Below are 71683 nucleotides of genomic sequence, written 5' to 3'. Positions count from 1 at the left end.
ATTGTTTTCATGTCGTCACACATCTATCTGTTTGCTGGTAACTTTGCTCCAAATCTATCATGCAGCTTCAACCAGTTTAAAGACTGGTAGGTTTGATGAAACAATTTATGTTTCACAGTAAGCCATACTTTAAGTATTTTTCGTTAAGCATTACAGAAGAAATTATAGAACAAAAATGGGGCAAACATTTCAAAACCTAAGCTTCAGTAAGCAAAATGGGTCTATTAGGATATTTCAATCACTGTCCTAAAATAAAAGCACATGCTATGTTAGTATCATGATGTCCCTTAGGGAACAGATCTAAATTAATCTAACCTTGATTTGAAACTGAAACATCTAAGGACTTACATTGGTTTAAATGCTAAGAAATGAAATGCACCGTCTGAAGCTTTAATGTTCTGTATTTATCAGACTATTTACAGGGCAGGTACATTAAAGTAATCATTGTCAAGTGGAGATTTGTTTCTCTTTAAAAAAAGAAATAATTCAAATAAGTTTTGCAGTATTTTGCCATCTTGTATTTCATTTTTCAAAATTAAAGATCACCTGACCATTTAAAAAAGAAAGTTAGATGAAACCACTTAAAGCCTCTGGCATGTTGAGGTGAGTAAATAATCATCACTGTATAGCGCAGGATCCAAATCTTTAGCCACATGGGTCAAAAACATGAAGTGGAAAGTGGCCATGGGCTGCAGAAATATTTTTTTTTACCACCTTAACAAAAAGCAAAGCACACAATAAGTCAATAAAACTAATAAACTCAAAAATTTCCTATGAAGTGGATATGAGAATCATTGTTTATCTAAACCATCAAAAGGCTTTTGGTGATTTGCTTTATTAGGTCTGGGGAGAGGGGAACAGATTTTGTTTTCCAGTCCTAGGAAACAAAAATTGTCAAATTTCAACAACAACGGCCTTTGGGTCATTTTGAAAACATTTATATTTAGAAATGGTTTAATAAATTATGCTGACAATTTAATAAATTAGTTAATTAATTAGGAAATTGGATATCCCCAGGTCTGGCACAAATATTTAGTATTCTTGACTTAGGGATGTTGGCTGCAAAAAACAACCTTTCAGAGGTGGCAAATGGGTCCCAGACCACACTTTGGGCACATCTGGCGAACACCCCAAGAAATGATCTAAAAATAAGTCTGTATTTTCCCTTAATTAGAGCAGATAAATAAGATGGTCTTCCAACGGAATGAGTATTTTTACCTTCAAAATAAGATATTTAAATAGTATGCACTTGAAATAAAATTTAAAATAAAATTTTCTTTATTTTAAAAAGAAATCATTTCATTGGCAAATAGCCTTACCTTCTTAAATGAAAGAAAAATAAACCAAGTTAACGGAAAATTGAGTTTCTTAGAAGTCAGGAGATAAAGCAATGTTATTACAATGTTACTTCTGCAACATTTCAGAAGAACTTATTTTTTATGTTTTAGTTAAAGCCTGTTTGGTATTTGTATTTTTTGGTATTTAAGGTATGCTCAACTTAAGCTTCTCTAAGGTTGAGCATACCTCCTGGGTAGACTAAGCTAACACAACTTATAAGTTTATATAAATATCCAGTTTTCACAAGAAAATATTTTGTTACCTCGTGTTAACAAACCAACAACAATAATAATACCAGCTTCTAGAAATGTTATCTGAACAGTCAAGTTAACCCCGATACTGGATTAGATTTTAAATCTTGGTGCTCATTTTAAACAATACAACACGCTTGACAGATGGCAAAATGCACATTTAGCTGCATCAAAAATAGACAAACTACTAATCAACATCTGACTCCAGAAGTGCAATAAAACAGACATCTGCACAAGCATAATCAAAGTGATAGAAAGGTTCTAATTTTAGAAACTGTAGAACGTGACGTCTTCTGCATCCAGCATCAGTTTCTTGTTTAAAGGGAGCTGGTCTCATCCATGTGACTTACTCTGCTCTCGTCTGTACACATAAAACCCAATGTAAACATAAACTCTTAGAGGAGAGTTTAACTGCATAGTTCTTTATGTGAAAGGAGCGTCTGAGTAAACGTGTTCTGAAATAAACTGTGAGCATTAAATTCCCTCACACACACCCGATTCCCCCTGTGACAGTTATGAGCCTAAAGATTCAACAGTGTGAAACTGATATGATGACACATGAATCATCAGGGAGAAAAATACTAGCCTGAGGCGAGAGGACAAGAGAAGAGTGGGGAGAGGAGAGATGTTGGAACTATTTCAACGACCTCTACTTCGTATTTCTCTTCATATGTGCTGAACCTTTTTAGACCTCACATAAAGATTCACAGGAGCATGAAGGACTTCCCCATGCCTCCTCTTCCACTTCCTTTCTTTTTTTTCTCATCTCGCTTTCCCTCTGTTGTTCCTCATTGAGTTCACAGTAAATCAGATCATAGGTCTGCGTAATAAAGGACAGACCTTGAAACAAAGAGGAGGGAGTAAAGGTTGGAGAGGAGGGAACAGATCTGGGATGTTGAAAAGTGAGGACAGACATGGATGAATGATGGACATGTTGGATATGGGACTTCTTTTATTTAAAGATCTAAAGTTCACATGCAAACAGCAGAGGGACAAACCAGAGGCAACTGCAGCATCTTTATTATCCAAGGCAGGTTGCAGGCTACTTGTGTGGCGTTGAGAGATCATCAGTAAAAGTTTTTTACCAAATATGTAATGAAAGTGTAATAAAATTGCAAAGAAAACATAAACGTGTGAGATGTTGCATGGTGGACAACCACAATAAATAATAAAAGACAAAAGACTAATGTAAACATTTGAACCTGGAAGCATGCTCAAAAAAGTAAATACCAATGCAGGCCATGTGGACTGTGGTTGTTCTGCATTTGGGTAATGATTTAAATCATAAATCCCAGAAGCATTTAGACTATAAGAGGATTGCCAAACATTATAGGAGATAAATTCTCTCTAAAACTGCAGATCAAAGTACGATAAAAGGTCAAAGCAAGCACAACAATAACATATTTCTCACAATTTCCACAATTACTTAAAGCCACCTACCAGCAATAACTATCATAAGTGAAATATATTTCTGGATGTAATAATTAATATTTCAAGGGTCTCCTAAGCAAATACTGCAAGCTTATAATATTCCTGTTTTTTGGGGGTGGAATATCCTGATCTCTGTTATTAGTGGCAGTGATGCTAAAACAGCAATGGATATATTTTGATAGAAGAAAATAAGGAAAAGAGTGTAGAAAATGTGGAAGCTGTCTTTGAATAAGCTGGCTTGGCCCACTTCAGTGTGACTGTCTGCAGATCCACCTGCAGATGGATAATGAGTCAAATTAAATACTATTTCCCATTTGATCTGTAAATGTTATGTTCCCCCAATCGAAGCCAACCCTGGTAGCGCTGTAACTACCTGATTTGGCAGCACAGAGGACAAACAACGACTGCTTTACTTCCTCTCTCCTTGTTACAATGTGCACTATGTCTCCAAACTTAAAAGAGAAATATGTTGGATTTTCCATCTCTTATCTTAAAAAATAGCATTTTATTGTTTTGTTTTTTTAATCGATATCTTTTGTTTGGAATCTAGGTTGTTTGTTTCTATAAAAGGCATCTCTCCTGTTTCGCTGTCCTTTCCCATTTTTAGTAGTTTTTGACATTATCTTCACATGTTTCCGTTTCCCCATTTCACCTGTTAGCAATCAGCTCCCTCTACCTCAGAGTGAATGCATTCTGGTTTTCATGGTTAGTTATGCAACGTTGCCTAACAGCAGTTTGTTTGGTTTGTCTGTAGTGTCTCAGCTATTTAAGTCTTGCCTCAAATATTTGATTCATCTGTGCCTTCACTTGGGTTCTTTAAACCACTCCTCAACACAACATAGCTCCAACTGTATTTAGCAACTCCAATATCAGAGTGTAAAATTATCCAACCGTAAACAAGTGTTTTTTGTCCTCTTTCCCATTCTCTTAATTTTCTCCCAAGTATTGATCCCCCCTCTATCCGCTAAGCCTCATGCCTGTCAATCTATTCTTGTTATCTCTAATTAAGACACTTTAGGTGCCTCTTATGCACCTGAGACCCACCAACCCACGCAATGACTCTGCAGCTAGAGCTCTGCACGATTACATTTTATTGATGACTTGTTCCTTCACAGTGAAGCACTAGTCATGTGAACACATTCATCAAACCGCTGAACCAAGATGTTTGTCAAAGCCCCAGAGGCCGCCTGAAGGATCACGCGAGTGTATCCGGACGTTACAGAGTAAAAGCCCCTCCCAAAAGCATTGTACAGACACTCAAATGCTCACACAGCCATCACCAAGATAAATAATGTATCCAACATTGCTTATAATTGTCTCCAAAATTAGAATGAAGAAATGTCTGCATGCAGGAAAAGAAGAAATGACAACACTAGATCGATGTATAGATGTATGAAATGTATATAAAAACACACATACCTCACATGAAAATCATTTTTAATTAAATGTATCATACATAACTGTACATAATGTTTAGATGCATGTAAAATAATTGACTCTGTTAAAAGGAAATTCTTCAGGGTTTTTTAGTAATTCTTCTATACTACTGACTGAAAACTTTGATAACAGTACTTAATAATAAAATGTACCAGTATCTAATACCTGTGACAAGCCAACTAGCAAATATTGTTAAACATCTTCTTGGCTGAGCTATTGTTGAAATGTTAAGGTAGTTCAGCAGTTATGATAGCAGTGAATACGCCAGCTGATCAGTTTGGTGAATTGTATGAATTTTATATATGACAGAGTAGGAACCAAAGCCCCAATTCACACAGAAACACCCATACACAGACACGGACGCAATCTTCATTAATGCTACGGCACCATCCATTATTCAGACAGAGCAGGTGGGGATGGGAGGGGTGAAACTGAGAGGAGAGTGGGTGTGGGGCAACCAAGGGCAACGTAGTGCATGTACGTACGTGTGTGTGGGTGTGTGTAGGAGATGATTAAAAAAGGGGGCAACCCCCAACCCAAAGCAGCACGCTCCAGTCCCATGAATGGCAAATTGCAGGACTTGCTAAGGATGGAGGACAAAGACCATAAAGGAGCACAAAACCCGCTTCCCTCCTCTCTCTCTCAATAGACCTTTATAATTCTATTCATTCTAACGAATAAATAAGCACAGCAAAAATACACTCAACACACTGTATGGAAAGAAAACATTATAGCTATATAAATATCTCATTTTGGACAGTTATAATAAGTTATATTAAGTAAATGAGGTGGGGAGATTTTAAAGAGAATGTAGAAAGTATATCTCATGAGGTAATGAATAAAAATAAACTGAGAATGGAACACTAATAAACTCCATCAATAGGTGTAAGATTATGGAACATAAATATGGTAAAAATCAGAGCTATAAAACATCCGAAGAGTTGGTAAAAACCTAATTCTGCTGTAAAGTTAACAAATCTGTGAGAAGCAACTTTTATTGTACATTAATCAAAAGCTTTCACACTTATTTTTTGACTATGCTCAATGCAAGCTGGATATCTGCAGTAAGGAAGAGGCTATGCTGGGGTGTTGAAGGGGACACAGAGCTACATACCTGGATGCCACCTATCCAGGTATGTAGCTCTATTACAGAGCTATAAAGCTTCTGCACTGTATTCTTGCGATGGCTTATTCATTGATTGATTACATAGTTTAGTAACCCTTTGAGACTGATTGATGTCAGTGACCTTGAAATAATTTTGTTCCTGATTTATTTTTTTGTATCTCAGAATGATTTGATGCTTTTTGAATTCTTTTGAATACCGTTGTCAGTATTATGTACTATATATTATATAATACATTATAATAATGTTGTCAGATGGACTCCATTAGGGTTATTTCTTGATTCTACAACTTTAGCAGTAGTAATTAAAAACCTTAACTTAAAAAAAATCATTGCAGTTAATTTGTGATTTAACAAAGCAAGCAAGTATTTGTTTTTCATAAAAACTTTAAAGAGGAATGATAGATTTTTCTGATATTACTGCCACCAAAACTTAAAATTGCTCGAGAATTGTGTTGCTCAAGCTCTCACTAAACAAGTTATTATTATTTTTTATTTTTACTTTTTTATTTTTACTTTTTCCATCTTTCCTGCAGTCACTGTGGATGTCTGATTTTAGCTGAATGCTGATCGCTTCTGAGTATTCACACAATTCATCGCGAATATTACACTTTGATTGTTTGTTTGACGTCACATCTTTTTATGTTTTTCTTTTTATGTTTTGTTGCTGTTGAAAGGCGAGGGCAAAGTTTATGGTTCAGATGTATACCTCAATGAATTGAAGAGATAAAGCCATAAAGGTAGAAGGTTAACTATTTATTTAATTGTAAATAACTTTAAAGGAATTATATTACACTAGTTATGTTAAGATCTTTTATTCTAGGTTTCGATCCAATCCCAATATTGGTTTGTAATACAATGCTTTTAACTACAGTAAACATACAGAGCTGTTTTTCATACAGAGAAGTACATACAACTATACAATGGTAATTCCCCACCTTAAGTTGCTATAGGATTGATCATTAAAAAATAAGTGTCAAAAGATTCTTAAATGTTCACATTATCAACATAAAGATCCACCATATTGTTAGGCATTTGTGTGTTACGTTAGGGTGCAAAAGGTACAAAATGTTACTTTTGCCAGATATAATCTGGGTTTTATCCAAACAATCTGAAATCCTTTTCTGAGAAATCACTGATGTATGTCAAACATACAGATGGGACCTGCGTGTCGGACTGAGTCTCACATCTTGGGAGTCTGAAACTATAACAACCTACATGTGTCAAAGAGCCACAAGGCATATGAATTTCTAACAGGACACCTACGCTCTCATTATTCACTGTATGAGGCTGAACACCATCTCTGAATAACGAGGAAATATGACTGTAAGTTCTGTAGTCCTGCAGACAGACAGGGGAAAGCTTACCTGTCTTGTTTGCTCACAGTAACAGAAGAACAAAGCAAACATCCCCCAGTTACAGAGACACTCATTGATAATAGAGATTACCAAAAATCACTGTTGATCCACTCCGCTACAGCCCCATACTCTCTTGCGCCCAAACTTCCTCATCAGCTGTCTGGATTGAAAGCTATCTGTAAACAACATCAGCATGGCTGTGAAGTAAGGCGCACTTTCACAGCGGCGTGTAGGGAAAGAAAGACGGAAAGCATAAAAAAAGAGGGATTCAGTAGGAGAAACAATAATGAAATGATCTTAAGATCAAGAGCTTTAGAGGGACTGGGGAAGAGGAAGAAATAAATACTTGCAGAGAATTGTAAGTTAAAATCAGCAAATCCACTACTTACACGGAAATGGGAAAATTAATTTAATTGATTCATCCATCTAAGCTTTGTAGTACACACTGCACATATAGCAGAAATAAACATATATACTTAATCCATGTGAACATCATTGCACTGCTGTGTCAGTGCTGTTACACTTTCTTTTCTTTAATGTTTTATTCTATAATACAAAAAAATCAGGAACCTCTTTACCGAGTTAAAACATGAATTATCAGATGACATGATTACATCTGTGTTGTCCAGGCTTTTGGACACAAAGCGGCTACAGTTGTCGGAATACACATTTAAGGCCGTGACATGCTATGGTTTAGAGTTTGTGTGAATAAAAATGCCCAGTAGATGACAGTAATTCTTACATAATATCTCATTATGAAATGGGATCACAAATTTGTGTTCCATGTACATTACGTCTAATCCATAGAGTTAAAGTTATACATGCAGGGTGAAGTACTTTAATCTCACCCCACTTGTATTTCATTAAATATATCTTTAGAAGAACAAAATGCCTTTAATCTACCTAAAAATCTGAAAATATATTTTAATTAATAGCTTTCCAATAACTTTTGCATCAAACTTGGAAAAGGATAGGTCGTTTCATCGGGAAAATGATCATGCATCATGGGTGTTAAGGAAAGGAGAAAGCAGGCTTGCATTAAACTTTAAGAATTACTCTTTAATATACTGAAAATCTGTACAGTAATCCTTGAAAGGTTGGGTCTGCCTATGGGAACCAAACATTTTAAATAAGCTCTTCCAAGTGAGGTCAAACATACCAGATGTTCTGTAATTTATCCCAAACTGTCAGTAACCAAGAAAAATCACTAAATAATAGGGAGGTGGATATATGATTAAGCAGGTGTGTATAGTGTTGTTCTTCAATGGATTGGTGTAAACATAAAAACAAAAAATATCAAACATCTGTCACCAGATATTATTTTCAAAATGTTTAATCATAAAAGTTAAAATAGTTCATTAAAAAGCTAAATCTATAGCACAATTTGTTCCAGTGATCATTTCAGGTTTTTGACCAGAATTGTGTGTGCCTGTGTGACACAGTCACAGCCCTGACTGGTTGATGGATCACTCAGGGAGTGGGAGGATTTATAAAAACAGCTCCCTTTCAGACCTGGGAATTCTTGTAAAATTTTGTTCATCGAGAGAGCAATTTCCGCTGTGATTAACAAGCAGGAAGCATCGCTGTATGCATTCACAGGCTTTCAGCTAGAATTTTGATTGGTGACTCAGGACACCAATGCCTATAGAGGACTGTGTGTGGAAAAGAGATGAAAAAGCAGAAGCCTTTCAGGAGTAAGAGGATGAGGGACAGAGGAAATGAGGAGCGAGCTTTTCCATCAGCGCTGCTCTGATCAATATCGGTGTCTGACAGAGACGCTGTAAAACCTTTATCGTAAATCACTTCCTATTATGATGTAAACTGTAAATCATGCATGCACTCCAACACATAATACATTCAGACACATATAAACCATGGCTATTCAGACTAAAACAGCCAGCTTTGGCACACAGTAACAACTTTTATTAATGTGCCTTTTAAATGACACTGAAAACGGATGACACATTTCGCTCCACACAGAAGGACGAAGCTGATCCTGCTCTTCTGCACCACAGTCCCCTATTATTATAGTTCATAGAAGACTGTTTATTGCTGTTTAACCTTTCCCTCCTTTTTCTATAACATGGGCATCTTATGTCCTACACCTAGACCAACACAAAATAGCAAATAACTACATGTAGCAGTGAAAAGTTAGAATGCATAATAAATCTTAAATAAATCCATAAAACTGAGATGTGCATCTGTATTCAGCCTCTATAGATCAACACTTTGTAGAATTGTTTTGAATCCTAAAGCAGCAAGTCTTTTCAAGTTGGTTTCTGTCTTGATTTCCATATCAACGGATTTGTTTAAGAATAAAATTTCTTCCCAAAAAATCCCGGGCTGAGTCATTTCAGACACTGTCTGTTCATCAGTTATCGTTTTGTTCTGAACCCCTCCATTGTAGCACCAGCTCCGAGTTTAGATCCATTTTTTTTCTCTTCCCTCAGCATGATACTACCCCCACTATGAGGCTTGTGTGTTGAGGGCGATGTTTAGTGTTAGATTTCTGCCTTGTGTTGTTTTTGCTCGTAGTCATATCCACTACATGGTTTGTGGTGAACTGGGGAAGACCACTTCTTATAGTTTTCTTCTCACCAATCTCCTGCAAAAGGCTTTAATCAGCTAATAGCTTCCCTGCAAACAGTCACTCCCACTTAAGTCATGGATCTCTGCAGCTCCTGCTGCAGAGATTCATGGATGGTGGACTGAAAATAACCCTGAGAGATGTTTAAAGCTCTGGAAAAATTCAATAACCCTCTGGAGGGTTTAAAAATAAGGGATCAAATGTCCCTTTTTTATGTGCAAAAAAAAAAAAAAAAAAAGGAAAGTATTTGTCTTTGCTTTTTTCTTGCTTTCTACCAATCATGTAATAACTAAGGGGGTTAAAATACTGTTATAATCCCACAATTTATTTTATACACGTTTGATAGTCAGAAATTTAATGAGAAAAATTTTTAATCCAGAAATGTCATTTTGAACATTGGGAAGACTGTAAAATTTGTTGCATTATCATATTTCACCAGCTACTTCAAATATTTAGGCCAAGGTATAATTTGTCTCTGGGATGGAGGGACAAAGAGGTCCAGCAGAGACAGTGCTTTCTGAGGAAACTTAAGCCAACATCCTTACAGCAAACAGAGTTGTGGTGAAGAGTCTGTTGAAACACTTTATCTCATTATTGGGAAGTGAGAAGAGCCTAAAAGAGATCTGTCCTGATCCTCTGTCAAGAATCTGCTTCACTATCCTCACAACCAGAAAGGAGCAGATCTGCTGCCATCAGAGTGGGTACCAAAGTGTCAAAGGTAGAATCACCTAAAAGCTCCACAGCTTTCTTTCTCAAGCTATTAAAATGCTGGACTGCTTATTAAGATTTATATTATTCTATAAGTGTTTTATTTTATCTGCTTTACTTCCTATTCAATGATACAGTACTTAAACCTCATCTGCATCCAGAAATCATTATTTATTACTATCCTCAGATATAATGAAACAAAAACAACAACAAAAATCCTCACAAAATGCTTTAGTAATTGTCCTGACTCTACATAATGACGGATAAGGCAGCTTAGATACATTCAATTGAGCTTTAGAAGATAACCAGCATGCCGATACTCACTGATTCAGTTCCACATCCAGGATAAATGTTTTTCCAAAAGCATCAACTTGAAAGGTGGCCTGGGATACATGTTCCATCTGAAAATGCAGAAAGGAAATTTTATGTGCTACCTGCAAACATTCACAGTGCAGCTCATTAGAATTCACATGGATCAGCCATCCGCCTACATTGATGGATGGCTGCTTGTTAGTTTAGCAGCATGGATCAGCAGGAAGGAACCTGCTTTCATGAAGTCATCAAGGTGAATTTTATTTGTCTGGAGCTGATCCCACCTCTTTTTTTTTTTTTTTTTGCAGACAAGCCAATTTTTCACAAATTCTGTCAACTCTATTGCTCCTGTTTCCCAACAGGGATATAAAAACAACCAACTAACCTGATAGATTTTATTTCCCAGAAACATCTGTGCCCATGAAGCTGGTTACTTTGCAGTGCATTGATGCACCAGAGAAATTAATTGCTTCCTTTCTGATCGATTTGGATGGAGCTTGGTTTATTTCAGTGTTGGGAAGCATATGGTGCTGGCTTTATTGCACACCCACTGGGTTCATGAAAATGACTAAATATATTTCTTGTGGGTTCAGAAGACACCTTTGAACACCCTCCCCCTTCAGCTTCAGCCCTAAGGCTTCCTTTATTATCGAACGGTGAGGTATCAAGAGGAGGAGGGGGTGGAGACTTTTTTTCTCTCCAGGAAATGCCCCTGTGCTCACCCAGAAATGACCCAGACCCCCCTGATGTCCACAGGGACCAGAGACTCTATTGTTTACTGAAACGTGCCAGTACCTAGTCAGAGCACATAAAGCAGTATGTGGGTTTTTACTCAAGTGCCTCCCAATATCAATGCAAACATGGTGATCTCATTTATCAAGGCAGAGGGAATTTGAACAGCGAGGAGGTACCAGGAACCAGGGTCAGTTGAAGCATCTTGACAGAGCGCAGACGATCATTAAGAAACCAACTCTGACTCTGCTTACATCGATTTCTGACTTCAGCTGACCTGACTTTTCCCTCCAGATTGTCTGAGTACAACTGTAAGAGCCATCAATGCCTGAAGCAGAGAAGCAGCCTAAAAAAGACCCTAAAAGCACGCCGAAAAAACACGAGCACTCCACTCCACCTCCCCCGCCTACTTCTCATTTAGCCTGGTTTGTGCGTGAGACTGAAAATAGGCAATAAGACCCTAAAAATAACTTACCACGAGTCACACCTTTTAAGAACTGCTTGACAGATTTTTTTTTTGTCCCATTTATCTAAAAACAGCCAATAAACTGATCAAACTTTGTAGAAATGACATCACAGCTTTCAACTCTCTGTAGATAAGACGGCACAGCCCACACCTCACTTCAAAGCCGCCTCCTCAGTTTGAATGCATTTTACAGTTCTGTGTAAACGCTGTACAATTGCATATAAGCTCATCTGGGGCTGCAATGAGGAGCTGTAACACTTAATTGAACAACGTTTGTACAAAAAGAATGTGATTTAGTTACATCTTCACTGAGTTTTTCTTTTTTTATTAAGAAACAAAAGATTACCTTGTTGAAAAAAAAACTATGCCAATAAAGCGACAAGCTGTTCTCTTATCTGCCAAAAAACAACTTATATAAAACAAACTGAAATAAATGAAAAAATGCAAGTCAGAATTTAAAATTTTCAAAAAGTTCTAGGGGATACAGAAAGAAACTGATTAATACACTCACAATAATTTTAAGTTGTTGTGCATTTTTCATTTAGTCAATTACTAAATAACTGCAGAAAAAGGTGAAAAAACATGTTTTTAGCGCCCTCTGCTGGATATCCAGTGCTTTTTCTCCTTTTTGATATAAAAACATTGAATTATTTATTTGTTTTTAATTTCTTGTACACTGCTGTTGGTATGTAAGTCACATGGGGAACTAATATTTGGATTACATTCTATTTCCTCTTCAATCACGATATCTGCATATTCTTTTGACAGAGACATGATGAGATACGAAGAGACAGGAGACAGCTGCTGGGACAGTTGGACATGAATTATCAAAATAGTAATTGTCTTTTATCATTAGTACTTTAACAAAAGCAGTGTGTCTCCTGTTTATGGACAATCTAGGCAAAAATATCTGATCTGTAAATAAATACTAAGGTTACCTAATACTAAATTAAAACACATTAGCATGTTTTCTGTTGTTTTTTTCTTATTCACACAAAGAATCAACATCTCCAAATTTTCCAAATTCAAAAGAGGTTTCTCACTCACTTAGAACTTCAAACCCAACATGGCTGTTGAATTGTTAAAACAATGATATCTGCCAAAATACGGCATTTATTTGCATTTCTGTCAGCTCATTAACCTGTTCACACACAGAGCATGGTACAACCTCCATTAATGAACATGCTATGCAAGTGTTTGAATGGAAAATATGTGAAGAGGTAAATTGATATAGATTAAACAGAAAAAAACAGCTTGGTTTTAGGCAGATCAATCAGTGTAAAACACTGAATCTATTCCTTGAGTTTGGTGTCATTCCCGAATCCACATCACATCTTTAAAGGTGAATAATATCGCTCAAATAGTTGCTCAAAATCAGACCTTTTTTGTGATGCATATAAAACTGAGGCTAAGGCAAATCATACCTTTACAGTTTGTAATTAAAAAAATTAAACCAGTGGCACATGAAGAGCTATCAACTATTTATGAACATGTTTTTGTGTTTCTATTTTAAGAGATAGAATGAACAAAATGTTTATATTGCTAATACAAGTGTAGGTCACAATTATTAAATAATTCCTTGAACCCCAGTCAGCTTCGGCAGATGGCCGGTCACACTGAGCCTGGTTCTGCTGGAGGTTTCTTCCAGTTAAAAGGGAGTTTTTCCTCTCCACTGTCACTACAAGCATGCTTAATGTGAGGAATTGCATTTGAGTCGATGCAATCAACTGGTTTTCCTTAGATAGAAAACTCTGAATCAATTTGACTGTATGATCTGGTAAATTTTAAAGTGCCTCGAGATGAAATGTGTTGTGAATCGACGCTATATAAATAAACTTATTGAAATTGCATTAATGTGTTTTTGACTTGCAACCAGGACGGACCAATATTTAATGAGGTATAATTTCCAGATCCACCTTTTATTTCAATAGATTTGCACTATTCAGTTCAGCTTAATAACAGTTCGGGTTATTAAAGGATAAAACAGGACTTAGTATAGTATCTTAGTATAATATCAGGTTATGCATATTTCTTAAAGCATACATGAAAATTGAGAACAGGTTAAAACGGATTTGACCATCTTTTAAGTTATGAAGGCAATGGTGACCCAGATAGTGCATCTAATCAGTGAGGATTGCTAAAGTGACTAAATCTTTCAGTAGTCTGTTTTGCTTTTTGTTATTAAGTGTTATTCCGCCCCCAGACAACAAGCAGAGGAGGAGATGAGTGTGCAAGATATAAACAAACTGTCCTGCAGGCATCTTTCCAGACAGAGACTCCTCTATCCATCCTTGACGACAAGAAAAACAACACGCGGTGTGTACCTGCGTGGAACCCGGGCTGGCCTTCACTCTGGTGCTGAGCTCATCGTGGGTAATCTGCCTGTGGCTGTGCCTGCTGTACACGAGGCGGAGAGGCACCGTGTCCTCCTTCCCCACGAACCTGCCCGCATCCCGACGAGCCTTCAGGCTCGACAAGGCGTCTCCTGCACAGAGAGTAAACACCGACTTCATCACCAGCCTGTGCAAGAAACCAGCAGCGATGCATGAAATCTCCATGGGGTTTCACTGCCTATTGTGGTATTATACTTCAGGTTGTAAATAATCAGATTCCTCAAAAAAAAAAAAAAAGTGTATAAATAAGATTTAAAATATTAAGATAAAAATTGCATCACAAACAGTCTGAGTTACCATTTGAGGGATGAAGGCTGCTCTGGTGACCGACTTGGATCAATCCACAGACGCACAAAAGGGAAATCCACCATGGCATCCTCAGCATCATCACCTTCCTTTCTTTGGTAGAAAATTAAAAGCAATGCAGTATATCCCAAAATATGAACCTCTCGCAGCTCTGCCTTCGCTAGGGGAAGCGGAGGGTCTGGTTGGAGCAGTCCGCCTGATGGTGGGCCATCGGTGGGTCGCTGACGCGTCTGAACGCAGAGAGCGGCTGAGCGCGGATCCGTGGGAGGGAGGCAGAGAGGGAGGGGGACACCTCCTAAAAACACCAACCTCCAAACGTCTCTCTGCAGAGACGCCTGATGCATAAATATGAGCAAAGGGAGGATGGAGACAAACTACGGGCTTCCGGAGCTGATAGAGGAGATCTGAGGTGAGGAAGCGGAAGTTTGCTTCCGATTCGGAGAAAGAATAAAGGGCGATTTCCCTACCTTCAGCATCTTCAATCTACTCCAACTAAAACATTTTTTTTAGAATAATCTAGTCCAGGTTTGATGCGTCTAGGTGTCGTAGTTTTAGAGCTAGACCACTTCTAGTGGGACGTGGACACTAAAAAAGGTGTTAAACCTGTCTTTATTGAATTTCACAAATTAGAGAAAGATTTCACAAAGTTTGTTTAAAAGCAGGGGCGGAGCTAGATGGGGGGCCTGGGGGGGGGGTCATGGCCACCCTAAGCCAATCCTTAGCCACCCCTACCACCCTTTCCCTCTAATGCAGACAGTGGCTAACCTGACAACAGCCAGATGCATGTCTCGCTCCGCCTAGCTCCACTCACATACATCTGGGAACCCGCTCATTGAAGTGATTTCCCCAACCGAATTTATGGTCTGTCCAATTAGGATGCAGGGTGGGTGTGTCCTGGAGTGGAGAAGCGACCGTGAGATTCCAACAACAATGGCGGCTCGCATCGAGGAAGCAAGCGTTAGCATTGATGCTGCTATATCTTCTGTGTTGTCCAATCTATCTGATATTGTTTCATTAAAAGAACATCAGAGAACGGCTTTGAAGGCTTTTGTTGGTGGAAACGATGTTTTCGCCCTTCTCCCGACTGGATTTGGCAAGAGCTTGATCTACCAAATGGCTCCTCCTCTCACAGCGTCACGGGTTAGCTTCGGTGTGAGTGGTTGAAATAGCACGTCAATAAAGATGACAGACAAGTGGCTTATCCAATCATATGCAAGGAGTTTTGATAAGGCCCAGCCTTCAGTAAAGGCAATTCCTATTGCGGGTTCCCAGATGTATGTGAGCGGAGCTAGGCGGAGCGAGACATGCATCTGGCTGTTGTCAGGTTAGACAGTGGCAACAGTAGTACTCTCAAGTGGAATATTCAAAATTTTCATATATTAATATTTACTTGACAACAAAGACACAGTGGTTAATTATGCACATAAATATACTGAAATTAATTATAAGTATATAATTGATGGTCTTTTCAGAACTAAATTTTGTGTTACATGGGGTAAAGAGAGAATTATGTGTCTCTGCAAGTCATCTAGGAGTCTTCAGTGAAATCATAGATAAATAACTTTTTTTTTTTAAAGTATTAAATAATCAATTTATGTAGATATTTTTACTTGTAAATATCATTTTTTTTAAGAATGGTTATTGATTAGAATAAGTAATGACAATGGAAAAGATGTTTGCCCCAGAACTTAAACCTGAAAGAATTGTATCCACTATATATGTGTCTATTTGTAAGCAAAGGCAGTAGGAAAATATTGTCTTCATTTAGAAAACATGGATGTTTTGCTCATTAATTTTCCTGTTGGAACAGTGTAGCTTAACCCTGAGGTTATGGCACCTATCCACTTTCGGCCACCCCTCAACATACATTGGTTATTGCCTGTTTAGAATAATCTATTCCAGGTTTGATGTGTCGTAGTTTTAGAGCTAGACCACTTTTAGAGTGATGTGGACACCAAAAAGTGTTAAAATCTGTCTTTATTGAAGTTTCACAAATCAGAGAATGGTTTTACAAAACCCAAACCTGGTTGTCATTATTCTAAAACTACTTTAGAATAAACTAGTCCAGTTTTGACATGTGTAGGTGTATTTTTTTTTTTTTTATTAGAGTAGATTAAAGATGCTGAAGGTAGGGGAAAATGAAGTGGAATTGCCCTTTATTAATTTCCCGAATGGGAAGCTCAAATCGGAAGCCAACTTCAGCTTGGTTCTGAGGTGAATTAATGCTGGAGAGCCATTCCTGCACAATCCTGCCCGCTATTATCATGACTCACTCCATCATCTGCCAGGGCTTGCTAAGGCCCCACCCCCATTCAGAGAAAATTGGGAAAATTAGATGAGCTTTATTATAACCGTGAGGTTTTAACAGAAGAATTGATTTCACGCAATAAAGAAAATGCGAACCAGGGCGTGGCCTGCTTCTGTGATGAAAAAAAAATATATAAAAAAATATATACATTTAATCACCAAAAGCCCTTTGTTTTCATATTTTAAAGAATTTTGGCGTTTTTCAAATGTCCCATTAAATCTTCCAGAGCTGATGAGATCATTTGCATTCCAGCATTTAAGGGAACAAATCTGAACAATTCACCGCAGATGGTAGCCTTCTGTTTCACTGATTGTTTACCAAACGCATAAAAATAAACTCCCAGTCACAGCTTTTTTCAGTAAGACAATATTTAAGATATAAAAAATTAATCTTGTTTTTTTTCCCCCATTCATTTAATGTCTATATGGGGTTCTATTAGTGCCAAAAAATGTGCAGCCCATGTGTCTACATCTTAGACTTAGATTTTATTTTGTCATTTTGTATACATAACACAAGTGTAAACAAAAATGTTTTTCGTTAAGTAAGGTTCTCTAAACTATTTAATTTTTTAAAGTGCAGGTAAGCAGCAGTGATAGAAACATTTTGATGAAAAAAGTGATGAAAACATATGACTGTATAGTTACAGTAGTTCCAACATTTCAGTTTGTTTTGTTTTCGTTTGTTTTTTTTTTTAATAACCAATTTTACATAACATTTAGCAGTCTAATGGCAGTGGGGAAGAAACTGTTCTGGAATCTGCTGGACCTGCATTGGATGCTTCATAGCCTCTTTCTAGAAGGCAGCAGAGAGAACAGACCATCTATATCAGAGGTCTTCAACAGGGGGTCCACAGAGGTACTGCATAGGGGTCGCGAAAGTTTTGGTTGATTAGACTTTTTTTTAGATATTTCCCCCTGCAATTTTTTTCTACTAATTCAAATATCTTTAAATACACATGAAATCAATACACTGTAGTAAACAGATAAATGGAGGCAGAAGATGTCTTTCAGTCATTAATGCTCACAATCAGTGACATACAGGAGCTCTTTCAAGCTGGGCACTGTTTCATTCACAACACCTGTCCCATCAACCAGGAACCAAAATCAGAAATACTTTAATAATCCCAGGGCGAAATTACTTTTGTTACATTACTCCATCTGTAATAGAGTGACTACAGGACCAGTTTGATATAACACAATTTCACACAATATATAAAATTAGGGGGTCCCCGCTCCATCTCACCATCAGTTTTGGGGTCCTTGGCCTGGAAAACATTGAACAGTTATTGAGGTTATGCCGCAATCCTTTGAATGTTACTGCACTCATTTGTGTGTTTTCCTGGTCTTTCCAATCAGTTGTGCTTTTATGGGTTTTGAAGTCATTTGGTGATTGCCCTTTGGCCCTATCTGTATTGCATATGGCCTAGTATTTTATCTTTCTCATTATATTTGGTACTTTGCATTCTGTACTGGCATAGAGGTTAAAATATTAACCTGAGGAATGGGATACTTACTAGAAATGGATTTTTAGGTAAACTTATATTAACATAAGCATATGTTTCATTAAAAAAACAATAATAGGGATAATAGGGAAGATAATAGCGAAACCCTTCTTGGGTTAATTTGCTTAAGCTACTGCCAAGTCTTATGCAACTCTAACCCCTTGAACCCTACGGACCCACCGGCGGGTCCAGCTGCTACATGACCTCGTAGTTTTACCAAACCCCCAGTATTGATGTAAAAAACATATTTGGCACAGTTTGGTGACATTTATGGATAAATGTGCCAAAATGGCCTCTCCGCCTAAGAAATTTCTCACTAATACCATTCTAAAATAAATATGATTCATCTGATTGAGTCCAAATTTGGTATATTTTTATACAACATTTAGATTTGAAAGTCTGTACTACTTTTTTGTGCTATAAATAATATTTTGGTAGTGTTTTGCAATGTTTATTTCAAAGAAAATTTTGGCAAGGTTCAAAAAATGCAAAATATTTTGTATTTTGTCCCTAATATTTCAGGCAGGGTCAAAGCTACAATGGTGCTGACACCAGAAAACCATTCTATGACATCTTACCTTTACAGACGTACCAAAAGTTTCTTCTTAAATCTAATAGCTTTTAGGCTATAAGTTATTTACTTTTGTGTGTTTTTGTCAGGCAGAAATTTATTTATACCCCCTTAGGGTGTAAGAGGTTAAAAATCATGAAATTGCATATTTAGAACCTTGCCCATAAGACGAAGGCTTAAAAAGCTGATGTGGCAACACGTCCTGATTCAATCTAGAACATTTCAAGAACAGATGAGAAAATCCTAACTCTTATCTAATCTGCAAATCAAGCCTCATTGACGTGAGCTTTAAGTAAAACATCTGCAACAGATCCGAGCAGTCTCCATTACCATTGTAAATCTAATGGTTGCTCATATTTTGCCGACCCTTTTTCATAATCAGTGTCCCCACATTCTCAACTTGATTGGCAAAAATGGCATAAATGGTGGGCAAAGGGCGAGCTCCAGGTGCAAAAGGCAACACTATACCTTTTAGCCACTAGGGGCGCTAGATCTGGAACTAGGTGTAAAGTCATAACTATACCTCATGATATCAGATGAGTTAGACCGTATATCGACCAAGTTAGTAAATTAACTAACTCTTGTTAGCTTTTGATTTCTAAAGTTTGTGTTTACAAAATCAGTTTGTTTTACTAACAATTTAGAGCTAGTCTTAAACTAATGTTAAATGACACCGTAAAAAGACGTCATGGTAAAAAATAAGCTTTGAAAACGTTCTTTAATTTCCACATCAGGTTCACAGAAAATGTATATCAAAATCAGAAATAAATACCGTATTTTCACGACTATAAGGCACACTTAAACGTCTTTTTTTTCCCCTCAAAATGTGCGGTGCGCCCTATGGTGCTGTGCGCCCTATGTGTGTTGTAACTGCGACTTTTGAGACCACCTCATTGAGGAGATGATGAAAGAGTGGCTGAATGTAAGGAGACCAGGTGTTTTTTTTCCACTCATCACCATTAATCTGTGACTCCATGCGTGCCCATCTCACAGCTGATGTGAAAAACATGGGGAAACAAATTAACCCTGTGCTCGCTGTTCAACCGCTGGACATCGGTGTGAACCGGACCCAGCAGGTGCAGCACAAGCAGCGAGTTTACATGCAAAGTCAATGGTTGACGCGCGTATAGGTGCAGCAAAAGGTCCTGCAGCGCGTTTTGAGCCGCAGGTGCAGCACGTCGGGATCGTTTAAGCATCTGACGCACCGCCAACGCGCTGCTGCTCGAGATGGAAAAATTGAAGTTTTGCTGCTGGACGCGCCGCATCAACCAATCAGAGGAGCTGATCTGGGAGCTGACAGCGAGACAGACACAGCGCTCTGATGACATATGATATTAAATGAAAAAGGCTGGATAGATGAGGAGATGATGAAAGCGTGGCTGAGGGAGGTGTAGCCTATGTGAGGAGACCAGGTGTTTTTTTCCACGCATCACCATCGCTGCGTGCCCATCTCACAGCCGATGTGAAAAAAAAAGGTGAATCAATGAACGCTGTGCTCGCCGTTATCCTGGGAGATCTGACAAAGGAACTTCAACCGCCCAACATCGGTGTGAAGCGCCCGTTCAAAGTAAGGCTGCGAGCGGCGTGGGAGCGATGGATGGCCGACAGAGACCACAGTTTCAGGATACGTGGAAGGCAGCGCCGGGCGAGTTACGCCACCGTTTGCGGATGGATTGTTGATGCTTGGACTAACGTGTCTGCTGGCTCTGTTCTTCAAGCTTTTGCAAAAGCCGGCATTATTTCTGAGGAGCCGCGCTGCACGGAAAGTGACTGACAGCGAAGAAGGGGAAATTGGCATGTCTGATTTAGCGCAGCTGTTTAATTCAGAAACAGAGGATGATGACTTTGATGGGTTTGATTAATACTTTGTAATAAATACATGAATAAAGCACAATCATACTCAGTTTTGCTCCCGCTCTATTTTTCTACCTGAAAACTTAATTCAACAGCAGCCTCTGGGCGCGTCTCCTCCTCTTCACCGCGATGGCTGGCAGGTGTTTTTTCATCTAAATAATCTTAATCTTGCAGCTATATTTGCTGTGATCAGTGGGAATAAAGTAGTTTTAATATGTTTTTAAGTGAGAAAGTCCACCTGAAAACTTCATAATTGCAGTCAGTTCATCCAGATTATCTATTTCTGTCGGAGGCGCTCAGACCCCCACATACCAGCGGTGCACCGACAGTAGAAATCCCTTCATCAGCAGCCTCTAGGCTGGGCAGCCTCCGGGTTCACCGCGGCGGCTGGCAGGTGTTTTTCATCTAAATAATTTAAACTGCAGGCACCAGGATACCGGCAATAAAAGCGAACATATTCCGTCGGCAGGTTTCAGGATTTTAAGTTAATTTAGGAGTGACCACAGCGCTGTGTCATCTGCGATGTGTCTGTCTCGCGGCCAGCTGCCAGGTTTGATTAATACTTTGTAATAAATACATGAATAAAGCACAGTCATACTCAGTTTTGCCCCCGCTGTATTTTTAAATACGCAGTAGAGGTATTTAAAGGTAGTAGAGGACATGTACCGGTATATAAAAAACGCGCCCTATAGTCCGGTGCGCCTTATGTGTGTGTTAAATACAGGAATGGCACACATAACTGAGACTGCGCCTTTTAGTACGGTGCGCCTTATGGTCATGAAAATACGGTAATACTACGGTAATTAAAATATCAAAACTAAAGTTTTCATAAAACACATCTTAAAGTCAAAGCAATAAACAATCTGGCAGTTTTCAACCTCAGAAACACAAAAATTGAAATAAAAAGAAAGTGAAATGGGATAGAATTTTAAATTTTTTACTATACAAAAAAATTGATTTTTAGGCTTTTAACCCATTAAAGACATACATGCAAAGTTTTTTTTTTAAATAATGGTGAAACATTTGTGCTTAGGTTTCCTTTTTTGGGGGGGTTAACTGATCTCTTGAAAAAAAGGTTTTGTCAAAAGTTCAGTAAAGGTTTTTACTTTTTTTATTTTTAGTCTTTAAAGTCTCTTAATATCACATTTTAGTGACGGTTCTTTTTCCAATTATCTTGGCATTAAATAAAACTTTTTAAGTCACTTTAGGGATTACAGTGCATTTCTAAACCACACGTCTCAATAGATTGAATTAATAGTTCTTTTTCACAACTCAAGACAAACCAGTTCTTCCATTTAGTTTGTGGATTCATCTAGTCAATGAAGCCAAGAAACTCCTCATCCATGTCGTCGCTAGACTGGAAAATTTCCCAAAGTTTCAGTAGCGAGTTCTCAGGTCCTTGCTCTACAGACTCAAGGTTTGTGTCCACTTTCCGTCTTTTGTGCTTATAAACTTTGATCTTTCTCTCAATTTTTTGCAGTGTAGACACTATTGGCACATAAGGGATTTCTTCTTCCTTTTCAGAGAAAATGTTTTCAGTCTGTGAGAATGTTTTCAGTTCCTGGACAGACTCAGACAGAACAGCATCCTTGTTTGTATCCTCAGGTCCATGTGTCACTGCACTGAAGTTGCTCGCTGATGCCTCACTTCGAAAGTTTGTACCTAGCAAGTAAGAAACTGAGCTGTTTGTGTCTTTGTGAGGAATTTTGCCGACAAAACTAACACAGTCTTCCTTGGAAGGAGAGGAGGCAACAAATTCCCCATCTAATTGAGTGTTTTCTGAATTCAGTTGAGGACTCGTGATCCGCTCAGGTTTTGGAGTTGAAAGCTTCCGTCTAGTTGTCCGTCTGCAAACCAGAAACCTGTGCTTGGAGCTGTCCGAGTAAGTGTAGCAGTTCCTTTTCTTTCCTTGTACACACATGTTTCCCAAATATGATTCTGCAGATGCATCTCCAATCAAATCCTCCTCTGCCTTAATGGTTTGTGAGGGACTGTCATCTCCTTGAAGAATTGGGCCAGCTTCCCCACATGGTTCAGGTACCAAAAGAACAGAGGATACACTGCACTTTGGCCTATAGAGAAAAAGCAGAAATTAACTGAGTGGAAACAAAACAAAAAACTGATCAGTTTCCTTTTTATGCTGTGACTGAAAAGGAATAAATTACCTTGAGGCTTTAGCCTTGATGGGAAGGAAACTGAAGTGCAAAGCAGAAACCAGTTGGTCCACCACCATGTACTCATCACTCCTGGAGAAAGCCTTGTGACGTTCACTCTGCAGATGCTATACAAAAATCACTCAGTTAAATTATTCAGTGCTGATTTAATGACTAGAGTCAATTAGTGAAGACATCGGGGTATACAGAGACTAACTCCACACAACAAACAAAATGCAGACAAAACCTGCTTCTAGGTAAACTAATAATTAATCAACATAGCAAACAGTGAGTAATATGTTTAGCACTTGGGACAAAAGGAGCACTTATACATGTTTTTTAATATATCATGTTCCATATTATAATAATCCACAATCAATAAGAGTAATAAAACAGGTTATAATATTTATATGATTTATAATGCATGACTAAACACAAATGAAAACCATCAAAGCAGTTCCTCTGAAAATTAAAATGATAGTTTAGGGTACAGGATGTCATTTTGGTCAATAGTCATGGGGAAGAATACTTGATAACATGATAATTAGCAGTGAGTCACAAGAGAGCAGATCACAGAAGGGTCATTTCTCAAGAAAACTGTCATTTCAGAAACTTATATCAAAGCACAATATTTAAAAAGCTGCAATGCAGAAAATGTTAACAACAACAAGAATAGCTGTAACCTTGTGGACTTTAAAGTAGTTAAAAACACGAGGACTTCACAGGGTGTCACTATCACTGGTGTAAGAGCTCAAAGAGTCAGGCAGACTTATCCAGAACATAAGCTAATGCCATTGCTTTCCTAGGGTCAGTTGACTCTCAAATCAGCAATAATGTTAAGATGTCTCAAACGGATTTGGGAAAATTAGGTCTGGCTGATGTCTTCTTGGTCCAGAGTAGGGCATTCACCAAAAAAAATTAAAAATCAAGTAGTCTCTGTAATTAAGCTGAGTCAACTCACATCTGGGAGACTCCAAAGTATATATAGTCTGAAGTGGGAAAAAATATATATCTTCTACTAATTTCCTTTAACCTATATTGATATGTGAGTGCTGAGTTTCATTCATTCATTCAGGCCTTAGTGCTGGAAAGCTACAAGGTGTCTAAGGGAGAGGGGTTGTTTATTCTATTAGGGAGTGTTTGGAATAAAAATAATGATTCTCAAAACATGCTAGACTGTTTCTCAGGGATTATTCAAAAACATTGTGTGTAATTTCCAACAGTTTGTCTCCGTTTGGTTAATGATATGCGAAGAACTTCACAGCTATTTTGCAGGCTTTAATTTATTGAGTTAAATGCCGTCTAGATCAGAACATCATACTGCGAGTACTGTCGTGATTGATAGTGCTTTGTCATGTCTTTAGTTCAGCTCTGAAGGAGTTGCGCACAGACTCTTCCGTGGTTCAACACCTTTAATGTGGCAAATAAATGTCAAGAGATCAGATAACAAAAGGGTAATTTCCTCAGAAAACTGCCACTTCAGAAAGCTATATCATAGGACATTATTTGAAAAGCTGCAATGCAGTAAATGTTAACAAACAACAAGGATAGCTGTAACCGCTGTGTGAATTCGGGACATTTGTTCTCCTTGTTGCCTGCTGCTAGCATGTGGTTGTGCTAAAGGAAAGTTAACGCTTTCTTCTTTGATTTCAAACTTTGGCATACGCCCCCTGGCAGTTGAAGAAAAATCCACAAAAAAGCTGCACCTTTGCATAAGCCGCATGGTTTAAAGCGTGGGGAAAAAGTAGTGGCTTCTAGCCCAGAAAATCCAGTACGGGTCACCTACAGTAGTATGTAGTGAGTGATTTTTAGTCAGAGAGTGAGCAATGTGTTTAAAAAAAACATTTCTATTTTTGAATTACAACAGATGTCACAGAATATCCAAATAAAATGCTGTCATGCTTCCATCTCTTTTGCAATCATACCATGTTGAGCTGGTCATATTTGACTAAGCAGCACTCGCAGTAACCGCCTCGCTTCTTCTCTCTGTTCTTTTTTCGGCCTTTTTCCTCAGCAGCTGCAGCTTTCACTCTCCTGTAAGAGACAAAAATAAGATTTAAATAGCTGTTCATAGTATAGTTCTGATACTAGCCATTTGAGACGTATTTTGTTAAATCTAAAGCCTGTTTCAATCTTATTCAGTTGACTCATAAGTAATGTTTACAGATGTTAACTTTTGTTTACATGATCAAAGACTTTTATTTGTATAATGAAATGAAATGTGTCAGAGTGAGCTTTCTGGCTAAACTGTTACTCTGGTTGATGCAACACTTACATAGTTTGTTTGCTGAGAGGAAGACACAGAAAAATTTAGAAGTTATTTATCCCCAGCTCAACAAAAACTAACCTTCAATGATTATACCAGTTTTGCTCTTATAAGGCCCCAATTTTTGAATATCCTACTATGTACTAATACCACAGGTTTCATAGTCACCAAGATTACCAAACACCACAAAAATGTAGGACCTAATTTAAAGAAAGTAAACAAAATATATAAATATAAAATGAAATTGACTAACTAAAATTTGCAAAAATAAAATAAAAAATAAATCTTATTTGACAAAATAGAGGAATTCTGATAAAAAAAAAAAAACTTTTCATCTGGGTCTATATCTAAAACTCTAATTTAAGATAACATTTTAGATATAGTATAGGCATAACTTTGGAATAAATCAAAGACATTTTGCTGGAAGATAAGGAATAAGAAATCTGGGCAGAAGCATTCTTCATACTTTGCTGGTGCTGCAGTTTGTTTACAGTTTATCAAGTCACAAGTGCAGAGAAAGCATAGCAGAAAGCTGATGCTAACAGGCAGGACACACACAAACCGCTGTGCTTTGAAACCCATTATTGTCTGGCCGAGGAGAGTTTGTCAAAAATTAGTCTGACTTGCATGTATCAAACTGATATGCACATCAGGATCACAGAGCACTTAGGAAAATGAAGGGAAATCAAGGCTCCCTTTGGGCATATGCAAAGGTGTAACAAAAGTCACAATAAAACTATTTTTGGCATAACTCCAAGGCACAATAGAATACCTGTGTCCATGCTGTTTGATTCCAGAGGGATGTTTCCCCTCTACACAGAACGGACTGTAGGGAGCTGCTGTCGTCAGGTAAAACTCAGGAAGGTGTGGCATTGTGGTGTAGATCGGTCGATAATGTCTGATAAAAGAAAAGTACTGTTTATATGTAAACACTTTTTAAGAGAGGCAATGCATGTTATGCACCTTTGAATGTTTGTATACCTGCTTGAATCCTCAACCTTAATAAAAGGTTTAGCGATCCGCCCCGCTGCAAATGACATCACAACATTGAGCATGCAGGCAACAAAAGTAATCTGACATCTAAATATAAATGAAAGCTGTTTGAAACTACAGATATTTACCTTTTGATTTCTGAAAAACCTTTGCTGAAGCTTCAACTTTCACCTATTAGAATAGATTAAAAAAAATAATATGGGAATTAATAATGTTGACCAAGTGTATTTCAAATAAAAAAAAATAAAAACTTCCCATAGTTTCTTTTTTATTCTGACATTTTTAAACTCACTTGTAATTTATCAGCAGCAGTTTTTGAGACATGGCTCCTGAAAATTTTCTTTTTCTTCTGAATATAAACCAATACATCTGAAAGTGACATAACAGACAAGAAAAAATGAAAAAACAACCATAAAAGAGTCAAGACATAACATTATATTTTAATCATGTTTTCACCAGCGTAAGCTAAAACAACCAACCATCCAAGTAGAGGATTTTGACACCCCACTCCAGCGCATTTGACAGGATTCTGTCCATTTGTACCCTTCCCTAAAAGACCAAAACAGCAGAAAAAGTCAGTCCAGAAAAAATATCTACATATAAAAATCTGTAAATGATGGTAAATATCAGTGTTGCATTAACAAACCTGCCCTGTCACGACTCTTTCCACCAGAGATTTCCCTCGACTCTTGATCACCTATGACGGAAACAAAGTTAATAATGTAATGTATCCAAAAATGTTAAACATCTGAAGCAATGTGTAATGGATAATAAAACACCAATATAGACTTACTGTATCCACTGAACCCTGAGGTCTGCTTTTAACATTGTCCACATTGTTTGAAGAAGGCTGTCGGTTGGAATGGGGGTGTGGGGAACTCAGTCCAGAGTCGGGACTGGGGACAGGGGAGTCCTGTCTGAGGCAGTGCACATGCTTTGCCTCCCGCTTGTTGGATACCAGATACTTGATTTCCTTACTGAAGAACTTCTCCACAGTCTAAATGAACAGAACAGAGAGATGGAATAAAACTTCAGGGCAGAGATTGTTAACATCTAAAAAAAGCCACAACAATACAGAGAATAAAATGATTCGAACAGTTTAAGGCAGACCAAGGTTATCAGTTTGTAAATATTTCTGCTGCTTCATAATTCACATCTAAATCTCTGATTGTGCACCTCATTTTAAAAACATTTACAAAGCAAAATTCCAAGAGATCACTTATAGGTCAAAACAAAACACAAATGTCTGCTTTTTGGTAAAAGACCAAAGAAATGAAATTTTTGTATTATTTAATATTTATATATATTTATTTGAATTTTTTTTTTTACATCTTCGATTCATAAGAGGCTGTGGTAGGTCCAGACAAGACTGTGGTAGGCCGCTACAACACATTAGTAAATACTACCTTTCAGTAGGATGGTTATCAGAGCCATTTTAGCAAAGCTTCTGCCACTGACATGCATGCCAGAACAGCTCGACAATTTTATTTGGCTCTGCCAAACCGGCTGATTCGATAAAGGATGGTTTAGTTCCTTCAGTTTTTCTTTGCAACAGATGGGCTTTGTCAGCTTGCCTGTCAGAGGCTTCAGCTGGTGTTCTGTATCTTCATCCCCAACCACATTGGCATTATCCAATATTGTACATTACCTACTTAATAATCCATGAAATGCTATATCATAAGCTTGTTATCCAGTGCAGTGGGTTGGTAATAGCAATTGATTATGCAGTGTAAAAATAATAAGTCAGATCTAAATTAATGAATATTCAGTTATTAGTGTTAACTAATCTAATAAGCCAGTGTGTTCAGTGTGGTAGAGAAAGCAAGACAGACTCTCTGAAAAATTCAGTTATTGTTGTGGGCAGCAGTGTTGCTTTCGTCAACCATGAGGATGACGAAATTATTTTGTTGACGCTCCTTTTTTTCATGATGATAATGAAAACCGATGAGCTAAAGATGGATCTTTGTTGACGAAAACTTGATAGTAATGGGTGAGAGTTTCAGTCAACGAGACGAGACTAAATAAAAATTAGCGGGTAGTTGGTCAGACATTTAAAAAGCATCACTGTGCTACAATCTGCAAAGCAGTATCAGCCGTGCTGCTGTGTCCTGTTTGAACATGCAGCCCACCTGCCATGCAGGTTCTTATTCTGCATGACCAAAGATGGATCATGGCAGCATCGGCATGGGTTTAAATAATCCAGAATGGTCCAGGTGTCTGACAGAGCTGCGCACTAAACTCTGACAAACTGGTCTTCCAGCTGTGCTTGTGATGAAATGCGTCTTGGCGTGTGTGAGTCTCAGTACTTTATGCTCCACACTGATGGTTCAGTGCTCTTCCTGCTGTCGCTACTTAATAAACTATGTGGCTGATCATCCTCTGACAAGTGTAAAAAATCCCTTTGTCTAACTATCAAGATTTTATTGCTTCCAGCTCACAAGAGGTGATGCTAAACGTCCTTCAATTTCTACCAAATGAATCCCTAAATTCTATCCAAAGAAAATATTTCATTGCATACTGTTTATTTTTGGATAAAAAGCCAGATGAAATGGTGCATAGATCTTTGAACATTTCTCTCTCATTGTTCTTGTTTCTATATAGTTAAATATTATGTAAATATTTCCATGAATTGATATTAAATCATTTTCTCTGTTTCCTTTAAATATTTCAACATTTTAGTTAGCATCTTCATTCAATTTAGGTCTGGATTGGCATGGCATTACAAGGTAATTATGAAGGTTCTCTCTGTATTTTCTTTTTTATATCAAAACCCTGTAAATTTAAATCAAATTTGACCCCTGAGTAGTGTTAACCAAGGGGCAAATTCTCAGAAATAAAGCCAAAATTGCCAAAGTAGAAAGAGGAATTTTTTTTTTTCTTTGCTTGTTTGGAGTAATGAAGATTTTATTGATCTGTGTGTAATGCATAATTCATAGTAGATTAGGGAGTATTTGCATCGGGATGGAAACATTGTATGTATAAAACCATTCCTTTTTTGTACATTTTGTTAGCTTGTCTGTCTGATATATTAATCAATATGATGTGTTGAACTAAATCTCCTACTTTCAAAACTTTTGTGAAACTCTTTTGTATAAAGTAGGGCATTCAATTCATAAAAAAGTTTATTTGAATTCTATAAATAAAAGTTTTCTGGCCTAGAGCAATAATGAACTGTACAGAAGCATTCTATATCCAGCAATTGTAGTATCTTGGAAAGGGCTGTCAGTCTGAAGAATCTGTTATTTGAAATTGTAAAAGTCACTTTTTTTGTAACATAAAACTGACTAAAACTAGACTCAAACCTTTTCAAGTTTTATTCAACTAAAACTATCACATATCATTATGATAAAAATGCGACTAAGAATAATAAAGTTTTCATCCTGAAGACTAAGACTACCGGTAAATCTAAGATGGTTTTCAAAAACAACACTGATGGGCAGAGAGATATTTGGTAATGGAGAAAAGCAGGAGGATATTCAGAAGGAAGTCTTGTACAAGAGAACTCACAGACCGTTCAAACACAAAAATAAGTGAGTTTTCTTACCCCACCCAGATGCTTGATGTCTCTCTCCAGTGTCTCTGCTGTTTTGGAGGATTGTAGATCGAGGTAAAACACTTTCCCAGCAAAAGGTTTGACATGTGCTGAAGATGATACTTTAGAAGTTTGCTTTGCCTTGCTCACTGAGGTCTTCTCATCCACAGCCTTTCCTAAAGTAAAACATTTAAAAACTGTTAAAAGGTTTTGTGGTGGTGACATTTCAAAAACAAAAGAACCACTTCTCCTCACTCATAAGATTTAATGCACAGATTGCCATCTAGAAGGTGCCATTTTGTCATTTTGAAAAAAAAAAAAAAAGACATAAAAATATCAACTTTAAACTAACGTAACCTGGAAAATAGTCATGAATTTTGTTGAAGCTAGGGCTGCAACTATTTTTGCATTATTTTTCAAATCGACTAATCTGTCGAATATTTTTTTGATTAATCAATAATCAGATAGCCAAAGGTTTCTTAAGCAAGAATTTTTACGAAATTAAACCAGGTGAAACTAAGTCTTTTCCACTAGTGGAGTTCTGGAGAGAACATATTGACAGACAACATTTTTTTTTCTTAAATGCAAAATATTAAAATACTTTTTTACTATTTTGATAACTTGCTGCACTGCACTAAGTGGGTCGCAATGTCAGCTAAAGGTGTATTTTACAGTCTCTGTACTCCATTTAAAGATTAATCGATTACTAAATTAGTTGATGATTATTTGAATAATTAGTTAATCACGATTAATCTCATTAACATAATTAATTGTTTCAGCCCTTGCTGAAACCAACTTCCCCCACCACCTATTAAAGAACTGTTTATTTAAAACTAAAGCCGGCAAACTATAAGTATTCTGTTGTATACATAATTCAAACCTAATAAAATTAGTAGATTTTAATGTATATTTCCATAAATCTATGTAAAATAATAACTAAAAACAGCAACATCAGGAAATGTATGTAATAAATAAATGATTTACCAGCAAAAGGCTGAACTGCTGCTGCTCTGCTTAAAGATATTTTAAAAAACTGATGAAACCACCAAAAAATTTATGTTTTTTTTTTTTTACTTATTTACCTTTTTCATTTAATTTTTAATAGCATAAGTGTTCGTTTGTTAAACATATGGTTTAAGTTAAATAACTGTAGCAGCTGATACAGCATAACTTACCAGCTAAAGCCATGAAATGTTACTTTAAATATCAGCAGACAAATGAATAGTTATAAAAGCAGTCAGAGTCGAGAAAACTTACAAATATGCCCAAATAAAACGATCAAGACTGCTGTACACAGTGTAAGAAAGGCTTGCAAACGAGTATTTGTTGCAAAGTTAAAAGTTCAATATGAATTTGCTTAGGAAATTCTATCTTGTTTTGGCTGAACTCAGTTGTTATTTTAAGTTATATTTTTTAATTCCCTGAGTTGCCATAATTTTAAGCCATAGCAGGCGTATTGAATGTGTAAATGTCAATTTGTATTTTGTGTAAAAAAAAAAAAAAAAAAAAAAAAAAACAACTGTGGAATCTATACTGGAAAACCTAAAAATAGCTAAAAAATATTGCAAAAAACAACAAACAAGACTGTACCTTGCCAGTTGGGTCCAGGACTCTGATGATGATTCTGACCCTGTTTCGGTTTCATTTTTTTTTTTTCTCACAGAGAAAAACAAAAGAAGACCGTGTCCTTCTTAACCCACACAGTCCTCAGCTCAGTGTGTATGACGGACTTGGGAGTTTTCAACAAACAAAAACAGAAGAAAAAAAAAACTAATTTAGAATCATATTTATATAAAGGTTACAACGACATGCCCACCATTTAAATCTAATGTATCCGGGTTTCTAATCCAAACTCGGTGGAGGCTGTACAAGTGCTCTACACGATATGTGTTGTTATTGTTATTATAAAAAGTTAAATAGCTGAACTAACTAGACTTTCTTTCTTTGTTTAATTGAGGAAATTTGAGTGCCCGGTGACTTTCTGCATCAAAACTATCAACTATATACTTTTATCTTCACGTTCCTCCCAACGGTCGGTTCCCGCTTTTAAATCCGGTGTGTCAACTCAGGGTTGCCAGGTCTCTTAGTTTCCGGTCACAAAATATGGTTCTCTTTATCCCATTACTAAAGCAATATGATAAGAACAATATAAAACAGGAATGTCAATAGTAGGAATTTGTTTGAAAACAAAATAGCTTACCAGAGTGTTTGATCCATACAGCAATCTATATTTCTCCTTGTGTCATTTCATCGAAACTCCTATAACCTGGCAACCCCAAACTTACGTAAACTCATTCCTTTTGCTTAAATGTGCTGTTTCTTCGCAGTTCGCTACATAAGATGGAATTTTAAAAAAATAAATCGGATAAAGTCCTGTTTTTCAAATTTCAACCCAAATTAAACATTTTCTAATATTATTTTTATATGATTAAATAATGAAAAATAATATGTTGAATCTGCCGGTCCGTGCCGCTTTGTTATGTCATCTTGTACCGTTTGCGGTGTAAACACACTTGCTAGTTTTGGGTTATGACCCCCTGATCCTACACACGTGTTTCATTTATGGCTTTCTATTATAGCCTTTAGGACAGGATTCACTATCGTGTTATTTGAAGATAAAACCCCTAAACGGGACCATGATTGACTTCATTGAAGACGTCGTTTGTGGTTTTGTGTTTTAAAAGGTAGGTGGTTAAGTAAGGCAAGCGGCTAACTACGGTTAGCCAAAGACCTCTCCATATAATGGCTACGATGGTCGTTTAATAACATAGTAATAAAGTCGTTATAGCAAGCAGTGTCGGATATGCATAAATGCGTATAAACTTTGTATATCCCTTTTTTATTTTATTTTTTTGAAAAGACAAAATGAGTCGTCAAAGTGTTGCCTCTCCTGCCATGGAAGGCATTACTCCAATCCAGCAGATGATTTCTTCCTGCTCCGGAGCCCTGCTTACATCACTACTCGGTGAGAAATCCTGCCATTATATTAAACATCTGTTTATACATGGATTATTTAGTCAGATACTTATCTCCTAACACCTGCTTTGGTGCCTTAAATAGTGCAGCTTACCCTTTACGTAAAACCTGCTATTGTTAGGTATTTACTTACAGGTGCTTCTCTAGATTATATGACTAGAGTTAATTTTAAGCGTTTATTCCTTTTAAATCGTATGGTTCATGGTTTTATTTTTGATGAGTCATTCTTTGCACCCAACTGGCAAAACGTGAAGAATGCAGTAGGTAGAAGAAAAACATGATTAACCGGTAATTGGCACCTTCCTTGATTAAAAATAGGCTAATCACCTCCATTCCTCTTTGCTCTGATGTGAAAATGTATCAATCTTCAACCATTAGAGGCATACATTTTAAAGTGCAGATACAATAAATAAGCCTTTACACATCAGTAGGGAAATTATCTCCTTATAAATAAAAACTAACAAGGCAGAAAACAACAAATATATATATTTAAATGCACTAATAAATGGTGGAATAATCTTTGAAATAGACAAGAATATATGATATAAAATAAAACATGTACTATGATATATAGGCTCTATGTATGCACCCTGGTGCTCTATCTTTCCAGATCTTTTTCTTGAAAAGAAAATTACATTTCATAACTTCTATGTATTAAATAACCAGGAGACATGACAACAGATTTTGATAGAAATTGTAATCTTACTTAGATCAGAGAAATTGCTTAGAATATACAGAAGGCAGCTGCTCACCTCTTGGCTCACCAATCAGGAAGTGGCCCAGATTAATAGTTAAAAAGGCATTTTATACATCTCCAGTCTGCTACATCATCTTATTTTACATCAGACACATTAGCAGATGATTAGACATTCTATCAAAATATCACACTTTGTTCTTAGCTGAAGGACACTACTCTCATTCCATTTTAAAATCTTTGCCAAGTACAAAATTAACATTATAACTGTATATCCTGACGGAGGATCTGTTCTAATTAGATTAAAATGTCAGTTCTGATGCGCAACAGGCAGCCCATACCAGGGTGTAATAAACTCACACATCTTCAATGATAATTATCCTAACAGTACAGAAATGTATTTATAGACAGTATATTTCTTAGCAGAATAATAAAGCAAGTTTTTGTCTGGAACAGATACAGATATCACATGGATATATCACAGATCATTCAGTGGACAGTATGGCTGAACAATTCTGACAATAATGTAGTTGCAATTATTTTAAACCAATATTGCAATTGCGATTTTATTTCAAAGTTTCTTTGCACCAACCACAATGATGTAAATTACTCCAGGGTTTAGGTTTTTTCATGACCTTGAAAGCTTGCTTGTCAAAAATCCATTGTTACAGAACTTAACTGTAACCTTTGTGTGAAAAAGAAATGCTAGATTCTGCCTGCATGCATGATTTTGTGTGCTAGCTGCATCCCACTCTTCCCTTCAGTGTGGCAGCAAACCAACTTTAAGAATGTTGCCACCACCTAAAGAGTTGGAGTGAGATGTGTAATTGCTTACTTTTGTTAAACGTAATATGGACAAAAAATTGAGGGTCTCTGTGATTTTAAAATTGGGATAGTGGACTGTAATGCACATTTAACATTATTATTACAATGACCAGAAAAATTCAAATAACTTATTGCATACGTTTGTCAAAGAATCTGATGGATGAGGAGCTACTTTTGGGTCTCACTTATTGTCCTTCTTCTGGGACTTTAAACTGCACAACAAAACCTTAAACCCCACATTAACCAACCAAATCTGGCAAGTTTTTGCTTTTTTAGAGGAGATCACACCCACTAATAATTAGTTAATCAGTGTGATTGGATAAGATGCACCAGGCCACTGCTTATCCTCTTAAGTCCTCTGGAAGCAGTAAGGCTGTATCTAGTTTTTAACAAACACTTCTGCTGCATTGACACAATGTGTGTTATATGACATAGATTATTGTCCAACTGAGGTTTTATTGATGAAAAGTTGGGATTATATTTCTAGCAATATAGATAATAATATAAGACACAAATAAGATACAAAGAGGGATTTTTTATATAGAAAGGGATTTTATACATTACATTTTGCATGGAGACTAATAGGTCTAAGATAACCTGATTATCTGTGTGGTTCATCCTGAGTTGCTTTTTTTTCCAGTAACTCCTTTGGATGTGGTGAAAACGCGACTGCAAGCACAGAAAAATCCTTTGGTCAAAGGTACATTTTTGAGATTGTCTTATATTTAGTAATAAACTACTTTTACTGTGTATTTTGTGTTTGAATTTGTAAACTTCTACTTTTAAAGGCAAATATTTTGTCTACTGCAATGGACTTATGGACCATATATGTGTGTGCGAAAACAGCAAGGGCTGGTACAAAGCTGCCGGTCACTTTAGGGGCACGCTCGTAAGTTTTCACACAAGCACACTGGTTACAATAAATGCTTTAGAAATGTTTTTAGTTCAGTGTGAGCTCCATGTTCTGGTTTGAATTTGTCTCTGTGTGCATGCTGTGAACAAACAGCCTGATTTTGTCTTAAAACCTCTCACTCTGCTTCTCTGCAGGATGCCTTCTATAAGATAGTGTGCTGTGAGGGAATTACAGCTTTATGGAGCGGTCTGCCTCCGACACTGTGAGTATGATTTCTCCTATGTTTTTTTTTTTTTTTTTATACATATTCTGCTCCTGAGTATTTTAACTCCTCAAACTTTTGGAGAAATTTGGAATTTTCGTGGCCTTTAAGATTCTTTTTTCAGGTTACGGTAAGTATTGGGAAAGTAAACAGGAAATATTCAGAATATTTTCTAACAGATTCATCCATCCATCCACCTATTCGTTCTTTAACTTCAGTTTCTAGTTTCTGGAAAACATTAGTTTTCTGAACCTTAAATGCTAGTGGCCAGTGTATGCATATTCTCAGTCCTCCATGTCACATCAAACACAAACAGGCTTAATTCAGAGGCTCGGTTTTTTCTGAAGATGTTTCAGCTCTTATCCCGGAGTCTCTGTCCGCCATTTCTGCTTGTACTCTGACAAAACTCGTGGATAGGTGTGAGAACGTCTCAGAAAAACTGAAAAAGTCTGGTTGCCTCCGATTTTGTGGTGTAAATGCTGGTTCACCATGATGAAGGCCTTAATGTGGCTGTTTAACTTTCAAATTTTAATAATTGATGTAATATTTGTAAAAAAGGCCTTATCTGCTTTATCATTTTCCTCATAATTAGTGTAACATATTTTTCTATAACCCTTTATATGGCAAGTTAACGTTTTTGATCACTTGCATACCCCTTACAAATGGAGTCCCCCCCTCCCTCAGTGAGGTCTAGAAGCACAAGATCTATATCCAGCTTGTCAGCAAAGATACTGCTATATGGCTGTGCGTCTTATTTTGGCATTTAACCAATTAGATGAGCCCTTGAATGATATATTACCTACTGGAAATCAAGCTGGGAAAAAAAGTTAACAAGTCAAAAAAAATTGAAAAGTTAAAAAGGTAATAGGCCTAATTAATAATTATATAGGTTTATAAACCAAAAAGAATGTAAGTACCAGTATCAGCCTTAATGCCTCTAAGGTTATGTTGTACCAAAAAAAAAAATGTTTTTCATGAATTTCTTTGTTATTTTTCTTAATATATTCGTGCAAGTTGGCGTTTCTTGTTATTACATTGACATTCATTTTTGCCATCAAAATATTCATACTTTTTGAAAGTTACAAAGGTAATAAGGTCTTCTACTAGATTCCAACAACACTATTGGCTTGGAATTTTGATTTTCAAAGAATTCTCTGAGTGCCCTATAAAGGATTAAAATATGACTTTTTAAACTCTGATCTCGAGGGGTTTGACCTTTTCCCATCTGAGATGAAGGGAAAAGGTATTGGTAGATCTTAACTTCCCGTATTTTGTTGTGGTTCCAGTGTGATGGCGGTCCCAGCCACAGTGATCTATTTCACGTGTTATGATCAGCTGTGTGCAGCGCTGAGGATGAGGATGGGAGAGCGAGCCCAGGAGGCTCCGCTGTTAGCGGGAGCCATCGCTAGAGGTGAGCTCACCACCGTCCCATCAGATACTCAGCTGAAATCTATCTTTTAGAAATACTCAAAGTAAAAAAAAAAAATCTAGATGTTCAGCTTAGGTGTGTGAAGCTGCGTTTTTTTTTTTTTTTAGCTTTTTTAATATGATATGTAATTAGTGGGTGGTAGTTAATTTCCTGAATGGTGTCTGAGGGCATGCTTCAGCACAGTTTGGCCTTTAACACCGGCTTGATGAATCAATCTAATCCCACACTGATCTCATTATACATGAGAAGTTTCTCTGCCATAATCCAATGTATCTGATTCTCAGCTTAATAACCGCCTTTAGGTGAGTATTGCAATCAGGGTGAAATAACAATGTAATTCAATCATGATCAACTTTATCTCTTTTTAATTAAAAATTTTCCTTGAACCTAACTTCTTTTCTGATATCAACGTTACTCTGAATGCTTCTTTGTGATTTTAACGGCCCCAGAGAAAAGAAGACAATATAGTAACCTTTAATTTCCCTCTGTCTCAGTGGGGTCTGCGACTGTAATCAGCCCTCTGGAGCTGATCCGCACCAAGCTGCAGTCCCAGAAGCAGTCGTACAGGGAGCTGACCAACTGCATCTGCTCTGCAGTGCAGACGGAAGGCTGGCTCTCTCTGTGGAGGGGTCTTGGGCCCACCCTGCTCCGAGACGTGCCCTTCTCAGCCATGTACTGGTACAACTACGAGAGGGGCAAAGGCTGGCTGTGCCAGAGGTACAACACCAGAGAGCCCACGTTCACCATCACTTTCGTATCCGGAGCTGGGTCAGGTTCTGTAAGTACCGCTGATCCACCATCTAGTGGCACGTTGGAATTGATGGAAAAATGTTTAAATTAAATCAGCTGATTCTCGTTGTTGCTCTTAGATCGCAGCTATTGTCACTTTACCATTTGATGTGGTCAAAACAAGACGGCAGGTGGAGCTGGGGGAGCTACACGTCAATAATTGTAATTATACCCTTATTTATTGATTAATAAGGGACAGTTTGGGTGCTCTATATACACCTCTAGGGTTGCATGAGTAGCACATGACAGGCATGCTTAAACACCCAGGGGCCAGATCATTAACATGTGACAGTGATTAGGGTCACAAGTCAAAACCTTAATGGGCTGGGATGAAACCACCTTTGTGTGGCTCTCTCACTGATTGATAGCTCTAAAAAACAGACTCCATTAATCCTTTAAACCAGTTCTTTTCCCACTTGTTTTGTTTTTTTATTCTAATGAAAATGAAAAAGTACTCATTCTATGTTGAGCCCTGCAATATTTATATTAAATATATTTATTTAGGAGTTTTGCTACTCTACCGTCCAGAAAATCAGAATAAACTAAAGTACTTTACTTAAAAAATAAATAAATAAAACATTTGAGCAAGATGGAGCATAGAGGAATCAGTTTTTTCAGGTGAAGGAATTTAACCAAGATGATCCTGGGATAGGTTAAGGTACAATCTGCATCAAAGAAGCACTGCTTAAAGCACCTTTAATATTCCCTAATAACACGATATCCATACCTACACTAAGTGATAGCAAACCTTTAACTCGAAGCTTAAAACCATTTATCTAATGATTGCTTCCTGCTTTTTTTCAGTGTCAGGTCAGGTCTCCTCATCCACTTTCAGCATCATGAAGAAGATTGTGACACAAGATGGTTTTCGTGGGCTTTTTGCAGGTTTGTACGTCTCTGATATGAATCCATCTTCATTCTGGCTGTCTGCATACGCAACATGATATCAAAACCTAAATTTAATGAGTGTTTTCTGCCCGTCAGGTTTCCTACCAAGGGTGATCAAAGTGGCTCCAGCCTGTGCGATCATGATCAGCTCGTATGAGTTTGGTAAAGCCTTTTTCCGTAAACACAACCAGGAGAGGATACTTGGGCAACTGCAGTCCACAAACACGTGATTGTGTTCCCCGTGAAACAACCATCACAACGGTCACAGCTAGCTTAAACATAGAGAAAATAATCTAACAATCATAAACTCAGAAATAAGGCAAGTGAACTATCCAAGCCTCTCTAGTCAGATAAATGTATAAATACCTTAAAGTGTTTATATTTTATTTTGTGATCAAATTAATTATTTTGTTCATGTTGAAAAAAAGAAGTCTAGATTACAGGTTGCCAGCAGATGGCAGCCACAGATTGGTTTTTACTGAGTCTCCAAACATGTGGCCTTCCTCTGGAATCGCACTTTGCTGATGATCGTTTTTAACCTGCTGCTTGTCACCCAGAAGCCATGTTGATCGTGTGAAGCAGAGGGATGACTGGAAACAGTTCGCCAAAAGACCTTTATGAAAGTGTTCTGGTTTCATAAAAGTTTCCCCACCCCTCCATCTCTTCACGTGGACATCAACACACATCTGAAATTGTCAAGTTGGAAAGCAAGTGGAATTTATTTAAAATAAAAAATGCAAATGAATCCAACAAAAATATCAGTTTGATGTCTGTTCAAATGTCTGCTGGAATAAGCCTAAGGCAAATACTGTAAGTGCTGAAGTGAACTGCTAGTGACCATGAATTCAAATGACTTCATACTGATGTCCTGATGCAGGTGTTTTGAGTTTTGCATGTACTCCATTGCAGACATTTAAAAAGAGATTATATATAATTAACCAATAGTTAACCATAAAACTGAAATACCGCATCTTGGTATTTAATGAAAATACATAGGTGCAGGGTGGTTACCTGAGAACAGAATTGTGAGACGATATCAAACAACACTGATGAAAAAAAAGAAACAAAGACAAACATCTTAATTAAAGACCCAGTATTTTAACCAGAGCAGTGCTCCATTTAGGCTGCTTGAAAGTAGCAGCTGATCTGATGTGTTTTGATGAGTATTTGCTGTATTCTCTAAAAATGATCTTTGCAACATTGACACAGGAGATTGGAATTGATACTGCATCTTTAAAATCGATTCACTTTGTTTCCAAAGCTGGGGAGAAATAAAGCTACACAGATAAGCAGCGACATAATTTGAACACTTGACAAAGCTGGGACAATGTTCAGTCTCTTAGTGCCATCAGGTCATCTTCAGCTCACGCTCCACATTCAGAAACAGAAGAAATAATATCAGCATCACTGGCATGAGCAAAGTTCCTGAATTGCTTGATCTGATGAGCCGTCATAAATCCTATGATGGAGTAACACCCGGGCTGCTAAACTCTGTCGCAGCGCTGGCCAAACCCTCATTGGACTTCAAGCTGGCCAGAGATTTATAGCTGGCTACGGAGGTCAGTGAGCCACACAGACCTCTGAGAGATGGCGTTTCCTCTTTACCTGAAAGAAAAAGCACGCACATCTAATGTCCAAGTTATGGTTTAAAGGTCTTTGCTTTTATAAGAGGAGACATGCCTTGTGTGTTTGATGTGAGGCTCATCCCTGCAGACAGCTGCTCCAGACTCTGGAAACTCTTTCTGGAAGAAAATGAAACAAAAACTGTGGCTTAACATAAAATCAAACTGATCCTTTTCCTGCTTTATGTCAAACAGAACTAACTAAGTTATCTTAATTGCTAAATGCAAGTATACCTATAGGTGTTTTGGAGATTTTTTTAAATAATCCAAGTGAAAAATGTAATGATTATGACTATGATTTTGAATGACCTGTGAATGCTCCTAATGATGGTGGTCAGAGGGCCCGGTAGCACCAGTGTATGGCCGCCTCACTTCTGTCAGTGAGCCCCAGGGCAGCTGTGGCTACAATGTAACTTGCCACCATCAGTGTGTGCACGAATGATTGAATGTAATGTAAAATCCTCTGATTTGAAAAAGTGCTATATAAGTACAGGCCATTTACCATTTAAGCGTCCAAAAGTTGAAATTATAACATTTGAGTTAAATGCGGACACTTTAAATGTTACAACAACGTGACATAATGAAGAAATCATAAAAAAGCAGCCAAGGGAGAGAATTGTGTATCAAACAAGGTGTGGTGTAATATTTATATTACTTAAAGACTTAAAAATGTCCAGTTTTTTAGTCAACTGTATACAAGTATCATCATGGTAATTTAGTGTTCCAGAAAATGAGGGATTTGATGCCAAATGTGTGAATCCAACAGATGCCACCTAGAGACAAAAACATATAAGTGTCAGTCCTTGTTATATGATTAGGTTTCAAAATGAAAACTTTGCAAGCCTTAGAATACCATCAGGCCAATTCAACCAATCAGAGAAGGGGATCTGGATGTGCTGGCAGGGAGACAGACACAGAGCTGCTGATGCAGAGCGCTATGATCATCTCCTCCTAAAATGTTTATTAACACTTAAATTAACTTAAAATTTCAAAACCTGCCGGCAAAATATGTTCGATTTTATTATCCTAGTGCCTGCAGTTTGTACCACACACCTGGAGATACATATATCTCCAGTCGCAGGAGAAAGGCCCCAAGAAGCGTCCTGGCCTGAGGCAGCTGCTGCTGCGGATTCCCAGTGACAGCACACCACCGGTATGTGAGGGTCTGGGCGGCTCCAACAGCAAAATAATATAAGGCAGGATTTTTGAGGAGTGCTTTCTCACTTGAAAACATGTTAAAACTACTTTTTACCAACTTTTCACAGCAAATATAGCAAAGCTGCTCTCTACCGCTGAACACAGAAGCAGCAGAAGCATTAGATGCATCTGGACACACTTTACTGGATGCGCTTCAGGAACGTCAAGCTGCTCTGACCTTAATGTGGACAAGCATCACTAAAGAAGTAATAGACTCTTCTTCGCTGCTGAAATTATGTGCAGTGTGAATGTAGCATGATTACACACTGTCCAGTTCAACTTAATTACAATATAGTAGGATTCAATAAATTAGGAAATGCTATTTGTTAAACAGGACATAGATCTAAAATTGTGATGCAATTTGGATCCCATCTTTGTGTAGGAACCCTTTATCATAACGCAAGCATTGGACAAAAGCACAAAGAGACTTTCAAACATGCAATTCTTTCTTAATAATTGTGCATAAAGCCAGAAAACCTTCCACTTTAAACAAAGATTGACGGTGGATTAAGTGTCCTTTTATTGTTTTGTGGCCACCTTAACGATGCTTTCAGTGTTTAAGTTCTGAGATAAGGGGGTTTTGTTCCTTTTGTTAAGTGTTTTAGTAATATTTCAACTGAATTATATTTTAAAAGGAAAATATGGGAATTAATGACATTCTGAGCATGTTTGGTGCATGAATGGGAGGAACTGATGATTTAAAAAATATTACTTACTCCTCCCATTGCCCGGTGCTTTTCCTGTACAAGAGCGTATCCAAGGCAACAGCATTAGCATCCAAGGCATCTGGAGACGGCCACTGATTGGTCAGATGGGCTGTTAATTCCTGCCTGGAACGCAAATCGTTGTTTTTCAGCACAGTCCTGAAAATTAAAAAAAATATATATATAATATAAATATAATAAGTCTAAATAAATATAAATATAATAAATCTGAATTATTTCCATCCCCTTCTAAAATCTTTTGATAACATCCCAAAAAGCCCAGGTTACAAGTCCCAACAACATTTCTAAACATTTCAGGAAGGAATACATGCATCTCTGTAGATATTCAGCTTGTATAGCTCAGCTTTGAATCCATCATGTTAAGGAGATTAAATATTAAAACAAAACGTTCAGTTAAGATTCAGGTATTTTGGTGCTACAAGTGTTTTAAGGATCGACATGTATTTCAACTATAGAGGAAATTTAAAACTAATTTATCCAAAGTGCTGTACAGTGGTTAAAAATATCAAACAAAGACAAACAGAACTTGATAAAAGCAATAAAAACATTAAGTGCATTTTTAGACAATGACCGAATGAGTTTAGGGTTTTAGAGAATGGAAGAGTGAAAGAAATGTGTGAATGAAAATAATCTAATTTAACACAAAAACATTCAGTTCCTTGTATAACCTTTTTGGTTTCACAAGCAAACATATTAGTGTGATATTTTATGTGATAGGCCGACTAAACATAGAGCGCTGCAATGAAGAGGAATGACAACATAGTTTCTCTTTTTATTTAAACAAAAATTTGTCAAGTGTGGCATATGTTTTTATTTGAGCCACTTCACCCTAATATTCCTTAATAAAATCCAGGCCCATTGGACTGTCACCTAAACATGGTTGCAGTCCACTTGTGTGTGTGATTGAATTTTAAATACATCTAGCTGTTCTGTTTCTGTCTCCCAAGCAGCTTTGCTAAAAAAAAATAAGACAACAGCGTAATGAAGAGGGAGAAACACAGCAAATAGATTAGAGATGCTTCTGAGATCTCTAAAGCACAGCTAGGTCGTGAAATAACATGAAAAGCTTCCATCACTTTACGAAGAACTGTTAAACTGTAAAAGCAAGCAAGATAATCCTTTTACCAGACAAAAATAGATTGTGAACTTCAGACATCTGAAGTCAAGTAGCAACAAGAAAAGAGTTTGGAAAGGAAAGCGATAGGAAGTCAGGTATGCCACAAGTAATATGGGGGACACGGAATAAGACAAAAAACTTCACACTTCATCCACAGCGAAACACGGTGGTGTCAGCATCATGCAGTGGGCATGATTTTTATCTTCAGGAGCTGGAAGGCGAGTCATACGTAGTTGATGGGAAGATGAATCAAGTTAATACAGATAAACTCTGGAAGAAACACCCAATTCCAGTTGTCCTGCATCTTTTAGGGATCACTCTGCTTCCTGTTTCTCTGACTGTGATTGACTGTATGTGCTCTCTTCATCCTCTGACATGGGAGCTGGTTCGGAGCTCATCTGCCTGGCTGTGCATTTCCTAGATGAGGCCACCTGTGGAGCTGGTTCACAGTTGCCTTTTGTATCTCTGCTTCTTTCTGTGTCTCTGCTTCTGTCTCCTTGAACCCCAGTCAGCCTCAGCAGATGGCCGCTCACACTGAGCCTGGTTCTGCTGGAGGTTTTTTCATGTTAAAAGGGAATTTTTCCTCTCCACTGTCGCTACAAGCATTCTTGGTGTGAGGGATTGTCTTTGAGTAAATGAGTCAATATAACCAGTTAGTTTTCCTTAGATAGAAAACTTTGAATCAATTTGACTGTATGATCTGGTTGAATTGTCTCTTTAAAGTACCTGGAGATGACATGTTCTGTGAATTGGTACTATATAAATAAACTGGATTGAAACTGAATTGAATTATACGTATTTTTTGTTTGCACCTTTGCTTGTGGTGTGGTCTCTCTTTATTTGTTATGGCACTAAGCCAGTCATAACAAACTGCAGGCGAGTACACAGACCCACAAGGTTCAGAACATAAATGCCAAGTTTGCACTGAGATTTGCTGAAAAGCTCCCCACTGATTCGCCTTCACGCATGCACATGCTTCAAGACACACACGCAAAAACCCTCTGAAGGAGACGCACAGCTGGTTCTGCAGTTCCACTATGATATACTCAAGCTGCTGTTTCTCCAGTGTGTGGGAGAGATGTGTGTCTGCTAGGCTCTGATGAAGGGCTTTGTTGTGTGAAACAGCCTCTGACAGCTGGGCTTCCCGTAGACGAACCAACTCTTCCAGGTAACCCTGAAGTGGGCAAACAAACACAGGCACACAAACATGCCTGTTGGTTTAATCCCAAAGAACACACTGCTGAATTTATGCATATTTGAGACGTTTGTTTCCACAACAGACAAAAAGCACATAAAAGTCACATTTTTGATGCTGTAGGAGCTGGTTTCAAATCTGTGATCTTTACAGAATGTTGGCTCTGCATTTTTAAAAAACATCCAGCTCATCAATATGCATGCTCCTAACAAAATGTCACACCGGCAGGCTAAGGTCATCCAGCCTCTTCAGCACAGAACAACACACCTTCTGCTCCAGAGCCATGCGATACTTCTGCTCAAAGCGTTTGCACTTGCTGAACAAAGTGCTCTGCTCTGTGAAGATTGATGCAGCGGTGGCTGTCTTGTCAGGAGTGCTGCTCTCACTGCCGCTACTTCCCAGAGTCCTCATCTCCTCCTCATCGCTGCTGATGCTGTCTGCACTAAGCAGGGAAGCAAACCCAGCCACACATTAGTATGCATTCATGTCCGGCATACTGACAGGTCTGACCCTTTGTCCAATTCAATCTTCCTCCTTGAAAGCAGATCAAGTGGAGTTTTTTCATTTGCTGGCATGTAAAAGACTGGATTTCTATTGACTTATTTCTTCAAATTGGTCAGCAAAAAGTATTGTATTTTCACTACATTTTAACTACAATAATACAGTTTGCACTGTTTACCATTTATTACATCCTTAACATTTTTTATTTATGCAAAAATATAAACAGTAGCATATTCTTAACACTCAAAATTTTACAAATATAATTTTTTCCATTTCCATTTTCCATTAGGAAAATATCCTTTGAATGTTATTGCCACCCCTAAAATATTCAGAGCAGCAAAGATTGCCATCTGGTGATGGAGTCACATCCAAGACAGTTTAGGAGGCATGTCAGCAAAAAGATCCCCCCCCCCCCCTTTCCATTTATCAGAAATGTAACGTTTAATAAATGTTCCTGAAATTTTAACTGGATGCAAACAAGGATGCCTTTGTGGAAAATATTGGATGAAAATTTTGGTGAAATGTTTCTACTAATATGGGCCTGTTTCTCTGAATGCCTTAGAATATTGTTATAGTGCATTGCTTAATGATCTTTTTGAACTAACGGGGGAATTCCAATTACAATCTAATGGTCTCTGTAAAAAGTTGAAGCAATGTTATTTTTGTTGTTTCAGCTCAATGGTGATTCAACCACATTAAAACACGTCTAAGGTCAACAGTCCTAAATGAGTAGGAATAACCAAGGTACCGGTATTACCAGCAGTAGGGTTTAGTAACTGAACCGTAGTGTCTTAAGTATGTCTGATGCGAATCATTTCAGTGCATATACCTCTGTGTGAACTTCAGGTAAGGGGTGTAGTCGATGACAGCAGGGCAGCTGTCGTCCAGACCCTCCCCCTTTAGACAGAAACTATAAAGAGAAAACAAAATAAAAAATCAACACTGTTTCTTCTGTATCTTTAAATTAAAAAAAATAATTTTAAACTAACTCTAAAACACTGATTATCCTAAAAGATGTCTCTTCACCTGAGTTGCTCCTTCCAAAAAAAATTGTGACAGACAACAAATAAACAAATTACTATAAATTAGAGGTGGGCCTTTATCGGCGTTGACATACTGTGTTAATATCAAACTCTTTCTACTTACATTGCAGTGTCCATATAATCTGTAATACTCCCTGCATGATTTATAATAAAGCTATTTTTATGCATAAATCAAGCAGAACACAATGGCGATATCCGTACTGCTCCACTTGTGAGAGCAAAATCTGTTGGGCTCTTTTTGGCATCAAGACAATTATTTTTATTGCCAAATTGCCAGGCAGGACTATGAAAAAAAACACCAAAGTCTTATCAGGCAATAAAAATATTGCCTTTAATCTATTCCCACTGTTGGTTTGGAAGCTGGGTCTATTCTAAGTCAGCTATTATGACTTTCACGTTGATATTTTAGCAGAAATATTTATCTGGGGGCGGGAACAAATCAGTCTTCCAACCGGTGTAGGCGCACTGTGAAATTATCACATTGAAAGTGACATGCTGACATGGATGCAGCTATAAAGGCGCCAGGTTTGCTTCAGGGAAGTTTCCCAATGGGAACCTCGACGGGACTAAAGCTGTTTGCATCTTGTGAAATGCGGAATTAGTTTACTGCAGGAGTTCTTCCAGTCTCAAGTACCACCTAAACGCAAAGCATCCCTTTGCCAACGTGGAAGATGCCGGCTGGGCCAAGCACTCATGTAGCTCTGGGGAAGAGTCGTGTTCATCAAACTACAATGTTTGAGTGCAACCGAGTCAAGCTCCTCAGCACAGTTCTATCAGTCACTTTAACTAATCTACTTGCTCAGTGGATTGCCACCAGTTGCCGCCATCAGCATGGTTGAAGATGATGGGCTCAAGATTGTTCTCCAAGCGGCTACAGGTCAGTCTTACATACTACCTGCGAGACGAACTATCATTAGAATACATGACCAGCATGCCGTGCAGAAAGCAGCGAAATAAGAGAAGTTTGCTTTAGGTACGTTATGTTGTGTCATTTTAAATTTCATTTAACCAGGACACCACAAATGATTACCACATTAGGTTTGCTTCTTGATGATTGCTTGGGTGAATGTGGTTAAAGTGGGAAGCTTTTTGAAAATGTAGCTTCTGTGGTATTTATTTACCTATTTTATTTCTAGGACTAGAGGTTCATATGATACAAACCTGTTCAAAGATTTACCTTTACTTATTTAGGTAGCAAACATATCATGAATGTCTTTGGCAGAATTGAAAATTAATCTAGATTAATTCCAAGATTACAGTGAGGTTATTCTATAAAAGAAATATATATATATATATATATATATATATATATATATATATATATATATATATATATATATATATATATATATATATATATAAATATATATATATATATATATATGCCCACCACTGCTAAAAATTAAAAAGAGCTTTTACAATTGGTTCAAAAAAAAATTTGTCATTATTTTCTCCTTTTCTTTAAACAGTGAGAGTTTTAGGAGCTTTTGATCTATACATTATACAACAGTAAAGGTAAGGAAATCTGGGTTTGTTTGGGTATTTGTTTTTTATGAACTTCATTATGCCATAAACCATGATATTTAATTAGATTAGATTAGATTAGATTAGATTAGATGAGCTTTATTAATCACAGCACAAATTCACTGGTCACATATTGGCATAGTAATTAAAGAAGGTGCAAACAAGGAGGAAAAATGTGCATTAAGAATAAACAAGCAAGCACTGTATATACAGTATATCGAGATTTATACAGTATATCAAGATAAATAAGAATTAATTTGGACATAAGCTTTAGTGAAGCCAAATGGTAGCGAACCAAATGCTTGATATAAAAGTTGATATAAACTTTATCTCGATAAGGGTTTAACCATGAATTTACTCTGCTCCTTTACATTTTGACTGCTAAAATATGACCAGAGATTCCTTTTAAACAAGTCTATTAGCTGTTAGCTAATAACCAAACCTAGTTAAAGAAGCTAAAAGCGCCCCAATGCTGCCCCAGACCATCACACTGCCACTACACTGAAAGATATCATGAAGATTTTTATGGGCTCTACAGAACGATTTAATATCAATGCTCTGTCCAAAAATGCAATATCCTTTGAAACATTGCATCATTGATTTATCCTGATTATTCTATTGGGAATAAACACATAAGGCTAAGAATGAATTATCTAAATGGTTATTGACTTCTGATTGGGTAAATCATTTAATTAAACATTATTGGACTAAGAAATGTTTTATTTATCTGCTTGGACTTGCATTGTGCATTGGTCTGACTCTGAACCCAATCCAATTACTCTAAATTAGTTAAAAGCTAATTTGACCTCACTCCAAAATCTTGAAGATAAATTTTGGTTCTAAAACATAAAATCTATGCCTAACTGTGACATGGTTGCATCATTTTATTGATCATGATTTTCAAACATTTTTTATTTCTTCTTTGTGTAAATGTGAGGTTAGTTGGTTTGGGTTTCACTAGTTCAGTCAACATTTTTTAAAGGATTTTATTTGACTTGAATTTGAATTATTTTTGTAAATAACTTGTTATATTTTGAATGGAAGATGTGGTGGATTTATTTCATATATAGAGTTATCTGACCATGATTGGAGCTTCATTCACATTTTCATTTGTTGACCTACAGTAACACACAGCAAGTTGGGTGTTATTGTAATTTTATTGCATGTTTTTTGTTAATTTTATGCTTCTGTGACACATTTACTATTATATACAAGGGGCGTTCAATAGGTTATGCCCCTGGCCCACTTCCAGATGTTTGATCAAGCTGAAATTTTGCATGTGGAGAAATTGAAATCTCTATAGATTAAATAGCAAATTACAGCTCTGAACTAATTGTGGTTTCTGATTTACTGGTGTTAAAACTGAGTCAAGTCTGAGTTTTTGCATTTGAAAGGACCCACACAATGGGAGACTTTAGATCAAATGAAAGTAACTTATAGTGATTGAAAGTGTCCCATAATATAACCTTGTTAAACATTTTGCAAGGTCAATTAACGGGCATCATCACCATAAGTTACTTTAATTTCATCAAGTCTCCTGTGGTGTGAGTCCTTTCCAATAGAAAAAAACGGGAACACTGCTCGACACTCAACAGGCTCCATTTAAGACTTTACTCAGTTCAAACACCTGTAAGTCAGAAACCATAAATACTTCAGAGCTGTAATTTGCTACTTAATGTATAGAGATTTAAATAACGTGACATGCAAAATTTCAGCTCGATCAAACATCTGGAAGTGGGTCGAACCTTTATATCGCAGCATCTGTTTGTTTCGTTTTGTTTATGAGTTTATGTCTTAAGAGAGGTAAATGTGTTCTTTGGAGATGATACTGTGGTAACTGCAATATTAGCACAAACAACAGCTATGGCGTGAGGGTTTAAAAAAAATATATTAAAAAATGGAAAAAATCTTTAGCCCAGAAAATGCTTGACAAATCCCAACAATATGATGCTTCTGCAAAGAAGAACAGTAATGCCATCAAAGCAGGACTTTAATATACCGGTAATAAGAGGCAGCAATTTATATTTATTGTGTCATCATTGATTTGGTAAAAAATGAAATCTGATATTTTATATAATTTTTGTGTTATTTCATTTCTTTTTGAAAGGGCGACCAAAAGAGTTTATATTCTTATTTTCCTTATAAAAACACCAAGACAACAGTAAGAGACAATCTCACCAACTAATTATGGGCAGTCAGTCATGATAGGCACCTGAAATCAATGGTGTTAAGGCCGATGAGCGTGTCTGCCAGCAGTCCTGCCTCTTCTACCAGCATGATCGCTCCTTCCTCAAAAAACCTCCTAGGGTCAACACAAACCAGCATTTATTCAGTGCAGGGAATGCAAGAGAAGCAGCAAAATCTTTCTTTTTTTATTTATTTGAAGACCTTGTGGTTTTGAAGTCCTTCAGAGCAAATGAAATGTACTCTGAAAGTCGCTTCTCCATCAGAACAACCCTGATCCATGCTCTGCCCTGCAAAGATGCAGAGAAGAAATGTCACCTCACTTAAATCAACTATAAGCTTAACACATGTATATGTGTATAATATGAAATATCAGTTCATGACTAGGTGTTGACAAAATATAATTTGAGCCATTTGTTTTTATATTTTTAGGGTGTAAAAAAAATATTTTTCTATTTAAAAATAATACAAACTAATAAAAAAAAAGTAGATCAGTCTTAAAGGTGTAGTGGGAAAAATGTAACTTGGTACATATTTTAATCAGTTACATATTATAGAAGGGGATTCCTCCAAAATAACACATGCGTTAAATTCAGCTAAGACAGCAATGTTCTCCATAAACACCAATGATTTAAGTCCTGTTGTTTTTCATTGCTTGTATTGTATATGTTGAATATCCACATGTTTTATGCTGCTGCATCTCTCCTCTAGCTCTCCTGCAGTGTTGGAAAATATAATATGGTGCCTGCATGGTGGGGGCCACACCTTTGCTCTTGATGATCGTACATTTTCCATGCTCTCGATGCTTCGGATGCAGTTATGAGGCACTTTACTGCAGGCCCCTTTTATGTAATCCCAGAAACTCAGAGGACTCTCATAACCAAACCATGTGGTCTGACCTAAGCCAAAAAGACATAAAAATAGGATTTCTTTTATAAAAACATTTTTGAAAGTGGTGTTGCTCAAATAAGAGCATTTAAAAAATGAGATGAAACTAATCCCAGCCTCTTATTTGTGCTAAATTATTGTTGCAAGACATATTGTTTTTAGATAAAAGTAGGACTGTATAGGAATGAGATGGACAGACTCAATTTAAATCTAGATAATTGGATATTAACTGGACTGTAAATTGCCTTGAGTGGACATCTGTTATAAATTATTGTTATATAAATGAACAGAATTTAATTAGATGTCATTGATTTTCCCTCTGTTTCATCTAAAGATTTTAGACCACAACTTGATTATTTCAACCAAATGTGTTTCCTCTCCCATCAGCCAATTAATTTGCTCCATTTAAGGACTAATTCTCAAGACAGTTTATCATTTACCAAGGGAAGTTTAATAATTTTTCAGAAACTATAAACAGTTATTGAAAATTATTTAAAATTTTAACTGTATAAAATTGTCTCGAATTTCCTTTGACTGGTTGCAGTAATTGGGGAAAACTGGGTAACTTAAGAAATGTTCAAAAGTACCGGTATATCAATGATTGCATTTAAATCAGTTACTGTTGTTTATATTGAAATCTGACCAATTTTCTAATTCTACATTTTGGAAGTCAAATCATCTTGGTAAGTCAGTGATATGCAGCCATAATGACACCTCCCACTCATCCGTCTGGATAATATAAACCTTACATTGAGTTGCAAAAGTTACTGCCCATTAATTTTTATTGAATAACAGAACCTCAACAAATCGTGTAATAGAGCAACAAAAAAGTTACGAAGCGGAAGAAATGTGATCTGAAAACATGAAGTCCTTCTTACTGCAGTTGCAGCTGTAAACATTTTTTCTGGGGGCAGGACAGGTCTGGACCAGCTTTGTAAATCAACAGACTGATTTTGTTTTTCATTTTATTTTTTTACCTAAATAGCTCAAGCCTAGCCAAACTGGATGGAAAGCATTAAGAACTATTTTCGTGTATCACCAAAGGTTCTTCATTAAATCTAGATCCATCACATAGGAACACATTAATAATGTTTATCTAAATCATTACATTTTAGCTCTAGCTGTATGTTTAGGACTACCACCCTACCATTGCCCAGCCTTTTGCAGCCTCTTATATATTTTATTCCAATTTCAAACTTTGATTTAGCTCCATCCATCTTCTCACCACATTTTATCAAGTTGCCCAAAGCTCCTTTGCCTGTTAAGGGCAGCCATCCCCACAGCATAATGCTGGCACCACTATATTTCACATCAGCTATATTAGGGATGCACCAATTCACATTTTGTTACTTTAAATGCAAATGCAATAATTGAAATTTTTTGTTTTAATGTTATTTTTGTTACTGTTGCATTTTAAAAGAGCCTGTCTTAAATTTCTGTCTACAAGCATGTATGATGAGTTAGATGAGATTAGTATAAGGCCAGAAAAGGAAATCACAAAAACAGTGAATCATGTTAACAGGATCCTCAAAACAACTATGTAACTATAAGGGTTCAAACTAACTGTATTTATTAAACCAAAGCCACTTTTCTACTTTTTAACTGATTTTTAACCAAACTTAACATTTATTATAGAAATTTAATAAATAAATCTGCTCCAGTGGTTCAGGCCCTTTTCACTGATACCCCATATAAAGTGTTCTTTATTATCAGGACCCATACTGGTATTATTTTCAAATTAGGGCATCCCTTCCTCCACATGTTTGCTGTTTTTATTGGGAAGCTTGTGGCAAACTGCTGAAGGCACTTAGGTTACTGCTGGTTTAATCACAGATATGCCAAACAACTTAATATTGACAGCTGAGGCTATTGTGAGGAAAACTTTAAAAGGGTGAAGCGGTAATAATTAGATTAATTAAATTTACACACTGCACTGTACACAAACAGCCTCTATCGGTGTCTTCCCTCTGTCACATAAGCTTTACATGCCTTTGAGCCGATGACTGAGGATGTGCTCCAGGATGGACACGAAGTTAACAAACTCTGGCGAAGAGTCGTCGATGGTTTCAAAACAAGAACGATCCAGCAGGGTCTTCACTGAAAACCTGAACAGAAAGAGGACAAACACATAAGTATGTTACTAATCTATACATAACCTCCATTAAAAAAAGGACCAAAATCACTCAGATTAGTAATGCCAATACAATTATCTCAGTTTAAGTAGAATAACATGAATTAATTTACATGTTGATTTTTCCACAACAGCAGCATAAATGTCTTAAATAATCTCCTGTGATGAAAACAGCCTCGCTGTGCAGCACAAACCGACTGAGTTTAATCTGATTGGAACTAATTACACAGGAAGGACATTCAGCACACAGGGCAACCATGTGTTTCCGTGTGTTTCTGCATGTGCACAGTGAATCCTGTCAAACTGCGTGTAGCCGTGGACACTAACTACATAATCTAACTTTAAATCTCGCTCTGCATCTCGCTGTCCTCAGTGTTGCTTAGCAACAGGATGACGATGGATGGTTAGCTTCCTGTTCAACACCTGATAAACTTCACCTATAATCGACTTTCAGAAACCTTAAAATACCCTGTTACAGATCTTTCCATTCAGAATCCTATTTTTCTTAACTGTAAAACATTAAGCCTGCTTTAGTCATTTGAGTAGTTTCATTTTGCATTAGTTCAAATCTAATAGTTTTTTATATTTTTTGAGACTACATAATATTGCAATAAAAAATAAAAAAAACACTTGATGTTTCTGTTTCTTTTTAAGTCCTGTATCTTTTACTAACATTTGTAAAATGGGCAATAAATAACCACTCTGCCTGCCTGTATCCATTGAAGGATGGTATTTTTTATAATCTCTGCATTCAATATAAACTTTTGCAGCCTCCATTAAAAAAAAGCAGATCTGGACAGGTAAGCAGCTAATCAGTGTTATTTCAGTATGACGTTCACAAAGCACATTTCACTGTGAGGGAAATTCAAAACCTGGTTTAGAAAACAGCACATTTATTATCTCCAATGCAATGTCATCTACCTTAATTATGCTTTTTAATCAAGTCAGAAGTTGTGCAGCGTTGACCATATCCTGACCAGCACCATATGCTGTAAGACACACATAAGGAGCTGATAATGGACTCTATTGAGAGGCAAATGTTTGCTCCAGTAATAATAAGAAGTGACACAAAACAAGCAAGCTTCTAAAGATCACTTAAGGCAACTTCAAGACTTCTTAACTGGACTTATTTTTTTTCAAGGATTGATGGAGGTTCCATAACATCGAAGGTATGTGTCCAGATGTGTTGCGCAGATGTTAAGAGCGCCTATTTATTTCTTGGAAATGTAATCCAATGTTTGCTAGTTCTTCACTCTATTTCAAAAACACATTTCTGAATATATTTCCAAATAATTTAATAAATCTTCAGATTATCTTATATTTCATTATACAATTTAGCTGATCGTGTGTGTTCACAAGCTCACACTAGAAGCTCCTTATAACTCAGAAAAATAATGCATTTTCTATACGATCATCATTTTTGCATACAATTATTATCAAATTCTTAAATTATTATTAAAGAGCATTTTGAAGGTTAGAGCGTCACTTTTATCAGTGTTTTGAAAAATATGAAAGGAATTTGTTTTTTTTAGTTCCTATGTAAGGTGCCAAAATTTTTTTTTTTTTCTTCTGTCATTTAAAATCTTAAAATAGAAAACATCAGAATCTACCAAAAGAAAATGTATTTTATTTTTTTTATTGAAATTAGGACAATATAAACTAAGTAATATGTCAGTTTTATGCATCAATATAAATATAAGCACGTAGGGACAATAAACATTAAACAAGACAATAAACTGAGGAGCTCACACAACACATAAAAATACAAACAGCATGAATTTACAATAAACGCAATTCTACAGTAACAGGGAAACAGACAATCTACATGTGAACAGATAGCTGGTTAGTTTTCAACAAATTTTTCAGAGAGTTTTTTAAAGTTGGAGTAAGGGTGACAGTTCCTGACATGACCTGGCAGCAGATTCCATAACTGCATATCTCAGATGGAGCAGCAAGTCAATTTAAAATTAAAATTAAAAACAAGTAAGGCATCCATGAATATCTGATAACTTCAAAATGGCTTTGTTGGGCTACTGTATAAAGCCTCGAGCTCAACGCTATTTCTGACATATTGAATTTAAAAAGTTTCCCGGATGGGAAGCAAAATGTCTTCAAACTTGGAAAGAAAGTCCTTTGGATTGTTATTTAACTTTTTTGGAAAGTTGCTCATAGGTTTTGGATAATCTAGACACCACCACTTATGAGTAACTTACAATTAATGTATGTCAAGGATCAGCCACCATAGTATACAGACTCTAAAACATGTTGTTTGCTGAAATAACAGCCCTCTCAGAGCAGTAAGGAAGCAAAAACATTATAAAATAAATACATTTTGCATCTAAGGGTTAAAAAAAAAACAACTTTGTAAACATGCTCTATCCCATTGGGGTTTAGTAGGTATATTTATTAGATGTTCAAGAAATATACCATGCAGTTAAACTCTGCAATAATATATATTATTGCAGTCATATTTTTTAGTTCAAGCATAAGAGCATTTTTTATAAATGAACTGAGAAATGTATCACTAGATTAACTGATTACTACTATAACTTTCTGCTGAAGCCCCAGAACAATTTTGAAAAACGAGAGATCCAAATCCTGGTTTTGTTGATGAGGATTGAATTCTTTATCAGGATAGAAAACAGTTGATCCCCCGTCCATGTATCTGATTATCAGAGATCTTGAGTGTTTGCATTCACCAGGTAATGCAGGGGGGTTGTGAGATTTTGTCTGCAGAACCAGTGAATAGTCGGATAGAAAAAGGTGTTTTTATACATAAACTATATATCTATATATCTATCTATCTATCTATCTATCTATCTATCTATCTATCTATCTATATATCTATATATCTATCTATCTATCTATGTAATTTGGCTCACTTATAATGTCATTGTCTGTATATTTACTTGTTTGTTTTGCACTGTCTTGTGATAACTAAATCTTAGTTGTCTTTAGCTGTAACAAAAACAAACATCACAGAAAGGCCATCTGAATAAATTGCTACAAATTAGACTTTTGCATAAACTATTAAAGAGCACCCAGGAGAAATAAGTATAAAAAGTCAATGTGGTTCCTTTTAAAGAGACGTGAAGCTGCTGAATTAGTACCTATAGTGTGTTAACCTACTCTTTTACACTCAAATTATTTACTCTTTTATACGCTTTTAATCATCTAAGTGCAAACATTTAGCCTTTTGATTCTGGTGTGTGGAAGCAGAGATGTACCCTGTTGGAATGCCCATCATCCAGTCTTTTCCAGCATCTTTTCTTTGCTCTGTTTTTTTTTTTTTTGCCCCGAGACAGTCAGCATTAATGAGGACTAATGTGGAAGCAGGACATTTTTGGCAAAATATCCACCGTCAGTGAGCTGCAGCCTGCTTTAATTATGTTAAAGCTCAATTCTTAAAGAAACATTCACTGATGCAAAAGTTGCTTCTTATCTCCTAAGCATGTCTCTAAACATGGCTAAAATGCTACATTGTCAGGCTTGTTTTCAGATGAGCTATTGTCAAGACAGAATAAACAATCAACGCTTTCCTTTATGATTTCGTTTACTGTCAAAAACATTCATCAGGGACTGGCTGTCAGTCAATAACTGACATGTCAGCAGCACTCAAAGGGCCATACATCAATTCTCTCTGAACTCCAAGCTTTGATCAGTAAATAACAAAGACAAGCTAGACAAGCAGATGACAAGCCTGTGCGCACCTCAGCAAAGTTCATATAAATGTAGGTCTGTTTATTTAAATAAAACTCAAAAGCTGTGCTGCAAAAATGAATATAATTTTTTGTTGTTGCATATTTCTTAATAATATATTCAATTAAATGTTGCTCTTATGGGTATATTATTTTTAACAATGTCAAACTATGATTCAGACACTGACCACTAATTAAGTTGATTGTTTAGTTAAATACAAAAATAAAAATAAATAAAAAGTGTGCCATCTGCAACATCTTTCTGTATGTTGGATCTGTCAATCTATAGCTTCACTGGGCTGAGTGTGAAGGTATAAGAACAAAAATATGAATGTATGATAAATGTTTAATGAAGAAGGAAGGAGGATGCTGTGAATGAGAAAAAAATTGGATGACATTAAGCTGTTCAGCACAGACAACCCACCACATACCTACTTTCCATGTCTAATTAGACCTCTGCATTGACTCAGAAGCTTTGTTTGGAAGAGGATGTAGAGATATATGAGATATTTCTAGATATAAAGCAAATCCCTTGATTAAAAAAAAAATTTGAAGCCATCTTTATCATGAAGTGTAGAATCATCTACCTGCACACTGTGAGCAGGTTCCTCTTCTCCACCACGCCGCTCCTGGCCGCTCCGCGCCTACGGCTGAGCGACGCCATCCCCACCGGCGGCCCGGCTGGTGTCTGCGGCGCTACGCTGACCCACTTTGCTGCCTCTGAACGAGGACAGGAGCGCTGGTTCCGTCGCTGCAGAACGGCAGAGCTGGAGATGCTCTGGTGGAGGAGGACAAAACAGAAAACTGACACGAGAGATGCATGGAGCGCCTCCTGTTGGCTCTTTCAAAATAAGAGTCTGAACTCTACCAAAATATGCTTCCATTGCTTATTTAAAGAATACGCGTTTAACAATAATGAAAATAGTAGTAGTACTAACAAAAATATTCTTAATAATTTTTTTTAGGAAGAAGTTAAAGTGAGGAATTCTTGACTAATTAAAAATGGACATTATTTCAACGCTTGGTTTATGGTAAATGTGGGCCTATATTAGGCATGTTTATTTCTTTCTTTTTAGGCTTGGTGTATTCATTTTGATAACAGTAAACGATTTTTTTTTTTTTTTTTTTTTTTGGACTGGCTTTAAATGCTTTTTAAAATTCTTAGGTCAATATAGAGAACTAGAGCGCCATCTAGTGGTTTCAGGTAACCAAGTCGCTGTACCCTTATATTTGGCTTTTCGTTTCCTACCTAGACACAGTTGAATTTCAGAATTATTATTTACTATTTGACATTTCTCTAATTTATGTTTTCTCCCTGTAGCAAGAAGAAATAGGCTACTTTAGAAAATAAAGTTTTTTTTATTTTTATTTCCGTAATCTTATTAAATATCTTATATAATCTTATATATATATATATATATATATATATATATATATATATATATATATATATATATATATATATATATATATATATATATATATATATATATATATATATATATATATATATATATATATATATAATTATAATTAATTGTATTTCATTGTTTTGTTCTTTTTTTTTAGTAATCCTAAAGTGTCTTCCTTAGAGGCAAAAATGCTGGAAACTCTTTATATTATTATTTGCCTAAGACGTTTATTAGACTTTCCTGTAACAATAGCAAATTGTAGTTCTTTTTGCTGTTTTTAAATTGAATAATTTTCCCTGGTGATAACATCACAAAAGGCTATTTATTATAAAATTTTTTCTTACTTTCTTTAGCTCTTTTCTGAGACATATTTTAACTGGTAATGTGGGGTTAATGCAATAGAAAATTTGGCAAAACCCTGAAACATAAAGTTTGATCCTATGATGTAAAGCTTTTAAACTCATTGTGCAAAAGAAAGAAAACAGAAGATTAATTATATATTAACTTGTAAAGCTCAAAAAGGCGTATTAGACACTAACTAAACATTATGAAATACACTAAATTACTATTGTATTCTGAATACTTTTTATATCAGTTTTTGTATTGTTTTGATCAGATTTACATTTGATTAAATACTTTCTTTTCCTTTTACTTTGCACAATTGTTTTAATAGTTCTGTTGCTGTTTAATATAACCAGCAACAGAATATTCAGGTCATATTTAACATTACAATAATTAATAATTTGTAGGCTACCTATTTAGTGTGTGTTGTGAAAAAACAAACAAACAAACATCTGTTCCAAATTACCATCTATTTTTAGACCTGTTTCATCGTATGGCCGTTTCATTAAAAAAATGTTCCTCTCCTGTTGTATCCGATTTCCAAAACGTAGATTTTTCTGGCCTCTAACCATATCTATAGCAGGCTAAATGGTCAACAAATGGCGACACCTAGTGGTTAACCTTTGTCTACGTTTCTACAGATGAGTTCACTTTTATCTATTTTTATTATAGATATATATTTTATTAATGTGTCTCAATCACATTATTTTTTTTTTGTCATTATATACATTAAACCCTTATGATCTGATACCATGTCTAGCAGATGTTGAAATAACATGATTTTCACAAAGATAATACTTATTTACAATAAAGCAACTTGAATATCCTCACACAACAAAATATGCTGAAGCCATTTGTTGGATTTAAGTTTCAAATTTAGGAAAATGCCTCCTCTGTATGAGTGTAAAAATGACTCTTAGGTATTTAAACTATGAGATAGACCACTGCTCCACTGACACAGGAAGCACAGGACCGGCCGTTTGGTGAATGGAAAATGTGTCAGGCACTTCGGTGTCTTGATATTTAAATGGTCCAACTACACTTACTCACCAGGATTTATCAGCACGCCAAAGGTTAGGAAAAATACATATCATCTTCGTCAAACTGATGATATTGTACTGTAGACTATGTAATATGTATATTGTGCTGTGCTAGTAATAGCTTAAAGTGCTGACATCTTATATAAAGTAGCCTGCAATCTGATCCCATATTTCTGAACTTAAAGGTACATGGTCACTTTATATGTCTATACAAAAAAAAAAAAAAAACACAAATTATCTGATCAAAAGGAAATAAGATTATAGCACCACACATCCGTCCTGGTCTTTCGTCATTTTTTTTTTAGCCTAAATAAAATTCCAGCAGTGGGAAGCAGTGTGCAGACATAAACAGACATGGTGCCATCTGCCACCAAAACCACAGAAATATCAGAAAGCCAGATGGTGACAATTGATGTAGCTACTTAAAGTGACAACGAGAGAAAAAAGTGGTCTCTTTTCTGCTACTTTATAAAGTGGCATATGCCACAGGCATTCAAGTTACAGAAGTTATACCAGTATTGAAGAATGGCATATGACACTTTTGAAACAGGTAGGCCAGTTTGCTTTGACCGTTGACCGTTTGCTTTTTTCTTTGATAGTGTGAGAGCAGTAGCCTGTTGTCAATATTACAGTAAACAGGTGATCTGCTAAGCATTAGCCTAATTGTAGCATCTAATCTGACTTAATCAAATGCAGAACTCTGCTTCTTCTTTTTCTTCTTCTTCTTCTGTGTTGTAAAACAACAGATGCTTAGAATGACCTATTGTACATGTGCATGCCATGCATAATAGTGGAATATGCCACTTTTGAAACTGGTAAGCCATTTATGTAACTGGCAGTGGCATGCTAATTTCAAAAGTAGTTTTTGAACTGCTACAACACTTTTAGAACTGGCATGTGACATCTTTGAAAATGGCATACCAGATACTTTTCACTCTAGGTGCCACTGGCCACTTAATAGACCCACATCGAGCCCAACCATCCTGCGATGCCTTGCAGTAAAGCTACAGCTCAGCATGGTGGAAGATCAACCAATGTTAGCTAAATAAACTGATCTACAGCTGCTCTAAGTTGAGTGAATCCTTCTAGAAGCCTTTTATAAGAATATCAAGGGAAAAGTCAATTCCCATTCATAACAAGCGGCGCGCTAACAAGGGGACAGCATCAAGGTAATTTTCCTATTTATAATGCTGTTTATACTTAAACTGTCAGTATGAAGAACAGAATTGTGAGGTCTCCACTTCCTATTTTGTGAAGGTTATGACTAAGGTGTAAACTGAGTTATCTTTAGAGTCAAGGGAAGGTATGCTCAGTTAATTATTATGTTCAGGGTATTGTCAGAGTTAGGTAATAGAAAGGGCTTAGAATGACTGAAACATCTGGGTCTGCTGGCCTGTGAAGGTGTCCTCTTAGAAGTAAAAATATGTACTAAACTTTCTTCAAATGTCCTTTCAGGAGCCAAAACAAATGCTAAACTGCCCCCTCAGGAGTCAAAGTGCGTGCTAAATTCCCCTCAAGTGCCCCCTAGGGAGCTAAGGGTGTGTCAAAAGACCCCCTAAGCCAAAATGTGTTCTAAAATGCCCCCTGGTTGCCCTCCACAGGGGTGATGATGAACTATATGTGCACTTTTTCTTCTTTCCAGCCCTGCCCTTCAAAAAGTCTGTGCACACCAATGCTTCTAACCTTGAATAAACCACCAAAATAAATGAATAAATATTGTCTTTAATCTCAAAATCTCATAAAGACTTAATTAACCTTTGCAATACTTTCAGTTCTGTGAAAATGTTCTTCAATTTGTCATGCAGATTAGTGACAACTGGCTCTACCCATTGCTTTCTTGTTTACCCACTTGCAAATACAGAGGCTTTGTTCACAAATGAACTAAGCAAAATGAAGCATGAAACACAAAAAATAACAAACAGTAAGTCAGCAGGATGACTGCTCCAAGGCCAAAACAAAAATAAACTCTCTTTACAAATAAAACAAAATATAGTTCTGATCTCTAAACACTAAACAGGAAAATAAAGACACTTGCTGTTTATACCATACTAACAACAAATAGCACAGAGATGCACTCCCGTAGCCTGGGTGCCAGTCCGAACTTAGTCCCGCCCACAAGGTTTGAGTTCGGGGAAGTTATAATGTATTTTTTTTCTCTAAAATGAAACTTTCTCTCACCTAAAATCTAACTTATTTAAAATGTGAATTTGTTTCCTTAAATGTAAATGTGTTTTTAAAAATTTAAACTTTTTTTTTCAAAAATAAATTGTTTCATAAAATATAATTTTGTTTCTTCAAATGTAATTTTGTTTTTTATTTGTTAATGTGTTTTTAAAAATTTAAACTTTTTTTTTTTAAATACATTTGTTTCATAAAATATAATTTTGTTTCTTCAAATGTTATTTTGTTTATTTGTTAATGTACATTTGTTTGCTAAAATGTAAATTTGTTTTTAAAAATTTAAACTTCTTTTTTTCAAAAATACATTTGTTTCACAAAATATAATTTTGTTTCTTCAAATGTTATTTTGTTTTTTATTTGTTAATGTGTTTTTGAATTGTAAATGTGTTTTGCACTTCTCAGCCACCGTAGTATATCCCTGTAATTGTTACACACTGTAGCTTTAATACTTTAAAATGATAGCCATTCCAATCATTTAAGTCAGTGTCTTGAAGAAAATACTCAAACAGGGTTAAAGTTTAATCATTATACACCTGCTATTGTTTCCTGTTTCTCATCCAGAGTAAAAAAAATATAGAGTGATTTTAAATGGCTGTTGTATATTGTAGGCAAATCCAGAGGAATGTAAATGATGTCATTACAGTAAAGATGATTAAAATGTACTATGAACATGCTAAAGGTCAAAGGTGCTAAAGATTCTCTTTTACTGTACCTTCACCTCCCAACCAAGTTGATAAAGTTTGAGAATAAAACATAAATATTAAAGCCTTTAGGCAAGGCAAGGCAAATTTATTTGTATTGCACAATTCAGTACAATGACAATGCAAAGTGCTTTACATGATTAAAATATAGGAAAATAAAACAGAATCAAAGCAAGTAGGAAAAAAATAGATTAATAAAAAATGCAGAAACAAAAAAGAACATTAAAAACAGTTGGACTAAAGAAAAAAATATCTAATGATATTTCAGTTGAACTGTTTAACTAGAACAGTCAAAGGCAATCCTAAACAAATGTGTTTTTAGTCTTGATTTAAAGGAACTCAGGTTTTCCGCACTTTTACAGTTTTATGGAAGTTTGTTCCAGATAAGTGGAGCATAGGAACTAAATGCTGCTTTTCTATGTTTAGTTCTGGTTCTAGGAATGCAGAGCAGGCTGGAGCCAGAAGACCTGAGTGATCTGGAGGGTTGATACTTTAGAATTTCTTTTGAAGTTAACATTGAAAAAATAGATTTGTATTTGTTTTCAAATTTTATTCTAAATACTTTACAGCTTGATTACTCAGACCCCACTTTTTAATTCCCGTTTTACACCTTATATGTGTTTGAATAGTGAACTATACACTTCAGCCATAATCTTAACTTTTTTTGGTACAGAATGAACAAAAAAATGTTTTGTTAAACAAGCCCCCTTTTGTGCACAATCATTATAGTGAAAAAGAAGAGAATGATGAAAAGACTAATAAGAAGAAGAAGAAGGAAAAGGAGGCGAAGGAGCCCATGGTTGGCCCATTCTCCGTGGTAAGCTTAGCTGCAGCCCTGATCCCCTCCTGTTAGAAAGATGGTCTTCATCTGTAAATATTTTTCCATTTTTCTCTTGATTTAAAAAAGGGTGTGTGAAAGGAAATCTGTTAAAATCTAGTCAATAAGATTAATGTTAAATAAAAATGATGAATACTTATACAAATACATAAAATTCTGTTGTTGGTTTTCAATTACAAGCATAATAGAAACTTGTATGTGTGAGAGAAATACAGCAAGAGAGGAAGTTGGAGATCGGATGGGAGTGCATTACATCCTGCTGTTGTTCGGCTGAAGTCCACCGGTGTCCTGCTGCTTTCAGATAATACCTTCATGCAGTACGTCTCTGATGTATCTGTTTCTTGTGTAGTTCAGGTTTGCAGACAGCTTGGACATTCTCATGCTTTTAGTCGGGACTGTGATGGCGATAGCCAATGGGGTGGTGCTTCCTCTCATATGTATCGTCTTTGGAGACATGACAGACAGTCTTGTTAACAGCGCTTCCTCTAACACCAGTGCAAACCCCCCCAGTGAGTATTATGTATAGATGAGTATCTGTATGTATACATGTACACTACTTTAAGCAACTGACCAGACAGACTTTTCTGCAGTCGGTCACACTCATTTCCATTTGTCACATGACAATATCTGATGGTTTTTATTTCAATTAGTTTGTTCTATATTTTTGTTTAATCCTCCGCTTCACAAGTAGTTTTCACGTACTAGTACATTGTTTTTTTATTTTAATTCAATGAGATGTTTAATCAACATAGCTATAAGTAAATTGTGGACATAGATTAGCACTACAGACTGAAATAGTCAGATTTTATTACTCGTAAGCAATCATTTGGAGAATTTTTTTTTTTTTATTAAACCATGTAATCTTGTGGATTTTTATTTTAGTACAAATGACTGTCATGCTGCTCCTCACTGTATTTCTTCCATAGGAAGTTTGAACCAAAACGTAATTATACATATACATCATAGTACAGGTTATATTAGGAGTCTGCTGCAGTTCAGGAGCAACAAGTGGCTCTAACTAAATTAGCAAAGTTCTTTTTTTGCTGTAAGTAATAAAAAGGTAGTTTTGTAGGTAAAATGTACTACTAATTTACTATTTTGGGTCCGCTAATGTATTAGCACTGTTTTTGTAACCATAGTATAGAAATGTATTTTGCTCTCGAATTTTTAAAAGATCATAATATATGTCCCTTTTATGGTTTCAACTAATAAAGATATTTAGAGTAATGTTTGTTTACTGATTTTTAATAGCAGTGATCCTCAACAAACAACTGCTGATCTACTTAATTTATTTATATCATGAACCTAGATACACAAAAAGTTTAATTAACTTTGTTCCTGTAGTACTTTTTTTAGAAAAAAACTGTTTATATTCCACTAGATTTAATTTACATTTTTTAGGACAAATGATTTCCATTGGACATATTAGTTTAAGCCAGGTAAAACTTAATGGAACTAATGCTAATAATGAAATAAAATTTCCATTCAACAGATCTCACCTTCTCAGAAAACATGACCAACCCATTAGAAGAGGAAATGACGACGTAAAGTTTTACACAGATGTCATTTAAAGTGTCCAGATGTTAGTCTAAGGAACGCTTCATACAGTAGGTTGTTCTTTTAGGTTTGCCATCTACTATTCCATCCTGGGAGCCGTCGTGCTGGTTGCGGCCTACCTCCAGGTGTCTCTCTGGACTCTGGCTGCCGGACGGCAGGTTAAACGCATCCGCAAGTTGTTTTTCCACAGAATCATGCAGCAGGACATCGGCTGGTTTGATGTGAACGAAACAGGAGAGCTCAACACACGACTAACAGAGTGGGTAGCAGAGACATCACATGATGCACACACACAGTTTGGGAAGTGGTAGTGTTGCTTTGCTAATAGGATCGATCTTTGGTTCTTTTTATCCTTGCAGTGATGTCTACAAGATCAAGGAGGGAATTGGTGACAAGGTGGGGATGTTGATCCAAAGTTTTAGTAGCTTTATCGCAGCTTTTATCATCGGTTTTACCAAAGGATGGAAACTGACTCTCGTCATCCTGGCTGTGAGCCCAGCTCTGGGGATCTCAGCTGCACTTTTCAGTAAGGTACAGAAATTCAAACCGCATTGGTAGATATTGTTTTGGTGTTCTTTTTGACTGAAGGAGCTTCACTTCTGCCAGCCTCAGTTCAATCCCCCAACATAGCATTCTGCAAGTTAGAGGATATGACTAGCTGAAAGTTTGCATCTGAAGATGCAAAGCCATCACAGTGTTGGGAAGGGTTAGGGATTAAACTTTGGCTGTGGTTTTACAACCCTTCTTGGAGAAGTTATTTGGTGACAGACTAGTTGGCATCCATTAGTTTTTTTGGCTAATCAGTTTGATATGGTGGTAAATTGCTAGGCCAGTAAGAAGCAGCAAAGGGTGGGTTGCTTTAATTGTAACTGCTGTCTTACAAACCAGTTATTACTTTTCTGTGTGATTGCAGCTAACTGCATTACTGCATGTGTGTGATCTAAATCTATCAGCTGTCAGATCTGCATATGTTAAATTATTGACGTCTACTGTTCATTCTTAAGGTATTAGTTGTTTATTTAATAAAAATGGCAACCCCTTAAAATTTACTGCTTTATGGCAAAGGAGCGATTAGGAAATGCATGTTAGGCTTTCAGTTGATCTTCTATTGTTTGCTCATGGATGAATATCTAGTCTACCTCATGGTGTCTTTAAGAAAGCTGCAGACCTGTATTCAGCTTGATTAGTTACACCAGACTTGACATGGCTGCACGTGTTGAGCCTTGGTTGGCCTTTGTGAAGTGAATAAATCCAGGAAGCCCTAATCATGCTATCTCAAGCCTGGCTTTCTCTAATTCTGGACACCAGGATGAGATATTTCTCCTCTGGATTTTTAAGACAACCGTTACTCGTTACTCTTGGCTTCGGTATAATGCAGAGGTCATGGATTAGCGGACCGCGGTCCGGTGTTATGCCGAAAAGTGCTGAGATATGCATCCCCAGTACGAGTGTAATGAACAACATTAAATCCAAAGATTTGACCGAGGTACGGCTGATTTATTCGTAGTCTCTTGTTATTCACACACAAAAATAAACCGTGATAGCCGATGGAATATCGGAAACTGCAAAGCTTTGTATTTAGCGGAAAATCAAACGTGCATCTCCACAGCACAGCATTCACCAGTGATGCATTCAAGAGCGTCAGATAGCTATGGTGCATTCAGAAGCATGGGACATTTCACACTTACAAGGAAAGAGACATAAACGGAACAGAACTTAACTCAAACAATAATGTATTTATTCAGAAACAGTGTGGGCTTTCTTATAATACTGAATGCTCTATAATTGTATTTCTGTTATTTTTTGGATTATGCACTTCTGCTAGCTTTTTATTCTAAAAAAAATCTATAATATTACAGCAGCAAATTATCAAAGTTTTTCAAAAGTCTGTTTAAAAGCTCCAAATGAGGCTTCAGATCATACAGCGACAATTGCGCTGTCATTGTTTTACAGTAAGAATTTGCATTTGCTGACCCATGTCCTTTAACTACTGATGGATATACAGCAATACATTCATACAAGTGTCAACTCCTCTGAGATAGCACAGGATGCAATTTTTCAAAATTCAATGTATAACATGAATGCATAAATACCTCATTTTATTTCAGTGTTAAATTCTGTTTTCTTCCTGGAGATATTCCAGAAGAAGAAGATTCTGTTGTAGGCCCGACAGCAGGGTGAGTAACATTAGCAGCAACCATTCAACACTGTACGGCGCCATTGTTGTTGTGATACTGTGTCGCGCATGCGTGTTTAGAGGCGACGCTATGACGCATGCGTGTAAAAAAAAAAATGCGGTTAGAGCTTAAAGATGGAAACGCAAAAACGGCGTTTCAAAATCTTTCCACTCTGAAGGCTGAATAAAAAAAAGATTGTTTACAGACCCCCGAAACGCCGGCTTCGTATGGATGAGAGGCTGGTTTGGTGAAAAATTTGTGCGTTTAGGCCAGGGTTCGGCTGCGTGTGGACGGGGCCTAGATGTCACGGAGAATTCCTGCAAGCCCCCCTCCCCTCTTCAATTTTGTGTATTCACTCTACCTTGCTAAGTGTCCTTGTTGTAATGCAAATAACCTGTGATAGGACCAGCCCTTCTACAGGAGACTAGATAAAGGCTGAAACAAACTGGCATCAGAACAAGAGCATGCTCCAAACACTTTTCATTACCTTCTTCTGCAACATCAGACCTTTTTGCAGGGATATCTGGATAAGTAATATCTAAATCTTTTATTTAGGCAAACCTATTGAACAACCAGGTATAATACGGATCCTAGTTCCTGAGTCATTGCTCATTTTATACTTATTCAAATAATAAAATAGGTGTCATTTGTCATTTAGGCTTTTGGAAATTCCTCAGAAAAGTATTATTTTCGAATCCAATAAATGTGATAATAATCCACCTCTCCTTGGTGACGGTTTAGAATATTTCTCTCTGATTATTTTGCAACTTGCAGAGCTCGCTCCTCCTGCACATTTTTGGAGCATTGAGCTCCCCATAGAGTCCAATGTAATTCTACCAGCGTGATAGGAGACTCTTTTTGAGGAAAATATTGTTGTAGCTCACTCTATGGCTTGCTGTGGTGTCTGTTTTGTAGAATAAATAATTCGCTGACGAGTTATTAATCCGGATAAGCTGAATTTGTGCATATATTGCCAGCGGAGGAAAGAAGAGAGAGAGAGAAGAGATCGCCTAAGTTATATTTCCCCCCAAATAAATAATGCTCATTATTGTATAAATGGTAATTATTGTATAAATATTGTTGCTTTCTACAGCGTTCCAGGTCATGCAGCTATTTTCACTGTACAGAACAGTTATCGTCTGATCGCTGCGCTGGTGGCTGTGCTGAAATCATTGTGGTGTTGGCGACACTGATGACGTAGAGCTAGTTATATTTAATCACAAATATTATTCCCCCCCCCTCCCCCCTTCTCTCAGGTAAAACACTCTCAAAGAGAGAGACTTGAGCTAAAACCGAAACTGAAGGGGGTGGAATGTTTCTCCAGCCACAGCGCTGATGGGGCATTTACATCTGAAAAGGGATTCATGAGTTGATAATTACTGCGGGGGGATTGCAGGCTGACGAAAATTCTCGTATCTCCGAGACTTTTAGTGTTAAAGTAACAGATCATTAAAAATGTCTTCAGACCTTTACTGGTTGATGATTTTCTTTATTTGGAAGACCACTGATTTTTAATTGGTTACCCCTGGTTTAATGTTTATAAATATTTATTTCCCGTCATGTGCGCCATCCAGTGCAGATCTTTGGCGCCATCCACATCTAGTGGAAACTAGTGTAATTGGATGAGTCATGTAACGCAAACACTCATTGGTTAGCCAATGGAAATCATCAGAAGCAAGCAGGTGTTCTTCAAACTGTAAAGGCGAATTGTCTATGCCATGCTACAATGTCGGATTCAGAAAAAGATGTTGAAATGTCTGAAAGGTCGGACACAGGCGAGAGCTTATCGGGAGATGGAGACCAACAAGACCTCCCTCATCCTTGGCCCTATCTCAAATAATTTTTAGAAATAGTCGAAAAATTCAGCTTTCAATATAGTGGCATCTGGCTGTTTTTTTAAAGGTTAATTTATACTTTTATACTTTAAGTAGTTTTTGTAGCACATACTTTTTCACTTTTACTTGAGTAAGAGGTCAACTTACTCTACTTCAACTTTTACCAGAGTGTTTTTAAACTGGAGTATCTATTCTTCTACTTAAGTAACAAATGTGTGTATTTTTGACACCACTGGTTGATGTCCTGCGCCAGAAAAAAAATTAAAGTTTTGTTAGCTGAAAAGTCTTCAGAGCATGTACTTCTTTCAACCACTTTGGGTCCCACTTCCTAGACGGCTTGGCCTCCTGACAAGTGTGTGACATTGACTTATCCATGATCTTGTGAGATTGCCCTGGTTTTAAAACATCAGTCTTAGTCACATTTGGGCCTCTTTCTATGTGAACAGTTGCTGACAAACTTCACTACCAAAGAACAGAGTGCATATGCCAAAGCTGGTGCTGTTGCAGAAGAAGTCCTCTCTGCCATCAGGACGGTGTTTGCCTTCAGTGGTCAAAAGAAGGAGATTGAGAGGTGAGTTTATGGAGGCTAAACATTGGCTGCAGCTATATTTAAAATCCACTTTACTTTGGAAAAAAATTAAAGGGAGCTTTTATTTATTTTATTTGTGAAAACCAAATAAGATATATCCTGTAGTGTAGTGTAGTAAAGCAGTTAGTGTCAGCAGAGAAAGGCTAGAATTGAATTAAAGTATTTTTTTTAGACACACTAATGTTGCATTTGTTGGGTTTCTGTTACATTGCAATTCAATTTCACTGGTGCATATTTGTGACCTTTTCCATGCCTGGTTCTGAGAATGTGGGCTTTATTCTAGATATCACAAGAACTTGGAAGATGCTAAAACGATGGGAATAAGGAAGGCAGTCTCTGCTAACATCGCCATGGGATTCACCTTTCTGATGATCGACCTGTCTTATGCTCTGGCCTTTTGGTATGGCAGCACCCTAATCCTGAGTGGGGAATACACCATTGGATCTGTGCTCATGTGGCATACAGAGCCATCAGTAGGTTAAAATATCCACCCCATAATCAAAAAAACATGTTAAATCTAATATAAATGTACCACTGTTATGTTCAAGTTGTGGTGAATTTATTTTCTAATAAGTACAGGTGATTTTGTTATGTTGAAATTAGTTATTGAACAGAAGTCACTGTCGACCCCTGACCAGCAGAGGGCGCGTTCGCCACACTGTGTGTTCTCGGTCATTCAGAGAATGAGGACACGTATAGACTGTGAAGCTGATATACGTGTGTGGCGAACTCTGATTCTAATATCAACATTTTTGGCTCTTTGCAGAAGAAAAATAAAGCGGAATTTCAAATTAAATGTGTAGTGGAGACAGCTTCATGCTGTACCACGCTACATATTTTGGTAGCAGAGGGTGGTTGGTTCAGCCCAGGGCCTAATCGCATAGAAAGAAAGCCGGACCAATCAAAGCAGCATCATGGAGGAAGCAAGGGACGAGGTGAGCAGGAGATTGCTGACGCTGGGGGAGAAGGAGCTCATTCACCTATGTGAACATCTAAAGTGTAACGCACCTGTTGGGGGTTTTGCCAGCAAAACAAGACGCACCCTAATCAGGTTGGTGGAGAAGACATTAGATGAAATTGAGGAGGGTGAAGAGTCCACAGATTCATATCAGAAGTATCTCCAGCAATTACTGTCCGATCTTTCCTCTCTGAATCCAACACTGGGAGAAACTGAGGCTGAGACCGTAGTTCAGGAGAAAGGGGAGCTAGAGGAGTTGAAAATGCAGTACCAGAAATTACAGCAACAGATGGAAGAGGAAATTGGGGCGTTGGAGGAAAAAATGAAGCAGAGGATGCAAGCAGCAGGAGGACACACTGCATCGGTCCCCATTACTACAAAGGATGTAGACACAAAGTCTGCCATCACCACACCAACCAGGCTGCCTGAGGTCACGCTGAGGCGGGAGTTTCGGATAATGGGGCAGATCGGTGAAGCGGGCCAGAAAGAAAAATTGTCCTACACCAGCCTCATAAACCAGATCGAGTCGGCACTACAGAAAGGACATGGAGAAGCAGAGATTATTGAAGCAGTCACACGTGCTGTGAGCCCAGGTCTTCATCTGCAGGAAATGTTGGAAATAAAGCGAGGACTGACATTATCCACCCTCAAAACCATACTTAAGGGGCATTACAAAGTGGATTCTTCCTCTGACCTGCTGCATCGTCTGATGAACATGACACAAGACCCAAGGGAGTCAGCACAGAATTTCTTATTCAGAGCAATAGAACTGAAAGAGAAGCTAATGAGAAAATTCAGCGATGATGATGCAAGCGAAGAAGGTGAGCAGTTCAGTCCTCAACTAATTCAAAGAAAATTTCTCCGCTCTATAGAGACTGGTCTTTACAGTGATGCAGTTAAGTTCCAACTCAAACCATATCTCAGCAACCGTACTGTCACAGATGAGGTGTTAATTGAACGGATCAATGAGGCAACAAACTTAGAACAAGAGAGACAACAAAAATTGAGGAAGACAGTTGTGAGCAAGTCCCCAAAAATCAGTGAAGTGCAGGCAGAAGTGCATCCATCAGAAACCTCAGAGACAGCAGTAGATAGTGTTACTCGTGAACAAGGGGGAAGAAGTAAGAAAAGTCAAGGACCCAAAACAGAGGTAGACTCATTAGAAGCGCTAAAGGCTGAGGTGCTAGAAATTAAGAAGTTGGTGTTACAGACAGTGGAGGCTACACAAGTTAGACTAACTGAGAGACCATTCACACCCGGCCGTACTCGGCTCAGAGGTTGTAGGGCATGTCAGGAAGCTCAGATGGGGGACGCCTGCAGACATTGCTTTAGGTGTGGGCAAGAGGGGCATCTGTCTAGAGGATGTCGACGGCCTAAGGAGCAGCAGGGAAACGAGAGGGGGCTGCCGAGCCGAGACCCCCGGTAGCCCATGAATCATCACGTCTCACCATACCGCAACCTGCCCTCCCCTATGCACCACCTCAAATCTCGTTAGTTAACTATCTTCCACCACGACGCAAGGAAAGACTCATCAAGTTAATTGCAAAGAGGCACACTGTCCATTGCACATTAGATACAGTTCCAGTGGTAGCATTATGGGACTCAGGTGCTCAGGCAACCATCATTAATGACGAATGGAGAAAGCAACATTTACCACACAGCACAGTGCGACCTCTCAGTGAGCTGTTGGGCTCAGATATTGTATTGGGAGTGGCCGCCAACCAGACTGAGATCCCCTTCATGGGCTGGGTGGAAGCAGAATTTAGGCTAGGTAAAGACTCCACCCTGACCAAACCACTTCTAGTACCAATTCTAGTGTCAAATGACCCCGACGTAGCAGTAGAGCCTATAATTGGCTATAATGTGATAGAGGAAATAACAGGGGAGAAGAA

At 37.0% G+C, this 71683-nt stretch overlaps 5 protein-coding genes across 6 annotated transcripts in view; 2 read left to right on the top strand and 3 right to left on the bottom strand.

The window, feature by feature from the left end:
- adam22 (ADAM metallopeptidase domain 22) overlaps positions 1-14860 on the bottom strand; it is a 37743-nt gene extending 22883 nt beyond the window's left edge. The window contains exons 1-3 of the mRNA XM_038276598.1: positions 14434-14860; positions 14068-14228; positions 10558-10634 (exon numbers count right to left, since the gene is read on the bottom strand). Coding sequence (XP_038132526.1) covers positions 10558-10634; positions 14068-14228; positions 14434-14524 — 329 coding nt within the window. The 5' untranslated portion in view covers positions 14525-14860. The remainder of the gene's footprint in view (positions 1-10557; positions 10635-14067; positions 14229-14433) is intronic.
- Positions 14861-21979: 7119 nt separating this feature from the next.
- dbf4 (DBF4 zinc finger) lies at positions 21980-31915 on the bottom strand. Its single transcript, XM_038276600.1, has 13 exons — positions 31906-31915; positions 31211-31276; positions 29633-29796; positions 26882-27085; positions 26735-26785; positions 26568-26637; positions 26381-26457; positions 26217-26259; positions 26077-26122; positions 25868-25993; positions 24755-24863; positions 22842-22957; positions 21980-22748 (listed from the first exon to the last, which is right to left on the bottom strand). The coding sequence occupies exons 1-13, from the start codon at positions 31913-31915 to the stop codon at positions 21989-21991; spliced, it is 1842 nt and encodes a 613-aa protein (XP_038132528.1). The 3' UTR covers positions 21980-21988.
- Positions 31916-32090: 175 nt separating this feature from the next.
- On the top strand, positions 32091-39092 carry slc25a40 (solute carrier family 25 member 40). The gene is made up of 10 exons (XM_038276596.1): positions 32091-32304; positions 32481-32585; positions 34756-34815; positions 34904-35004; positions 35163-35230; positions 36517-36641; positions 37154-37437; positions 37529-37610; positions 38253-38333; positions 38433-39092. The coding sequence occupies exons 2-10, from the start codon at positions 32486-32488 to the stop codon at positions 38564-38566; spliced, it is 1035 nt and encodes a 344-aa protein (XP_038132524.1). The 5' UTR covers positions 32091-32304; positions 32481-32485; the 3' UTR covers positions 38567-39092.
- A 415-nt stretch (positions 39093-39507) lies between these two features.
- rundc3b (RUN domain containing 3b) lies at positions 39508-56981 on the bottom strand. Of its 2 annotated transcripts, none has more exons than XM_038276595.1 (11): positions 56749-56981; positions 52322-52437; positions 50210-50343; positions 49649-49734; positions 49473-49562; positions 45523-45603; positions 44460-44634; positions 44014-44171; positions 41872-41985; positions 40017-40078; positions 39508-39941 (listed from the first exon to the last, which is right to left on the bottom strand). In XM_038276595.1, exons 1-11 carry the CDS (start codon positions 56823-56825, stop codon positions 39796-39798), a joined length of 1239 nt encoding a protein of 412 aa, XP_038132523.1. In that variant the 5' UTR covers positions 56826-56981; the 3' UTR covers positions 39508-39795. The 2 variants fall into 2 exon arrangements, with proteins under 2 accessions (XP_038132523.1, XP_038132522.1); XM_038276594.1 differs by having other exon boundaries at positions 41872-42018; positions 56749-56979.
- A 2328-nt stretch (positions 56982-59309) lies between these two features.
- On the top strand, positions 59310-69315 carry LOC119777634 (ATP-dependent translocase ABCB1-like). Its single transcript, XM_038276599.1, has 8 exons — positions 59310-59357; positions 62541-62654; positions 63025-63184; positions 64168-64219; positions 64300-64491; positions 64592-64763; positions 68691-68815; positions 69117-69315. Exons 1-8 carry the CDS (start codon positions 59310-59312, stop codon positions 69313-69315), a joined length of 1062 nt encoding a protein of 353 aa, XP_038132527.1.
- The last annotated feature ends 2368 nt before the right edge of the window (positions 69316-71683 follow it).

The sequence above is a fragment of the Cyprinodon tularosa genome, unplaced genomic scaffold (genome assembly GCF_016077235.1).
Source record: "Cyprinodon tularosa strain WSP-4 unplaced genomic scaffold, ASM1607723v1 ctg1255, whole genome shotgun sequence".
Classification (NCBI taxonomy): domain Eukaryota; kingdom Metazoa; phylum Chordata; class Actinopteri; order Cyprinodontiformes; family Cyprinodontidae; genus Cyprinodon; species Cyprinodon tularosa.
Note: the sequence above shows the minus strand (reverse complement) of the source record. Positions and strands in the feature narration are given on the sequence as shown.

Bases quoted from the DNA above. Each gene is read 5' to 3' on its own strand.
- dbf4 (XM_038276600.1), bottom strand. The intron at 26,260-26,380 runs GTGAGTTTAAAA...CTATTCTAATAG, and splicing joins CTGCTGCTGATAAATTACAA to GTGAAAGTTGAAGCTTCAGC. The intron at 24,864-25,867 runs GTATTCTATTGT...TGTCTCTTACAG, and splicing joins ATCAAACAGCATGGACACAG to GAGAGTGAAAGCTGCAGCTG.
- slc25a40 (XM_038276596.1), top strand. From the start codon at position 32,486: ATGAGTCGTCAAAGTGTTGCCTCTCCTGCCATGGAAGGCATTACTCCA. The intron at 32,586-34,755 runs GTGAGAAATCCT...TTTTTTTTCCAG, and splicing joins CCTGCTTACATCACTACTCG to TAACTCCTTTGGATGTGGTG. The intron at 34,816-34,903 runs GTACATTTTTGA...CTACTTTTAAAG, and splicing joins GAAAAATCCTTTGGTCAAAG to GCAAATATTTTGTCTACTGC.
- rundc3b (XM_038276594.1), bottom strand. From the start codon at position 56,825: ATGGCGTCGCTCAGCCGTAGGCGCGGAGCGGCCAGGAGCGGCGTGGTG. The intron at 52,438-56,748 runs GTAGATGATTCT...CTTTCTGTTCAG, and splicing joins AACCTGCTCACAGTGTGCAG to GTTTTCAGTGAAGACCCTGC. The intron at 42,019-44,013 runs GTGCGTCTCCTT...TTTAATTTTCAG, and splicing joins GTGGAACTGCAGAACCAGCT to GACTGTGCTGAAAAACAACG.
- LOC119777634 (XM_038276599.1), top strand. From the start codon at position 59,310: ATGGTGCCATCTGCCACCAAAACCACAGAAATATCAGAAAGCCAGATG. The intron at 62,655-63,024 runs GTAAGCTTAGCT...TTTCTTGTGTAG, and splicing joins TGGTTGGCCCATTCTCCGTG to TTCAGGTTTGCAGACAGCTT. The intron at 64,764-68,690 runs GTACAGAAATTC...CTATGTGAACAG, and splicing joins CAGCTGCACTTTTCAGTAAG to TTGCTGACAAACTTCACTAC.